Raw genomic sequence first — 72,089 nt, 5'->3', positions numbered from 1 at the left:
GGAACTGAACGCAAAGGACGCAAATCGGATGTCAGCGGATGGTCATCCGCTGACATCCGCAATCCCATTGACATGCATTATGTCCGTTTTTCATCCGCAAACGGATGGGAGGAAAAGCGGACATACGGACTGCCCGTGTGAAAGGACCCTTATCCAACAACCAATGAAATCATCAATTAAAGTGGTTGTAAAGGCAGAAGGTTTATTTAAATCTTAATTCATTCTAAATATGCATTAAGATAAAAAGCCTTCTGTGTGTAGCACCCCCCTCAGCCCCCCCTAATACTAACCTGAGGTCCATCTAAATCCAGCAATGTTGCAGGAGTGTCTCGGCTGCCCAGATCTCCCCTCCTCATTCGGCTGAGACAGCAGCGCGGCAGGCTCCGGCTGCTGTCAATCACAGTCATTCAGCCCCAATGAGGAGAGAAAGGGGATGGGGCATGGCCACGGCTCCATGTCTGAATGGACACAGGGAGCTGTGGTTTAGCTAGGGTGCCCCCATAGCAAGCTGCTTACTGTGGGAGCTCTCAACAAGAGGGAGGGGCCAGAAGTGTAGTAAAGTGAAGTAAAAAAAAAACTTTAGTATCACTTTAAAAAGGAGGATGTCTGTTGCCTCCACAGCATCCATGTTTGACCCTCCTGCCCCTCTGCCACAGCACTGGGGTGACATTAGGTGACTGATGGAGAGAAATTGAGGGAGAAGAGAAACATTGGAATACTAGTCAGTACCAGTGTGCAAAAGTGTATTTGCTTTTTAAGAATATATCACCTCTAACGTTGGGTGTCATACATGTGGATGTTGTGCAAAGCTATTAGAATAGTTTTTTACATTTCAGAACGTGGTGCCTCGAGATTGTCCATAATTTTAAAGGGTGCCTTGATTGAAAAAAGGTTGAAAACCACTGCAATATCCTTTACCCACAGTTGATCCAGAGGAAGGTAAAAAAAAAAAACAGCAAAGCATGAACCAATTTGCTCCAGCAGGAGAAAAAAATCCTTCCTGATCCCCTGAGAGGTAATTCAATATTCCCTGGATTGAGTTCACCTATAAATGTTAGTATCCAGTTATATTATGTACATTTAGGAAAGAATCACAGTCTTTTTTAACCGGTTGCCGACCGCCGCACGACTATATACTGCGGCGGTCAGCCCCGGCCAGGCAGAGTGACGTAGCGGTACGTCACTAGCCTTCGCCGCTCTGGTGCGTGCGCGCGCGCACCCGCGGTCCCGCCGATGACTCGATTGGGGTCAGAACCGATCAGTCATCAGGTCCAGGCCAATCATTTTTGGTCTGGACCTGTTGATCGGTCCTGCCCAATCAGATCTCCCTCTAAGCCTGTGAAATGTAAACACAGGCTTAGAGGAGATGTGCCCTCCCCTCCCAACGGTCTTTTTGGATCCAGCGTGAGAGGAGAGCACATCTAATTGTAAGTACAGCACCAAGCACGTACATACACACTTAGATAGGCACATTTCACCCCCGATCGCCCCCCCAATTAACCCCTACAGCACCTGACACAACACACACTATATACAGCATATAGCATATACCTATATACCTGTATAAGTGTGATTTGTGAACAGGTGTAGCACTTGCGACCCCCCCTTTTCCACTCAAATTACCCCCCACCCCCCCCTAATAAAGATTTAACCCACTGATCTCCCCTGACCCCCCCCTGATCACCGCCGTTAACCCCTACACCCTCTGTCACATCAGCACTAATACAAACGCAATATACGGTGTTATTGTATTTTTGTATTAGTGTCATTGTGATCAGAATTAGCGCAGGCGACTAAGTTTCTGTCCCAAGAAGGTTTAGGGTCCCCGCCACCCGCCCAATAAAGATTTAAGCCCCTGACCCCCCCCTGATCACCCCTACACCCCCTGCCATAACACACACCGTATACAGTATATAGCATTTTGCTATATACCCGTATAAGTGTGATTTGTGGTCAGGTCTAGCGCTTGCGACCCCCCTTTTTCCACTTGAATTACCCGCCAACCCCCCCTAATAAAGATTTGAGCCCCTGATCTCCCCTGACCCCCCCCTGATCACCGCTAGTTAACCCCTACACCCTCTGTCACATCAGCACTAATACAAACGTAATATACTGTGTTTTTGTATTTTTGTATTAGTGTGATTGTGATCAGAATTAGCGCAGGCGACTAAGTTTGTGTCCCAAGGAGGTTTAGGGTCCCCGCCACCCGCCCAATAAAGATTTAATCCCCTGATCCCCCCCTGATCACCCCTACACCCCCTGCCACAACGCACACTGTATACAGTATATAGCATTTTCTATATACCCGTATAAGTGTGACTTGTGACCAGGTTTAGCGCTTGCCACCGTTTCTTTTATCCTTAGGATACCCGCCAGTCCCTTCCAATAAAGATTTAAACCCCTGATCCCCCCCTGATCACATCCCGTTAACCCCTACACCCTCTGTCACATTAGCACTAATACACACATAATATACTGTTTTTACTGTATTTTGTATTGGTGTCATTGTGACTTGAGGTTGCTCTAGCTAGCTAGTTTCTTTCCCAAAGGAGGTTTAGGGTCCCCGCCACCCCCCCCCCCAGATCCCCGGTGCATAGTTTAGAAGTAACCCCTTGATTACCACGCACGCACGCACGCACATACACTTCCATTTCTAGTATAGTGTTTGAACAGATCAATATCTGATCTGATCAGAGCTATACTAGCGCCCCCATAGTTTAGGGTTCCCAAAACGCGGTGTTTGCACGATCAGCACTGATTCCGGCCAGCACCTGCGTTTAACCCTTTCACCCAGGTAAGTGTAGTAATCAATAGATTACAAAAAACACAAGACACAAAACCGCTGTGTTAGCAGAGTCAGGCCTGATCCCTGCTAGCATTAGCAGTTTTTTTGGTAGCGCTTGAAATAGTCTTCGACAACCAGGTGCTTTTATTACCTGTGAGTCGCATCACTGTACGGGTAAATTTAGTTACCAAAATGTCTAAACGTTCGTACAGTGATGAAGCTATTTACAGTATAATGACCATGTCAGGTGAGAGCGATGGGGAAGCCTCACCGGCAGAATCAGGGTCAGTATACGAACCAGATGACAGCAGCGGCTCCCTGACAGACAGCTCCGACGACAGATGGGTCCCTGTTAGACCCAGGCGTACCCGACCCCATTCTGGAGTTGTTGAAATGCAGGAATCGCAGGGTGCTCGTATGGAGCAGAGTGTGGTTACTAGTGCCGCTCATTTTTCTGGCGACCTGGCAAGCGCCAGCGGCCTAGTACAACCTGGACCTAGTACAACCAGCACTGCAGTAAGACCTGGTGACGTGGCGAGTCCCCTAAGTGCAGTTGAAGCTGGTGCGGTGGCTAGCACAAGTAGTGGCCCGCAGCCACCGCGTATTCGAAGACAGGCCCGTAGAGCCCATAGTGCCCTCCCTGATGCGCTGGCATATCCCAATTGGCAACCCACTGATTCTACAGCGCCAGTACTTCCCCCATTCACTGCCCAACCTGGAATCCACGTGGAGACAGCTGGTTTTACGCCCCTGAACTTTTTTGAGCTGTTCTTCACGGAAGATCTTTTCAGATCTATTGTGGATCAATCAAATTTATATGCTCAACAATTTATCGCCGCCAACCCAAATTCGCACCTTGCCAGACGATTCGGCTGGAATCCTATAACGGTTTCCGAATTTAAGATCTTTCTGGGCCTTTCCCTCCACATGGGCATAACTAAACAAAGTGAATTGCGGCTATATTGGTCCACTAGCCCAGCTCACCATATGCGCATGTACTCTGCCTCCATGTCCAGGGGGAGATACGAGCAAATTCTGCGATTTATGCATTTCAGCGACAATGAAATCTGTCGTCCTCGGGGAGACCCTGCATACGATCGGCTCCACAAAATTCGGCCCCTCATAGACCACTTCAATCAGCGGTTTGCAGCCTTGTTTACCCCCGAACAAGTTGTCTGCATTGACGAGTCCCTGATTAAATTTACTGGCCGTCTTGCTATCAAACAGTACCTCCCCAGCAAGCGTGCCAGATACGGGGTCAAGTTGTATAAGCTCTGTGACAGGGCCACAGGCTATACAGTTAATTTCCGTGTCTATGAGGGAAAAGATAGCACTGTGGAGCCCCCGAACTGCCCAGACTACATAGGGAGCAGCGGTAAGATTGTTTGGGACTTGGTGTCACCCTTATCCGGAAAGGGGTACCATTTGTACGTGGACAATTTTTACACAAGCGTGCCACTATTTAGTCACCTGCTTGATTTACAAATTGGCGCATGTGGCACCGTGCGACCTAATCGCCGGGGCTTCCCCCAACGGCTTGTAAATTCCCGTCTTAGTCGGGGGGCGAGAGCCTGCTTGAAAACGGACAAATTGCTTGCGGTGAAGTGGAAGGATACACGGGATGTTTATGTTCTGTCCTCCCTTCACGCAGACACGACAGTCCAAATCCCTACGGCAACTGGCGTTATGGAGAAACCCCTCTGTGTCCACGAATATAACCTTAACATGGGAGGGGTGGACCTTAACGACCAGCTTTTGGCGCCGTATTTAGTTGCCCGTAAAGCCAGACGCTGGTACAAAAAAGTGTCTGTTTACCTTTTCCAATTGGCTATGCTGAACGCCTTTGTCCTATACAGGGCGTCAGGACGAACTGGACCCTTCCGGGAATTCCAGGAAGCGGTCATCCTTGCCTACCTGTACCCAGGAGGCATGCCTGCCCAACTTCCCCTTCCAGATGCAGTGAGCCGGCTGCATGAGAGGCATTTTCCTTATGCCCTCCCGAGTACCCCTACCCAAATACGACCCCAAAGACGATGTCGTGTCTGTAGCAGGCGCGGATTTAGGCGTGACACCCGTTATTATTGTCCCAAATGTCCTGACCAACCTGGTCTCTGCATCGGGGAATGTTTTGAGCGCTACCATACACTAGTGGAGTATTAGTGTAGGGTACAGCACGACACAGTGTAGGGCACACAAACACAGGGTCTCGAAGGATGTTGGATGTCCATCGACATTTTGAGAGACCCAAGCTGGAAGAGAAGATCGCAGAAGATCGCACTCCCTCCCAAATCAAGAAATAAAGGAACAGTTAGAAAGAAAAATAAAAGGATCCAAAAACTGTTGTGGTGTCAGTAATTTTATATGTCCTTCTACTCCTTCCTACTATACTTTTTTCAATGTCCTTTGTTTGTTTTTTCATTCTTTTGTGACCTGTTTCTCTTGCAGGTAATTGTCGGCTACCACGCATTGATTTTATATATTCTGACACAAACAGCGTTTGCGCTCAGCATATATGGATACCTTTGCTGATAGCAGCTGTGGTGATTTTCTGAGTTCAGCACTGCACTTAAAATCTTATTTTGGTATACGTGGATAGTGCCGTGTATACCCATCATTAAATTCAGTGGGTGGTTGTTTGGGCGGTTAATGATGAGAATCCAAAAACTTTTGTTGTGTCAGTCATTTTATATGTCCTACTCTTCCTAATGTACTTTTTTTTAATGTACTTTGTTTGTTTTTTCATTCTTTTGTGACCTGTTTCTCTTGCAGGTACTCGTCGGCTACCACGCATTGATTTTATATATTCTGACACAAACAGCGTTTGCGCTCAGCATATATGGATACCTTTGCTGATAGCAGCTGTGGTGATTTTCTGATTTCAGCACTGCAGTTAAAATCCTATTTTGGTATACGTGGATAGTGTCGTGTATACCCATCATTAAATTCAGTGGGTGGTTGTTTGGGCGGTTAATGATGAGTAATACTACGCATTATTCCTGTGCTGATTTCTGATAGGTTCTCTTTTTTTCCGTTCAGCCCACAGGCTGCATGAAAAAAAAAAACCTATATGCCAAACAAGGACCAGCAATGTACTGGTACGTTGCTGGACTTTGAGTGGTTGTACCAGGATGATGCCTGCAGATTTAGGCATCATCTTGGTATCGTTTTTTACAGCCAGCGGTCGGCTAACATGTAAAAGCAATCCTAGCAGGTAATTGGCCGCTAGACTGCTTTTACATGCAGTGGGAGGGGCCTCCCCCCCCCACCACCGCCTTCCGCAGCCTTCCGTGGTTTTTCTCGGGCTCTCCTGTCCCACCGGTTAACCCGAGAGTGCAGCCGGTGGTTCAGTTATCTAACCATAGAGCTAATTGAAGATTAGAATGGCTCCAATCATCTCTATGGCCTAAGATGCCGGAGGCTACGAGCATTTCATGACTTCTTTTTCGCCAGAAATAAACAGGGCCATTGGGAAATTGGGAAAGTATTTTATCACACCAATTTTGGCGTGGTCAGATACATTAAGGTCAGAGGAGAGATCTAGAGTATAAAAGACCCCAATTTTTTTAAAAAAGAGTACCTGTCACTACCGATTGCTATCATAGGGGATATCTAAATTCACTGTGATAACAATAAAAATGATTTAAAAAAAAAAATTAAAGGAAAGGTGTCAAAATAACATAAAAAAGCAAAAAGCAAAAAAAAAAAAAAAAAAAAAAAAAAATTGAGCCCCCCCCTTTCCCCCCGTGCTTGCGCGCAATGGCACACGCAAGCGTTGGTCTAGTGTCATATGTAAACCGCAATTTCAGCATGCATGTGAGGTATCGCCGTGATCGCCAGATCGAGTGCAGTAATTTTTGCAGTAGACCTCCTCTGTAAGTCTAAAGTGGTAACCTGTAGAGACTTTTAAAGTTTTTAAAAATGTACGTACGTTGTTGCCGCTGCGCAGGCGTGCGCAATTTTTAAAGCATGTCATGTCAGGTGTCTATGAACTCGGCATAAGATCATCTTTTAAATTTTACCAAAACAATTGGAATTATATAGTGTATTTGTGCAATAAATTTAAAAAAAATGTATTTTTTTCGCAAAAATTGCGTTTGGAAAATCTGTGCGCAAATACCGTGTGACAAAAAAATTTGCAACATCCACCATTTTATTCTATAGGGCCTCTGCTTTAAAGAAATATATAATGTTTGGGGGTTCAAAGTAATTTTCTAGTAAAAAAAAAATATTTTTTCATGTAAACAAAAAGGCACAGAAAAGGCTTGGTTTTCAAGTGGTTAGAAGAGTGGGTGATGTGTGGATAAGATTGAGCATAAAATGCCGGGACAGTTCAAACACCCCCCAAATGACCCCTTTTTGAAAAGTAGACACCCAAAGCTATTTGCTGAGAGGCATGGTGAGTCCATGGAATATTTTATATTTTGCTACAAGTGTCGGGAAAATTATTATTTCTTTTTTTTTTGTTGTTTTTTTACAGAAAGTTGTCACTAAATGATATATTGCTCACACATGCCATGTGTATATGTGAAATGACACCCCAAAATACATTCTGCTGCTTCTCCTGAGTACAGGGATACCCCATGTGTGAGACTTTTTGGCAGCCTAGCTGTGTACGCGCCCCCGAAAGCCAATCCACATCTTCAGGTTTTCTAATGGCGTAAATTGCTGATTTTACCCCTGACTACCCGTCACAGTTTCAGAGGCCCTGAAATTTCAAGATAGCACAAAACCCCCCCAAATGACCCCATTTTGCAAAGTAGACACTCCAAGCTATTGGCTGAGAAGCATGGTGAGTCCATGGAATAGTTTATATTTTGCCACAAGTTTCGGGAAAATAATTTTTTTTTTTTTTTTTTAACACAAAGTTGTCAGTAAATGATATAATGCTCACGCATGCCATGGGTATATGTGAAATGACACCCCAAAATACATTCTGCTGCTTCTCCTGAGTACAGGGATACCCCATGTGTGAGACTTTTTGCCAGTCTAGCCGCGTACAGGACCCGGAAAACCAATCTGCACCTTCTGGCTTTCTAAGGGCGTAAATTGTTGATCTCACTCCTTACTACCTATCACACTTTTGAAGTCCATAAAAGGCCAAGATGGCACAAAACCCTCCCAAATGACCCAATTTTGCAAAGTAGACACTCCAATCTATTTGCTGAGAGGCATGGTGAGTATTTTGCAGCTCTCATTTTTTTTGGAAAATGAAGAAAAAACAGGAAAATGCATTTTTTTTCCTCTTTTTTCAATTTCCAAAACTTTGTGACAAAAAGTGAGATCTGCAAAACACTCAACATGCCTCTCTGCAAATAGCTCAGGGTGTCTACTTTCCAAAATGGGGTCATTTGGGGGGGTTTTGTGCTATCTTGGAATTTTAGGGCCTCCAAAACTGTGATAGGTAGTCAGGAGTGAAATCAACAATTTACGCCTTTGGAAAGCCTGAAAGTGGAGGTTGGTTTTCGGGGTCCTGTACTCGGCTAGACTGCAAAAAAGTCTCACACATGGGGTATCCCTGTACTCAGGAGAAGCAGCAGAATGTATTTTGGGGTGTCATTTCACATATACCCATGGCATGTGTGAGCAATATATCATTTACTGACAGCTTTGTGTAAAAAAAAAAATATATATATATATATTTCCCGGAACTTGTGGCAAAATATAAAATATTCCATGGACTCACCATGCCTCTCAGCAAACAGCTTGGGGTGTCTACTTTCCAAAATGGGGTCATTTGGGGGGGGTTTTGTGCTATCTTGGAATTTTAGGGCCTCCGAAACTGTGATAGGTAGTCAGGAGTGAAATCAACAATTTACGCCTTTGGAAAGCCTGAAAGTGGAGGTTGGTTTTCGGGGTCCTGTACTCGGCTAGACTGCAAAAAAGTCTCACACATGGGGTATCCCTGTACTCAGGAGAAGCAGCAGAATGTATTTTGGGGTGTCATTTCACATATACCCATGGCATGTGTGAGCAATATATCATTTACTGACAGCTTTGTGTAAAAAAAAAAATATATATATATATATTTCCCGGAACTTGTGGCAAAATATAAAATATTCCATGGACTCACCATGCCTCTCAGCAAACAGCTTGGGGTGTCTACTTTGCAAAATGGGGTCATTTGGGGGGGGGTTTTGTGCTATCTTGGAATTTTAGGGCCTCCGAAACTGTGATAGGTAGTCAGGAGTGAAATCACCAATTTACGCCTTTGGAAAGCCTGAAAGTGGAGGTTGGTTTTCGGGGTCCTGTACTCGGCTAGACTGCAAAAAAGTCTCACACATGGGGTATCCCTGTACTCAGGAGAAGCAGCAGAATGTATTTTGGGGTGTCATTTCACATATACCCATGGCATGTGTGAGCAATATATCATTTACTGACAGCTTTGTGTAAAAAAAAAAAAAAAAATATATATATATATATATATATATATATATATATATATATATATATATATATATATATATATATATATTTCCTGGAACTTGTGGCAAAATATAAAATATTCCATGGACTCACCATGCCTCTCAGCAAACAGCTTGGGGTGTCTACTTTCCAAAATGGGGTCATTTGGGGGGGGTTTTGTGCTATCTTGGAATTTTAGGGCCTCCGAAACTGTGATAGGTAGTCAGGAGTGAAATCAACAATTTACGCCTTTGGAAAGCCTGAAAGTGGAGGTTGGTTTTCGGGGTCCTGTACTCGGCTAGACTGCAAAAAAGTCTCACACATGGGGTATCCCTGTACTCAGGAGAAGCAGCAGAATGTATTTTGGGGTGTCATTTCACATATACCCATGGCATGTGTGAGCATTATATCATTTACTGACAGCTTTGTGTAAAAAAAAAAATATATATATATATATATATATATATATATATTTCCCGGAACTTGTGGCAAAATATAAAATATTCCATGGACTCACCATGCCTCTCAGCAAATAGCTTGGGGTGTCTTCTTTCCAAAATGGGGTCATTTGGGGGGGTTTTGTGCTATCTTGGAATTTTAGGGCCTCCGAAACTGCGACAGGTAGTGCAGAGGTGACATGAACAATTTACGCCATTAGAAAACCTGAGAGTGTTGATTGGTTTTCGCGGTCCTGTACACAGCTAGGCTCCCAAAAAGTCTCACACATGGGGCATCCCCATACTCAGGAGAAGCGGCAGAATGTATTTTGGGGTGTCATTCCACATATACCCATGTCATGTGTGAGAAATTTATCTTTTAGTGACAACGTTGTGTAAAAAAAAAAAAATTAAAAAAAAAATTGTAATTTTCCCGAAACTTGTGGCAAAATATAAAATATTCCATGGACTCACCATGCCTCTCAGCAAACAGCTTGGGATGTCTACTTTCCAAAATGGGGTCATTTGGGGGGGTTTTGTGGTATCTTGACATTTCAGGGCCTCCTAAACCGTTATAGGTAGTGAGAAAATGCAATGAAAAATGTACGCCCTTTGAAATTCTGATGGTGGTGATTTGTTTTCCGGCTCCCGTACACAGCTACGCTCCCAAAAAGTCTCACATATGTGGTATCCCTGTACTCAGGAGAAGCAGCAGAATATATTTTGGGGTGTAATTACACATATACCCATGGCATGTGTGAGCAATATATCATTTCAATGACAACTTTGTGTAAAAAAAAAAAAAAACTTTTTTTAGTCATTTTTCAAACACCTGTGACAAAAAAATAAAATATTCAATGAGCTCAACATGCCTCTCAGAACATTCCTTAGGATGTCTACTTTCCAAAAAGTGGTAGTTTGGGGGGGTTTTGTACTGCCCCGCCATTTTAGCACTTCATGAAATGAGATAGGCAGTCAGAAATTAAAGCTTCGTAAATTTCAGTATTTACATCATAGTTTGTAGACGCTATAACTTTTGCGCAAACCAATAAAAATACGCTCATTGATTTTTTTTTTTGTCAAAGACATGTAGCTAAATATATTTTGGCCAAAAAAAATGACATAAATTGAGTATATTGGATATTTTTTAAAAGACAAAGTTGAAAATGTCATTTTTTTGCAAAATTTTCGCTCTTTTTTTATTAATATCGCAAAAAATAAAAAGCGCAGAGGTGATCAAATGCCACCAAAAGAAAGCTCTGTTTGTGGGAAAAAAAGGACGTAAATTTCGTTTAGGTACAGCATTGCATGACCGCGCAATTATCAGTTAAAGTCACGAAGTGCCAAGTTGAAAAAAGGGGTCTGGTCCTTTAGCAGCCAAATCCTCCGGGGCTTAAGTGGTTAAATCAATCTACTGAGCTGGCCAGAACCAGCTCTTGAAAGACCACTTGTTGTGTCCTCCACTTCTGCATTACTCAAACAACATTGGAGTGTAGTCAACATTCAGGTCAGCAGCCCCTAATTATTGGTTTTACCAGTATAACTTTAGTCAAAACCAGGTTTAGTCATTTACCCAAATAATCATGAATTTTATATATAAATGAATACCCCTACACCTGTGCAAATACCCAAATACAAATATAAAAACAAACTATATATATTGAAAGCAACTCCTCGTAAAGAAAAGCTTACCAAATTGAAACAAACAAGAAATTGGGCGCGCTTTCAGTGCAAATAAATAAAGTGATAAGTGCATAAAGTCCCAAGTTAAATCAATTAATGGAAAACACAGTCCCATAAGTGATCATCCAAACACCTGAACTGACGAATCACCGTGACCTGGTGTGTCTCCTCGCCGCCAACATTTATATGTGCATCCCACTCACCAGACGGCATTGACCCCCATTACAGGTAGTCAAAACCAGTATGAAATAGAAATCCCCACTTGTAGAGAGATGAATCTGGGAGAGCCTGTCAGTGACTGTAATCCTGTAGGTCTAAATACTCCTGGTACCCATGTAGAGGTAAAAAGAGAGAACCCTCTCATAGTGCAGTATGTGCTAGTATTTTTCATTTTAAAAGGTTAAAAACACACTTACAATGGATGAAAATTTCCAAGCCTAATCGTAAGCCACCTGCGTTCCAGGAAGTGGAAGTGGCGTGTCACATTTAGCCCCACCCTGCGGGTTTCCTCAGCGTGTGTCTGACGTCAATAGGGGTCGACCTGAAAAACAGAATTACTGAGTTGAAAAAAGGATAATCCCCTTCCTAAAAATGACTTGTAAACTTAATCAGGGGTAGCTAATCACCTTCCCAATGGCACACACAGCCATTTGACTTTCATCTGTGATCAGCTGTGGTCATTTTGATTAGCTCAGCATGAAGCCCCCCTTAACATCGGTGTGATTTGACATGCCAAATCGCAGCCTTATGCCGGCAACAGCACTGTCCCAATCGGTGCGACGCCGCCTTTGCGGCGCCGCACCTATTTTCAAAAGTAGTTCCTGCACTACTTTTGGAGACTTTGGGGGCGATTTCAATAGACATGAACCCGCACAGATGTGATTCAAATCCCCCCAAACTCGCACTGTGTGAACAAGGGCAAAAATAGCTTTCCTGAAGCATTTCATGGGTGGCAAGGCACTGTCAAAAGATTTCCGGGATAAAGTTGTGCACAGGCACAAGTCCGGAGATGGATACAAAAAAATTTCAAAGGTTTTATCAATGGCTAGAAACAAAGTGAAGTATATTATTAAGAAGTGGAAGTTTTTTTGTGCAGCACAGACCCTCTCTGGATCAGGATGTTGCTCCAATCCTGTTATGAAAGTGTTTCTCTGCAGCAGGAACTGGAGCACATGTCAGGATAGAAAGAAAAATGCGTGGGGCAAAATGCCATCAAATTCTTGAGGAATATCTGCTGCCCTCTGCCAGAAAGTCGTCAATGGGAAGAAAGTTTTCTCTCCAACATGACAATGACCCAAATAACACAGCAAAAATGACCCCAGAGTGGTTGAAGGCAAAAAAGGTGAATGTCCTTGCATGACCTAGTCATAGCCCAGACTTAAACCCCATAGAAAATCTGTGGAATGACTTGAAGACTGCAGTCCACAAACAGTCCCCATCAAATGTTCTTGAACTTTAGCAGTTCTGCAAAGAAGAGTGGACAATTATTGCAAATCTAGATGTGCAAAGATAGTAGAGACATATTCCAACAGACTAAAGACTGTAGTTAAAGTAAAAGGTGATTCCAAAAGTACTGACACAAGGGGGTGATCCTTTTTCCAACTCAGAGTTTCTGTTTTTGAAATTGTATTTTTTTTTGACATGTTGGTGTTATATCTTTCACTTGAATGGTATAAGTTGCACTGAGTAAATACAGCTGCATAAAACAAAAACTGTGCCTGTCTTTATTTCAGGCTGCTAAGCAAAAAAATTTGATTATTTTAAAGGGGGTGATTCTTTTCTATGCCCACTGTAGATTTTCTAAGAAAGATCCTCAACCTACCTTACTGTCTAAAGAAATGTCCTGAAATGTAAGACCTGATTTAGGTTGCAAACCCTCAAGTATACCCAGTGAAGTGACTGGCCTAAACGGAGATGAAACAAATCCTCCTACATACATTGTACCTGTTATCTGCAGTCTTCTGTTCTCTACATCCATTTGAAGTGCAGTTTTTCTTTTAAAGCTTGTGTGAAAGCTCACAAAAAAGGGGACAGAGAGCTGAAATTACACTCTGTAGAGCTCAGTGAGGAGAGGTCTGAGAGCTGATTGGAGGAAAGAGACACACCCCCTCTACACAGTACACAGGAACAGAGCTGAGGCTGTCAATCTGCTGTAGATCCCTCCCCTGTCACCATTTTTCACTTGGTGTCAGGACAAATTGTCAGAAGTGATTCATGCCGATAGCAGAGGAACGAAGCAGCAGAAAGAAATGACACCCAGTGCTCTTATTTGAGACAACTACACACTATAGAGGGATATGCTTTGCTCATATTTCATGTCTGAGGTTTACAACCACTTTTAACTGGCCATACATTATACAATTTTCTTATTCAAATTTCTTTAGATTTACCTTTAACGATGCAGTGCAAGGGCCTGCTTGATTGCATACAAATTTAAAGTGTTTAGGTTTGACCTCATATTACATGGTTTTGGTAAATCCAAATAAAAATTGTACAAGGAAATTGTATAATGTATGGCGTCTTACTCCGCTTACCTGCCGGAAGGAGTTCAGAGTTATGAAAGACAGCATAAAAACTAAAGTTAAAAACTGCTTTAAATAAAATAGATTCAAAAGATGAAAAACATACAGAATGCGTCTTTGAACATAATTTAGACAACATGTTAGGAGTGTCGACTATCAACCATCAATAAAACAAACTCTTGTATCCTGTTAAGGCTTGCCTGACTGTGAAAAAAATATTACAAATTATGTAATCTAAGGAAAAAAGATATGTCAGCAAACAGTGTATTATTGTGCGATAGCACTTAAAGGACAAGGGGTGCTGTTAATGTACGTTCAAAAAACTGAGCCATAACAGCCACGCCTGAGAGTAGTTTTTACCAAGTAGATGGGGCTACAGAACTTTAAGGCCTCATGTACACTGTACATTTTTACAGCTGCTGTTTTTGGCATTAGACGTTTTTATCTACAGCCAGTAAACTCCCCAGCACTTTATTCTATGTGTCCATGCACACATAGATGTTTTCAGCAGTTTTTGGCAGGGCGTTTTCTGGCTGGAAAAAACCCCAGAACTAGTGGGTTTTAAGAGGCTTTTTTCAGCTTTAAAAACGCTCTAACTCTGATAAAAGCTTAAAAGCGCTGAAAAACGCAGCTATCAACGTTTTGAGCCATAAGTTTTTGTGGGAATATAGTTTTGCTAAAAAATGCTACAGCTGAAAAAAAGCTAAAAAAAACCGCTGAAAAATGCTACTGCAAAAAAGCTGAAAAACTCCTTCTACAGCTACTTTCTACTAATGTTTTGATAACATCCAATGTGCATGAGGCCTTAATATACTCAGAAACGATATTCATATGAGCTCCCATAGGTGCTGAGGTCACACAGCTTCCTGCTGCAGATCCGCATCTGACTGTAAGGGCTCTTTCACACACTGTGTCCGTCAAACGGACTCCGCTTTTCTCAGCGGGGGATTGATCCACCGATCCCCCACTGAGCAGCAGGATAACAGCTGTGTCTCCGCGCTGTGTGTGGAGACACAGCTGTCAGTTCCCCATGCATCTCTATGGGGGAAATCGGATGGGAACGGACCGTCGGTCCATTCTCATCCGATCCCATCCGATCCCATCCGCTGGACGGATGGAAAATAGGGTTTCCATCCGTCCAGATTTGACAGATCGGATCAGGTCGGATGTCAGCGGACATGTCTCCGCTGACATCTGATGCCCCATAGGAATGCACGGGGGGACTGTTTAGATCCGCCAAAAAAAGGAACAGGCGGATCTGAACGGTCCGCCTGTGTGAAAGGGGCCTAAGAAAGAAAACGCTCAATCTGTGAACAAGAGAGAATCTGTCATGTAGTTGTCCTTACCTGGGATGTACTTGGCTTTGACCCAAATGTTTAGGGACAGGCATTTGTAAACTAAATGTTGTAATAAAAAAATGACCGGGGGAGATTTGGAGGATAAACAATTAATCGCAAATAAGACTCCCCTGTTATCAGTTCTAAATAAAATCTGCCTGTTTTTAAAACTGCCACCCCATATTTCAGGTGCTATTAATATAGGGAACAATTCCAATAGAACTAGATTTTAAATTATCACTTTGTCTTCAACTAGCATGCCAATGACCTGCCCACCAATGTTTTCCCCTGCAGCAAAACCAATTTGGAAAGACAACAATCCTTATCCAAAATAAATTCTTGTTGCCACAATAACCTATCATTAAAATGAATACAGAAATTTAATCATACTAGTATGTCAATGTCAATGTTAAGGTCAGTAGTAAACCTGACATGTAAATATGAGGATTTTAAATCCGATATAGACATACAGCAGAGTGGCTAAGTGGTTAGTATTTCTGCCTGGTAGCACTAGGGCCACTGGTTCAAATTCCAACACAACACTACTTGCCTGGAGTTTGCATGTTCTCCCTGTGCCTGCGTTGGTTTCCTCCCACACTCCAAAGACATGCTGGAAGGTTAATTGGCTCCTGTCTAAACTGGGCCTAGTATGTGTATGTATGAATGTGAGTTAGGGACAGTGGCGTCGGCAGGGGGGGGCTGACAGGGGCTATAGCCCCGAGTGGGCCCCCAAAAAGCCCCGAGTCTCGTGTGGATTATTTATTATTATTAGCCCCGAGTGTCACTGGTCCTCCTCCTTCTCTTCCTTGAGCCTCTACTTCCTGGCCTGCCCCCATCACACTGGTTGCTAGTATAGCCTGCCGCTCGGCGTCTAGCAACCAGTGATGTCACTCGTCACGTGACAGCAGCAGGAGAGGCTCCCTGTGTTCAGAGCGGAGAAGGATTTCGAATTCCTCCTCCGCGCCTAGAATTAGCTCCGCCTCCACCCACCTCTCTCCTCTCTGGGCGGCAGCACAGACAGTGACAGGCTAGCCGGCCGGGTGTCCACTCCATAACGACTCCACCTGCCAGCACCTGCAAAAGGTAAGTTACTTACCAGTGTTACCAACAGGACAGGAGTCTATTCAACCACAAGTGGAGGGAGGGGGGGGCGGACTCCTGGTGCTGCTCCTCCATGACAGGAGTGATCGTGATTTCACTCCTGCAGCTGGGACACTTGTTGAAGGGAGGATTAGGCTTTCTCCTCCCTCCAGCCTGTAGGGGGGGATAGCTGGCAGACTTTCCCTCCTCTCTCTCCGTGTCATTTAATTTATCACATGACTGCAGAGAGGAAGGAGAAGTTGCCTTCATTCAAGAGAGATGTGAGTACAACTGGGGGGGGGGGGGGGAGGTGACATGGATGGGGAGGATGTGATGGGGCACTGTGTTGGGGGCACTGTGATGAGGACAATGTGATGGGGACACAGTACAATGTGATGGGGACAATGTGATGGGGACACTGTGATGGGGACAATGTGATGGAGACACTGTGATGGGGACAATGGGACAATGTGATGGGGACACTGTGATGGGGACACTGTGATGGGGACAATGTGATGGAGACACTGTGATGGGGACAATGTGATGGGGACAATGTGATGGGGACACTGTGTTGGGGGCACTATGATGAGGACAATGTGATGGGGACACTGTGATTGGGACAATGTGATGGGGACACTGTGATGGGGACAATGTGATGGGGACACTGTGATGGGGACAATGGGACAATGTGATGGGGACACTGTGATGAGGACACGGTGATGGGGACACTGTGATGGGGACACTGTGATGAGGACACTGTGAGGGGGACAATGGGACACTGTGATGGGGACACTGTGATGGGGACACTGTGATGGGGACAATGTGATGGGGACAATGTGATGGAGACACTGTGATGGGGACAATGTGATGGGGCACTGTGTTGGGGGCACTATGATGAGGACAATGTGATGGGGACACTGTGATTGGGACAATGTGATGGGGACACTGTGATGGGGACACTGTGATGGGGACAATGTGATGGGGACAATGTGATGGGGACACTGTGATGGGGACAATGGGACAATGTGATGGGGACACTGTGATGAGGACAATGTGATGGGGACAATGTGATGAGGACACTGTGATGGGGACACTGTGATGGGGACACTGTGATGAGGACACTGTGATGGAGACACTGTGATGGGGACAATGGGACAATGTGATGGGGACACTGTGATGGGGACACTGTGATGGAGACACTGTGATGGAGACACTGTGATGGGGACAATGGGACACTGTGATGGGGACACTGTGATGGAGACACTGTGATGGAGACACTGTGATGGAGACAATGTGATGGAGACACTGTGATGGGGACAATGTGATGGGGCACTGTGTTGGGGGCACTATGATGAGGACACTGTGATGGGGACAATGTGATGGAGACACTGTGATGGAGACACTGTGATGGGGACAATGTGATGGGGACAATGTGATGGGGCACTGTGTTGGGGGCACTATGATGAGGACACTGTGATGGGGACAATGTGATGGGGCACTGTGTTGGGGGCACTATGATGAGGACAATGTGATGGGGACACTGTGATTGGGACAATGTGATGGGGACACTGTGATGGGGACACTGTGATGGGGACAATGTGATGGGGACACTGTGATGGGGACACTGTGATGGGGACAATGGGACAATGTGATGGGGACACTGTGATGAGGACAATGTGATGGGGACACTGTGATGAGGACACTGTGATGGGGACACTGTGATGGGGACACTGTGATGGAGACACTGTGATGGGGACAATGTGATGGGGACACTGTGATGGGGACAATGTGATGGGGACAATGTGATGGAGACACTGTGATGGGGACAATGTGATGGGGCACTGTGTTGGGGGCACTATGATGAGGACAATGTGATGGGGACACTGTGATTGGGACAATGTGATGGGGACACTGTGATTGGGACACTGTGATTGGGACACTGTGATGGGGACACTGTGATGGGGACAATGTGATGGGGACACTGTGATGGGGACAATGGGACAATGTGATGGGGACACTGTGATGAGGACAATGTGATGAGGACACTGTGATGGGGACACTGTGATGGGGACACTGTGATGGGGACACTGTAATGAGGACACTGTGATGGAGACACTGTGATGGGGACAATGGGACACTGTGATGGGGACACTGTGATGGGGACACTGTGATGGGGACAATGGGACACTGTGATGGGGACACTGTGATGGGGACAATGTGATGGGGACACTGTGATGGAGACACTGTGATGGAGACACTGTGATGGAGACAATGTGATGGGGACAATGTGATGGGGACAATGTGATGGAGACACTGTGATGGGGACAATGTGATGGGGCACTATGATGAGGACACTGTGATGAGGACACTGTGATGGGGACACTGTGATTGGGACACTGTGATGGGGACACTGTGATTGGGACAATGTGATGGGGACACTGTGATGGGGACAATGTGATGGGGACACTGTGATGGGGACACTGTGATGAGGACAATGTGATGGGGACACTGTGATGGGGACACTGTGATGGGGACACTGTGATGAGGACACTGTGATGGGGACAATGTGATGGGGACAATGTGATGGGGACACTGTGATGGGGACATTGTGCTGGGAGAATGTGATGGGGCACTGTGTTGGGGACACTGTGTTGGGGACACTGTGATGGGGACACTGTAATGGGGACACTGTGATGTGGACACTGTGAGGGGGACACTGTGATGGGGACACTGTGATGGGGACACTGTGATGAGGACACTGTGATGGAGACACTGTGATGGGGACAATGGGACAATGTGATGGGGACACTGTGATGGGGACACTGTGATGGGGACACTGTGATGGGGACAATGTGATGGGGACAATGTGATGGGGCACTGTGTTGGGGGCACTATGATGAGGACAATGTGATGGGGACACTGTGATTGGGACACTGTGATGGGGACACTGTGATGGGGACACTGTGATGGGGACAATGGGACAATGTGATGGGGACACTGTGATGGGGACACTGTGATGGGGACACTGTGATGAGGACACTGTGATGGAGACACTGTGATGGGGACAATGGGACAATGTGATGGGGACACTGTGATGGGGACACTGTGATGGGGACAATGTGATGGGGACACTGTGATGGAGACACTGTGATGGGGACAATGGGACACTGTGATGGGGACAATGTGATGGGGACACTGTGATGGGGACACTGTGATGGGGACACTGTGATGGAGACACTGTGATGGAGACACTGTGATGGAGACAATGTGATGGGGACAATGTGATGGAGACACTGTGATGGGGACAATGTGATGGGGCACTGTGTTGGGGGCACTATGATGAGGACACTGTGATGGGGACACTGTGATTGGGACACTGTGATGGGGACACTGTGATTGGGACAATGTGATGGGGACACTGTGATGGGGACAATGTGATGGGGACACTGTGATGGGGACAATGGGACAATGTGATGAGGACACTGTGATGGGGACACTGTGATGGGGACACTGTGATGGGGACAATGTGATGAGGACAATGCGATGGGGACACTGTGATGGGGACACTGTGATGGGGACACTGTGATGGGGACAATGTGATGGGGACATTGTGCTGGGAGAATGTGATGTGGACACTGTGATGGGGACACTGTGATGGGGACACTGTGATGGGGACACTGTGATGGGGACACTGTGATGGGGACATCTGATGTAAAGAGGGACTCTGATTGGGATACCTGCACCATCCCTGTGCTGAGTTCCCAGGTCTGTACACCTGCTGTGCCCATTATGAGGGGTTCCCACCATCCCTGTGCTGAGTTCCTGGGCATTGGGCAGGGGTGGGGGGGTATTGGGTGGAGCTTGGGCGGGACTTACTTTAAAATGTGGGAGGGGTTATCAAATTTACCTTCGGGCTGAAGCCCCTGGTCTTTTTTTCACCTAGCAACGCCCCTGGTTAGGGACCTTCGATTGTAAACTCCTTGAGGGTAGGGACTACATAAGAATGTATAATATATATATGTAAAGTGCTTTGGAAATTGATGGTGCTTTATAGGTACCTATACATAAAAAAAATTTAAAAAAGGAACTGTCGCCTACCAATAATTCTGACCACTGGCAATATTCTAGTTGCAAAAGCAAGAAGGCCTAAAAGAGCTTGCATCTCTTTTAACAACCTTTATTTTCCTAACAAAAGACATAAGTTGATGTTTTAACCTGTCCACTTTAGCATATGGAAGGCTGAATTCCATAGTAACCATATTGATAGAAATGCCAAAAAATCAATACAAGTTGTAGGATAAACTGTCTTTTCATGGGCAAGCGGAATACCAAAAATGCTGCATATCTTACAAAATGATTGCAATAAAATAAGGCAAGCAGGTGAATCAGCTGAATCCATAAAAATAAAAAGTCATCCAAAGAATGAATGCGGAAACTTGAACCAGATTGAACAGATACAACCCGCTCAATTAATGTAGAAAAAGCCTCCAAATAGGAGCAGGACAAAGAGAAAGCCACAGGGAGACATTTGTCAAAGAAAAAAGTATTTTTGAAACAAAACTCCAAAGAGTTAAAAGACTGTGGATGATTTAAAGTAAACCAAAAGTGGACTTTATTTCCGCTTTAACTAATAAAACTATTTTTCCTAAACATCTTATTTTAGCCAGGGCCTCATTGAACAATGTATAGGCAGCTCCTCTGATATTTGATCATTCAATGGAGCCCCTGTGGGAGAAGATAAATGATTTATTATTCTATAAGAACCTCCTTCTTGCTTGGGAATACCTCCCAAAGGTGCAATTTAAATACAGAAGGTCCCGGTATGCTTCAGTCATTTAATTCCTTTAAAATGTTTTCCTAAAAGACAGAACCCAAACTATTTACAGACTTTACAATTATTAACAATAGTATAACCAAAACCTTCAAAACTAGGTAACAGAAAACCTTCTTCAAAAGCTTCAAATAAAATCTGAGCCGTCTGACCGTCTGGATATTCCAGGAGCCACGATAACATTTTTTTCCAGCTTCATCGGGGATGAGGCTTCAAAGAAAAAGCTCCTTCCCTGGTTGCTGATTAGGTAATGCCATATTTTTAATTTAGAAACTGGGTTTGCTCCTGAGCAAAAAGCACATACAGTGCATCTGGAAAGTATTCACAATGCTTCACTTTTTCCACATATTGTTATGTTACAGCCTTATATGGCACCAATTACAGCCTCAAGTCTTTTTAGTAGGATGCTACAAGCTTGGCACACCTATTTTTGGGCATATCCCATTCTTCTTTGCAGGCCCTCTCAAGCTCCATCAGGTTGGATGGGGAACATCGGTGCACAGTCATTTTCAGATCTCTTCAAAGATGTTAAATTGGGTTCAAGTCTGGGCTCTGGCTGGGCCACTCAAGGACATTCACAAAGTTGTCCCATAGCCACTCCTTTGTTATCTTGGCTGTGTGCTTAGGGTTGTTGTCCTGTTGGGAGATGAACCTTCGCCCCAGTCTGAGATCTATAGCGCTCTTAAGCAAGTTTTTATCAAGGATGTCTCTGTATATATATTTTTTTTAAACAATACATTTTTTATTGAGTTTTCGTGAAAACAAGAAAGTTAACAACAAGGGTAAATAAACAATAGGTAACGTAATAACAGTGATAGCATGTAGTCCAAGACCAATAAGGCACATTATGGGCAAGATTACATAGTAAATATTCACACAATGATTATCAAAGAGTGATAGTTTCGTTATACCAGTAAAAGACACTTATTATACTACCGTATGCTATACCGTCTGACACTGATCTCCCTTATAGTACCAATACCCAAAGGAACACTGACCTTGGTGCCAGGAAGAGATTGCAGATTAGTAACAGAGGTATTAAGCATGAGGCCAAATAGACCAGGATTGTTGAAATTTGTTGTATGTTAGTGAGTTAATGGCTAAGGCTTTTTCAGATTGAAGGCTGTTACTAACCAAAGAGATAACTTCCGAGAGGTTTGGGATATTTGTGGATCTCCATTTTCTTAGTATGAGTGTTTTAGATGCCAGGAGTATGTGTGTTGTGACTTCTCTATGTTGAGGGGGATAGTTGTCAATACCCATATTTAACACTGCAAGTTCTACCTTTGGGGGTGCAAGAATCCCAGTGCATGATGCTATTTTTTTGAATATTGTTTTCCAGAATCCAGTTATGGAGGGGCATTCCCAGAGAATGTGCAAGAGTGTGCCTACCTGGCCACATTCTCTCCAACAGAAGTGTGAGATATTGGTTGACATTTTTGAGAGTCTATAAGGTGTGAAGTACCATCTGTTGGTGATTTTTGTGGTAATTTCTCAATGATTTGTACAATGAGAGTGTCTATATATGGTTTTAATAGCAAGAGGCCATTGTTGCATAGAAAATGTGGTTTTCAATGATTCTTCCCATTTAATCATATGTTTAGTTTTGGGAGGGGTTAGATCATTGCTAATGGTATTATAAAAGACCGATATGCCTTTTTTTTTAGGAGGGTTAACCTTGTATAAGTGCCATGAATGATTATTTGTATGGAGTTCTGTGATGGGATTTATGGCTAAAAGTAGTAGAATTTTGGATAAGGTGGGGTTAATTTCTGGGGAAAGTTTAAATTCCAAAGACATAGTTTACCATTGGTGTAAAATTGAGATAAAGTTGTGATGTTGGATTCTATAAGTGGTTGTATATTGAGTCTATGAATTTTTGAGCATAGGAAGGATAATGGTAAAGAATATTCTGAGAGTATATTAGTCGAGGGTTTAATATTGGACACTTATCTCCAGGCTAATAGTGAAGATTTAATAGATGGTAATTTTGAGAGATTCCAAGGAAGCCATCTATCTCCTATGAGTAATGTTTCTAGATCTTCAGTGGGGGCTAAACAGGATTCTAGTATGGACCATAGTGGTGTCTCATTGCTAGGAAACCAATGTTTCATTTGATCAAGACGTGTAGCACTTAAATATGATGATAGGTCTGGGAGACCAGCTCCTTCTAAGTATTTGTGTTTAGCCACTTGCCGACCGCCGCACGACTATCTACGTCGGCAGACAGCCCCTCACAGGCAAACTAACGTAGGGCTACGTTGCTTGCTTGTGAGGGTCTAGGGAGCGAGCGCACGCCCCCGCGTGGTCACGGACCCCCCCGCGCGTGTGACCAGCGGACCCGGTGTCCGCCGGCCACTCGGCGATCGGCGGGGGAGAGGGAGAATGTCAGGCAGCTTGTGTAAACAAGCTGCCTGTCATTCTCCTCGCTGCAAAGACACTGATCACATGGATCTACTATGTAGATCCGTTGATCAGTGTCCTTACAGCTGAAGCCACAGCCAATCACAGTAGAAAGCACGCCCCTAGGGACACACACAGCCCCTCCCTCCCAAATAAAGTTAACCCTTCACTACCAGTGTATTTTTACAGTAACAGTGCATATATATAGCACTGATTACTGTAGAAATGTCACTGGTAACCCCAAAAGTGTCAAAAATGTCAGTCAAGGGTCCGATCTGTCCGCCGCAATGTCGCAGTACCGCAAAAAAATCGCAGATCGCCGCCATTATGCGTTAAAAAAAAACAACAAAAATGACAAAAATCTTTCCCTTTGTTAGTAAACGCGATAACTTTTGCACAAACCAATCAAAATACGCTTTTTGCGATTTTTTTTCACCAAACATAGGTAGCATAAAACAAATTGGCCGAAAATTTAAAAAAATTTTGATTTTTACATTTTTTTGGGGGGGAATTTCATATAAAAAAATGTGAAAAATATTGCTATTTTTGCAAAATTGACGCTCTTTTTTTGTTTATAGCGCGTGATCAAAAAATCGCACAGGTGATCAAATACCACCAAAAGAAAGCTCTGTTTGTGGGAAAAAAAGGACGCCAAATTCGTTTAGGTAAAGCGTCGCACGACCGCACAATTGTCCGTTAAAGTCACGCAGTGCCGAATCGCAAAATACCCCCTGGTCGGAATGGGGGTAAAATCTTCCGGGGCTTAAGTGGTTAGTTAATATATCATATGCTATCCTTGCTTTTTTATTTGTTTAGAGGAATTTTGTAAGGAGACTGTTAAGCATTTTTAGGTGAGCTTTAGTATAAGGTAAAGGTAGTACTCGAAAAAGGTATAAAATCTGCGGTAAAACAGACATTTTAATGGTCGCAATTCTGGCACCCCACGAAATTTCGAGTTTGGCAATGCGCGATAGATCCAAGGCTATATTTTGTTTTAGAGGGGTGAGATTTGTGGGAAGTAATGTGGATATATTTGGTGTAAGATATATTCCTAGGTAGGAGATTTTGTCCTTTATCCAGGGGAAGGGGCAAGAGTGTTGTTGAGTGCAGCTGACATCCTGTGGTACACCAAGGTCTAGAATCATCGATTTCGTATCATTTATCTTGTAGTATGAAAGCTTACTAAAATCTTGTAAAATGTGGCAGGTAAAAAAGAAAGGGGATTTGTGGGCATAAGTATGATGTCATCCGCAAAAAGGTTAATCTTGTGATCTATATTCCCAAAATAAAAACCTTTTTACCTCAGATGATACATGGATAGCTTCCGCTAGCGGTCCTATAATAAGATTAAATATTGTGGGGGAAAGGGGACACCCCTGATGAGTACCGCTAGAAATTCTGAATGGTTTAGAGAGTGTTCCTTCTGTAAATACTCTGGCCGATGGTTTAGAATAGAGTGCCAGGATAGCTGAAAATATATTACCTTTCAATCCGAATTTCAATAGTACTGCCTTCATAAATTCCCAGTTAACCCTGTCGAACGCCTTCTCTGCATCCAGGGCAAGGAGGAGAGAAGGCGTTCGACATTGCTCTGCAACATGTATAATGTTTATTATTCTTCTGGTAGCGTCAGATGTTTGACAACCCGGCATAAATCCCATTTGGTCCCTTTTTATTAACAATGGAAGTATATTTTGGAGTCTTTTAGCTAATATTTTCACGTACATTTTTATATCAGTATTCAGTAATGAGATTGGGCGGTAACTAGATGGAGAAGAGGGATCTTTGCCGGGTTTAGGGAGGGTGACCACATATGCCCCCAGCATCTCCTCGGGAAAAGCAGATGTTTCTAAAGCTTTGTTGAAGACTTTGGTGAAATGGGGTAATAAGGTTTGATAGTGGAGCTTATAATATTCGCAGGGAAAACCATCTGGTCCAGGAGATTTGCCATTAGGGAGTGATAATATTGTCTTACGAATTTCATCACTACCGATGGGTGTATTGAGATCTAAGAGTTGTTCATCTGAGAGTGCCGGTAGGTTAAGTTTATCTAGGAAGTTATTTATTTCCTGCATCAATGGTTTATGTAGGGAGTAGTGTTGAGCGAACACGGACTGTATCATTCGTGTTCGTACCGAATAATTGGATTTTTTTTACCCGAACACGGACACGGACACTTTACTGTATGTTCGGGTAAAAATCCGTGTTCGGTCGCTTTATTTCCGGGTTTTGCATGCTTTGGCGCTCTTTTCATGGCGGGCTTTCAACAGCCAATCAACAATCGTTTAACTGGTGTGCCTTAAGCCATCCCAGCCATGCCTGCAAATGTCTTAGTAGCTGTGATTGGCCGTCTGAAGCATGTGACCAAGTCTTTATAAGTTCGAGGCAGCCGCCGCAGCAGCGTCATTCTGCTGCTTAGCTAAGGGACAGAGCACACATCAATGTGCTGGCTGCTGATTAGGGAAAGATAGGCAGGAAAAAAACATTTGTGTCCGGATAGAATTGAGGGACAGGTCGGAGTGTTTAGGCAGGGCGAGTTGTAGGCATTTTAGGGATAGAGTCTGCTGAATTATAGGGTCAGTGTCTTCTACAAACTACAATCGATATTGCTGTGTGGGGGGTGGGGTGAATCTGCACTCAATCCTGATCTACGATCTCTTCTCAATCCTGTTAGGGACAGAGTCTGCTGAATTTTAGGGAAACTGTGTTCTACAAACTACAATCGATATTGCTGTGTGGTGTGGGATTGGAGATAGGCAGGTGTCAGTGATCCACATCCATTTTTCTGTGTGTGAGCTGCAGTGAACACAATCTTTTTGGGCTGCAGTGAACACAATCTTTTTGGGCTGCAGTGAACACAATCTTTTTGGGCTGCAGTGAACACAATCTTTTTGGGGTGCAGTGAACAAAATCTTTTTGGGGTGCAGTGAACACAATCCTTTTTGGTGTGCAGTGAACACAATCTTTGTGGGGTGCAGTGAACAAAATCCTTTGTGGGGTGCAGTGAACACAATCTTTTTGGGGTGCAGTGAACAAAATCCTTTTTGGGGTGCAGTGAACAACATCCTTTTTGGGGTGCAGTGAACACAATCTTTTTGGGGTGCAGTGAACAAAATCCTTTGTGGGGTGCAGTGAACACAATCTTTTTGGGGTGCAGTGAACACAATCTTTTTGGGGTGGAGTGAACAACATCCTTTTTGGGGTGCAGTGAACAAAATCCTTTTTGGGGTGCAGTGAACAAAATCATTTTTGGGGTGCAGTGAACACAATCTTTTTGGGGTGCAGTGAACACAATCTTTGTGGGGTGCAGTGAACACAATCTTTTTGGGGTGGAGTGAACAACATCCTTTTTGGGGTGCAGTGAACAACATCCTTTTTGGGGTGCAGTGAACACAATCTTTTTGGGGTGCAGTGAACACAATCTTTGTGGGGTACAGTGAACAGAATCTTTGTGGGGTGCAGTGAACACAATCTTTGGGGGGTACAGTGAACACAATCTTTTTGGGGTGCAGTGAACACAATCTTTGTGGGGTGCAGTGAACACAATCTTTTTGGGGTGGAGTGAACAAAATCATTTTTGGGGTGCAGTGAACAACATCCTTTTTGGGGTGCAGTGATCAAAATCCTTTTTGGGGTGCAGTGAACACAATCTTTTTGGGGTGCAGTGAACAAAATCCTTTGTGGGGTGCAGTGAACAGAATCTTTGTGGGGTGCAGTGAACACAATCTTTGGGGGGGTACAGTGAACACAATCTTTTTGGGGTGCAGTGAACACAATCTTTGTGGGGTACAGTGAACAGAATCTTTGTGGGGTGCAGTGAACACAATCTTTGGGGGGTACAGTGAACACAATCTTTTTGGGGTGCAGTGAACACAATCTTTGGGGGGTACAGTGAACACAATCTTTTTGGGGTGCAGTGAACACAATCTTTGTGGGGTGCAGTGAACACAATCTTTGGGGGGGTACAGTGAACACAATCTTTTTGGGGTGCAGTGAACAACATCCTTTTAGGGTGCAGTGAACACAATCTTTGTGGGGTGCAGTGAACAACATCCTTTTAGGGTGCAGTGAACACAATCTTTGTGGGGTACAGTGAACAGAATCTTTGTGGGGTGCAGTGAACACAATCTTTGGGGGGTACAGTGAACACAATCTTTGTGAGGTGCAGTGAACACAATCTTTGTGGGGTGCAGTGAACACAATCATTGTGGGGTGCAGTGAACTCAATCTTTGTGGGGTACAGTGAACACAATCTCATACTTCTGAAGATTTGAGGGTGCTGCCTGTTCCATACTCCCCCTACTCCTCATCTAGCCTTTTAGGGGTACAAACAATAGTAATTGGGGCCTAGTGTGGTTGTGTACGTGTGATATACATACACTTTTTTTGGATCATATTTTCTATTCCGCTATTTAATCAAAAACCTTTGGGGATCAGTTAAATTGGGGGATAGTCTGTGTTGGTACGTGTGAGAGAGATCCACCTTTCCAAGTTGTTGGGGTTCATCTCATACTTCTGAAGGTTTGAGGGTGCTGCCTGTTCCATACCCCCCCTACTCCTCATCTAGCCTTTTAGGGGTACAAACAATAGTAATTGGGGCCTAGTGTGGTTGTGTACGTGTGATATACATACACTTTTTTTGGATCATATTTTCTATTCCGCTATTTAATCAAAAACCTTTGGGGATCAGTTAAATTGGGGGATAGTCTGTGTTGGTACGTGTGAGAGAGATCCACCTTTCCAAGTTGTTGGGGTTCATCTCATACTTCTGAAGGTTTGAGGGTGCTGCCTGTTCCATACCCCCCCCTACTCCTCATCTAGCCTTTTAGGGGTACAAACAATAGTAATTGGGGCCTAGTGTGGTTGTGTACGTGTGATATACATACACTTTTTTTGGATCATATTTTCTATTCCGCTATTTAATCAAAAACCTTTGGGGATCAGTTAAATTGGGGGATAGTCTGTGTTGGTACGTGTGAGAGAGATCCACCTTTCCAAGTTGTTGGGGTTCATCTCATACTTCTGAAGGTTTGAGGGTGCTGCCTGTTCCATACTCCCCCTACTCCTCATCTAGCCTTTTAGGGGTACAAACAATAGTAATTGGGGTCTAGTGTGGTTGTGTACGTGTGATATACATACACTTTTTTTGGATCATATTTTCTATTCCGCTATTTAATCAAAAACCTTTGGGGATCAGTTAAATTGGGGGATAGTCTGTGTTGGTACGTGTGAGAGAGATCCACCTTTCCAAGTTTTTGGGGTTCATCTCATACTTCTGAAGATTTGAGGGTGCTGCATGTTCCATACTCCTCTTCCTCATCCTCCCTTTAGGGTAGGAAAAAATTTAATCGGGCCTAGTCTGTGTTTGTACGTGTGAGATACACAGTTTTTTATCCTATTCCGCTATTCAATACACACCCTTTTGGTGTAAAAAACATTAAATTGCGGCATAGTTTGCATATTTGACATTTGCATATATTGTGCCTTGTTGCGCTGTTTTGGGTACTCCACCAACATGGCCAGTGGCAATGACGCCATTCTCAGCTTAACTATCCCACTTCTATGCCTCCTTGAAAAAACAATTTGGGCGATGATGGAAGAGGATGTGGCACAGGATGAGGAGGAGGAGGAGGAGGATGAAGAGGTAACATTTCAAAGGCTTTCAGGGCAGTCATTCGCAAGGGGCTCCGAGGGTGGGTTCCTGCACACACAAACGCCAGGGACACAATTGTCCAGCAGGGGCACAGTTCTGGAGGATGAGGAGGATGAGGAGGAGGAGGAGCTGGAGGAGGAGATGGAACCATGTTCACAGCAGGGTGGCACCCAGGCCAGCTCATGGCCATCACTGGTGCGTGGCTGGGGGGATACAGAGGACACGGACGATACACCTCCCACAGAGGACAGCCTTTCGTCGCCTCTGGGCAGCCTGGCACACATGAGCGATTACATGCTGCAGTGTCTCCACAACGACCGCCGAGTTGCCCACATTCTAACTTGTGCTGATTACTGGGTGGCCACGCTGCTGGATCCCCGTTACAAGGACAACGTACCGTCCTTAATTCACTCACTGGAGCGCGATCGCAAGATGCGCGAGTACAAGCGCACGCTGGTAGACGCCATGCTGCTGGCATTCCCATCTGACAGCGGGGCCACAGTGGAAGCACAAGGCAGAGGAGGAGGAGGAGGAGGTCGCCAACGCAACCAGGGCACCGCCAGCACCTCAGAAGGCAGGGTTAGCATGGCCGAAATGTGGAAAAGCTTTGTCAGCACGCCACAACAAACAGCAGCACCAGCAGCTCAGATGGAACGTCTTAGCAGGAGGCAGCATTTTACCAACATGGTGGAGCAGTATGTGTGCACACGCCTACATGTAGTGAATGACGGGTCTGCCCCCTTCAACTTCTGGGTCTCCAAATTGGGCACATGGCCTGAGCTTGCCCTTTACGCCTTGGAGGTGCTGGCGTGCCCTGCAGCCAGTGTATTATCTGAACGGGTATTTAGCACGGCTGGGGGCGTTATAACAGACAAGCGCAGCCGCCTGTCCAGAGACAATGTGGACAAGCTCACGTTCATTAAAATGAACCAGGCATGGATCCCACGGGACTTTTCCGTACCTTATGCAGAATAGCAATGGATACCGACCTTACCCACCCATTGTTCCATTTTTGCTCTTTCTCACTCTTTTGGGGTGTACCCTCATTTAAAATTTTTGAAAAGAAGCAGTGTTGGCTACCTCGTCCTCCTCCTCAGGGCCAGATTAATGTAGGGGCTATTGGAGCTGCAGCTCCAGGCCCCTACCTTTTATATAGGCCCCGGGTTGGCCATATTCACTGTTACCGCTCTTCTGTCACTTGTAAACACAGAAGTCTGGCTTCTATGCTCGCTTCCCCAGGCAGCACCCTCAGAACCTCCCCACACAGCGTGAAGGCCGGACAAGGAGGGACAGTTGGCGATGCATGGATGTGTTTATGGGCTTCAGAGACAGCATCCCATGTTGAATTAGGCATGCATGGCTGCACCCTTCCTCCTCTGGGTGCATGGCAAGGCACGGCCCTTAAGGCCCTTCAAAATCCTCAGCACCAAGCCCATGATGCTGTTAATCCGGCCCTGGTCCTCCTCCACCGCCGCTTCCACCTACACCGCCCATAGGTGTGCGCAGCCTATTGCATTAAGGTGTGCACCCCAAAGTTGAAATACACATGCATGTGTTTGCCAGCAGGGAGAGTAATGTATCGGGGCCATGTACCTGTAGGCAAGGAGAAATAGAGCAGAGCAGGTCCCAGGGAGATCTTTCCCATCTCCTCACTGGCAATGCTATGTGCCCTAGGTGATTAGGGTGTGCCCAGGCACACCCAGCACACCCTGTGCGCACGCCTATGTCACCGCCACATCCACCACCACCTCAACCTCCCTCCTACTCCATATGGGCCTCGTCCTTCAGAGATGAAGAAGAACATTGTTTTATTTTTCTGTTTTTTTTTGTTGTTTTAAGTTATTTCCCTATCCACATTTGTTTGCAGAGCACTTGCCATGCTCTTAATTACGTTTTGCTGCCATTTGCAGCACTCTAGCCCTTTCCTTTGGTGTTTTAGAGCCATTTTAGTGCCTTAAAGTTCGGGTCCCCATTGACTTCAATGGGGTTCGGTGTCCGGGAAAAGTTCGGTAAAAGTCCGGGACACGGACCCGGACTTTTTTTTAAAGTTCGGCCGAACCCGTCGAACACGGACATCTAGGTGTCCGCTCAACCCTAGTAGGGAGTTATCAGATTCCAAATTATAGAGAGACTGGTAGTAGTTTGTGAATTCGTCCGCAATGTCTTTGAGATGGGTCAATTTAATTGTTGGGTTAATATAGGAAATATGGGGAAATTCTAGATTTGGCTTGTCTTGCTTTTATCCTATTGGCTAGATATTTGCCAGCTTTATTAGCCTGAGCGTAAAAAGTTAGCTTAAGTTTGCGGAATTGCTTATCATGTTGTTCTAGGAGTAAAGTTCTTAAATCGTTCCTTAGATTTTAAAGGATGTTTGAGATATTTGGATCTGGGGCTAGTTTATTTTTAGTTTCATGAGTGTGGATCTGTGAAATTAAATATAAAAATTTGGCATTATATATTTTTTTTGTCTAGCAGTATGTTGTATACAGATCCCTCTCATATATGCCTTATGGGCTGCCCACAGTGTCCAGGGGTTTGTTACAGAATCAGAGTTAATCTGAAAGCATCTACTATCATGTTAAAATCACCACATATTAATAGATTACCCGTATCTAACTTTTGCAATTAGTTTGAATATTCTTTTGAAAAAGCGAAATTGATGGGTGTTTGGGGCATACAATGATACTAATGTAATGGATAAACCATTAAAGTCTCCTGTAAGAATTATATAATGACTGTCCGGATCTGTTATGGTATTCTTGATCTTCAGGGATATGGGGTTCTAATGTCATGTCTTGTGATTGTGTTTGCATGTGTGACAATATGTTATTAGTTCTCAATTTTTGAATAAAGTATTTCTTTTTACCCTTCACACCTCGTGGGTATCGCCTTATCTTGTGAATGGTTACTCCCATTCCATTTTGTTTTTGATGAACCCACACACAGCAGCTCCCATGGTAGTAGTGCTACAATTTAATCACTTGGGTTTAGATACAATCCCTGCGCAAGTGTAGGGGTGTTTATCACCTCACTCATCATTTAATAAGTAATGCTTACCTTATTCCTTCTTCTTTGCACTTCCTTCCAGCTGCACGCCGGGCCCCACAAAGCTACTCCTCTCCATGAACCACCCACATCCTGGGAGCAGAGAACAGCAGAGGAAAGCACCAGCTGTTGGGCGAGTGAGGAATAGGGCAAGTGATGCTTACTCCTTTCCCACCTACCCCCTTTTCTGTAGGGTTAGGGGGGAAAGCACTATAGAGGGGCACTGCATTTTTTTTTTTAGTTCAGCTTTTAGTTTCTCATATCTCTGTGCTGGGTTTTTGATCAGCACATCAGATGTAGCCATTACGAGGGAGTCAGGAATTATGATAGGGAGATCTCACTATTGGATTATTCAAAGTATTTAGGATTCTAGGGGCTGCCCATTGTGGGCCTGTGACCAGGGGAGGGCTGGCAGCCTTAGGCCCGGGGGGCAAGCCCAGTCAAGTGGCCCATTGAACCATCAAATCAGCTCACCATCCATGCCCACCTGGTTTCATAACAGATATTGATGTTATGAATCAAGACAAACATAATGCAATGTGGTAACCTAATTTAATGTTAATAGCAAAAAAGGAGGTTTAACAAAAATACATGACATCACGCCAGGCTGGGCCTAGGAAGCTCCTGTCGGGTTGAGAACACTCTGCCTGACAGGGAAGTGACCATGTTAGTATTGTGCCAGCCGGGTACAGGAGCGTACTCTACACATTCATACTGTGCCGCTGCAGCTCTGCAAATATTACATTGTGTAGAGGCGACCGGCAGCAGTATACAGTGTCTGGCCCCTACATTTGTCCAGCCCTGAGTGCAGCCTTTTTATCCAGCATCAGAGTGGCCCAGGGGGCAATTGCCACCCAGCCCCCCTTCCCAGTCCTCCCCTGCCTGTGACGGACAGCCTAGCACCCAGCCTGGGTGCCTCCATCAAGATATAGCTTCCTCCAGGAACCAGTTATTATAGCTGAGCATTGCACCCAAGAACTATAAGATACTAGCTTATGTGCAAACTGGAACTGACTTTACTGTAAATTCACATGAATACATACCACACAAGATCAGGTAAGAGCCTGATCACATTATCCTAAAGAATGCAAACTGTACACAGTAATATCATTAGCAAATCTAAGGAACAGCCAACAGCTAACAGTAAGCTAATCAACAGCTAGCCACTAAGACAGTCCAGTGCCTACATAGGAGTACATGGAACAGAGGCCAATGTGACCAGCTTTTTCAATTAACATATATAGTTCCAAATAAAACAAACTAGGAATAGTCTTTAGGGCAAATGGAAGAAAACAGTCCTCCAAAAATGTAACAAAAAGGGAAATATAACAATGACAAATAACAGGGTGAATATGGGAAGAAAAGGTCCCTGCAGCCAGTGTCTATGACCGGGCCAGTACATCTAGAACTCGTGACTAAAAAGACAGGCAAACTGCCACCCTACTCTGCTAGTAGTTTGTTTATAAATAGCAGGTAAAATGTAAAACAAATTGCACAATAATGGACATGCAATGAGGACCTGGCTGGATTGCACTGGCAGGCAGGACAGCTGAATATAAATTTTTGCTATAGATGGTAATGTTTTACTGTCAGCAATATGAACTGTGTCTGTGTGCCTCCCGGACCAACTTTATGCCCTAGGTCACGATTTGTGTTGCTATACAGAAATCAGACTCTGTAAGACCTGCCATTCAGCTCACACAGCTCAATTCCCTGGTATCCATGCCACCCAAGTGATCGACATTTCACCCTCTACAGCTTGCAGCTAAAACCCCAGTAGTGATGAGGAAACTAAGCAAAGTCCGGTTTGCTAGACTTTCACTGATCACTTGGCAAACATCTGCAAATCCTGAACATAGTGCCTGAACTCCACTAAAGTCTATAGAATCTGAATCTTGTAATTTTCTCAGACCTTTTCCAAGACCAAGACCTTTCATTAAACAAAAACAAAAAAGGCATTGGTAGCTGGGCATGGCCATGGGTGGCACGTAATGATGCAAAAATAAAAAATAAATGTGCAAGGGGGGAACTTGTTCAAAATAACTGGTTGCATTAAAGTGCAACTCATACTTTTCATTTGGTGGAGGGGAGAAGTGGAATGTTCATTTTATTACACTTACTGTACATCCACACCTTGTGCTGGAAATCCTAAGCTGTCATGTAGTCATCTGCTGACTTTTCCTCCCATTCCCTGTGGCTGGCATTGGAGACATGTTGGAAAGCATTACTCACCAGTCACTCCATTTCTATCAAACTGTCAAATTACCAAACAACTAGATATCACTGGATTCCTTTGTGTTTATTCAAAAGGGCGTGTGCAGAAAAAACATGTGAAGTATGAAGGAGTTTCGAGAACATCAACAGCATCATCCTAATAAGATCCGTCTGGGACTAAATGGGCAGCTCCAAGCAACTAGTAAAATTACTGAGTGAAATTCAAATGCTAGCCAAGTAGCACTGCCACTATGTGAAATCAGAAATCCTCCTTGTCCTATTTTTAAAGGGTTAAGCTACCCCAAAGTGATATTTTAGACATGGGTGGATCCAAGTGAGCTGAGTAACTTGAGTAGCTTTAACCACTTAAGCCCCGGAAGATTTTACCCCCTTCCTGACCAGACCCCTTTTTTCAACTTGGCACTTCGTGACTTTAACTGACAATTGCAAGGTCATGCAATGCTGTACCCAAACAAAATTTACGTCCTTTTTTTCTCCACAAACAGAGCTTTCATTTGGTGGTATTTGATCACCTCTGCCCTTTTTATTTTTTGCGATATTAATAAAGAGCGAAACTTTTGAGAAAAAATGACATTTTCAACTTTGTCTTTTAAAAAATATCCAATATATTCAATTTATGTCATATTTTTTGGCCAAAATGTATTTAGCTACATGTCTTTGACAAAAAAAATTTCAATGAGTGTATTTTTATTGGTTTGCGCAAAAGTTATAGCGTCTACAATCTATGGTGTAAATACTGACATTTACGCAGCTTTAATTTCTGACTGCCTATCTCATTTCATGAAGTGCTAAAATGGCAGGGCAGTACAACTACCCCCCCCCCCCAAACTACCACTTTTTGGAAAGTAGACATCCTAAGGAATGTCCTGAGAGGCATGTTGAGCTCATTAAATATTTCATTTTTTTGTCACAGGCGTTTGAAAAATTACTAAATGAAAACCTTTTTGTTTTTTTTTTACACAAAGTTGTCATTGAAATTATATATTGCTCACACATGCCATGGGTATATGTGTAATTACACCCCAAAATATATTCTTCTGCTTCTCCTGAGTACAGGGATACCACATATGTGAGACTTTTTGGGAGCCTAGCTGTGTATGGGACCCCGAAAACCAATCCCCACCATTAGAATTTCAAAGGGCGTACATTTTTCATTGCATTTTCTCACTACCTATAACGGTTTAGGAGGCCCTGAATAGTCAAGATACCGCAAATGAGCCCATTTTGGAAAGAAGACACCCCAATCTGTTTGCTGAGAGGCATGGTGAGTCCATGGAATATTTTATATTTTGTCACAAGTTTTGGGAAAATTACAATTTTTTTTTATTTATTTTTTTTTATACAACGTTGTCACTAAAAGATAAATTTCTCACACATGACATGGGTATATGTGGAATGACACCCCAAAATACATTCTGCCGCTTTTACTGAGTATAGGGATACCCCATGTGTGAGACTTTTTGGGAGCCTAGCTGTGTACGGGAACCCGAAAATCAATCACCATCTTCAGGTTTTCTAATGGCGTAAATTTTTGATTTTACTCCTCACTACCCATCACAGTTTCGGAGGCCCTGAAATTTCAAGATTGCACAAACCCCCCCCCCAAATGACCCCATTTTGGAAAGTAAACACCCCAAGCTATTTGCTGAGAGGCATGGTGAGTCCATGGAATATTTTATATTTTGCCACAAGTTTCGGGAAAATTAAATTTTTTTTTTAACACAAAGTTGTCACTAAATGATAAATTGCTCACACATGCCATGGGTATATGTGGAATGACACCCCAAAATACATTCTACTGCTTCCCCTGAGTACAGGGATACTACATGTGTGAGACTTTTTGGGAGCCTAGCGGTGTACAGGACCGCGAAAACCAATCAACACTCTCAGGTTTTCTAATGGCGTAAATTGTGCATGTCACCTCTGCACTACCTGTCAGTTTCGGAGGCCCTAAAATTCCAAGATAGCACAAAACCCCCCCAAATGACCCCATTTTGGAAAGTAGACACCCCAAGCTATTTGCTGAGAGGCATGGTGAGTCCATGTAATATTTTATATTTTGCCACAAGTTCCGGGAAATATATATATATATATATATATATTTTTTTTTTTTACACAAAGTTGTCACTAAATGATATATTGCTCACACATTCCATGGGTGTATGTAAAATGACACCCCAAAATACATTCTGCTGCTTCTCCTGAGTACAATGATACCCCATGTGTGAGTGTGTGAGACTTTTTTGCAGTCTAGCCGAGTACAGAACCCCGAAAACCAATCCCCACTTTCAGGCTTTCCAAGGGCGTAAATTGTTGATTTCACTCCTGACTACCTATCACAGTTTCGGAGGCCATGAAATGCCAAGACAGCACAACCCCCCCCCCCTCCCCAATGACCCCTTTTCGGAAAGTAGACACCCTAAGCTATTTGCAGAGAGGCCTGTTGAGTGTTTTGCAGATCTCGCTTTTTGTCACAAAGTTTTGGAAATTGAAAAAAGAGGGAAAAAAAATGCATTTTCCTGTTTTTTCTTAATTTCCAAAAAAAATGAGAGCTGCAAAATACTCACCATGCCTCTCAGCAAATAGATTTGAGTGTCTACTTTGCAAAATGGGGTCATTTGGGGGGGTTTTGTGCCATCTTGGCATTTCATGGCCTTCAAAAGTGTGATAGATAGTAAGGAGTGAGATCAACAATTTACGCCCTTAGAAAGCCAGAAGGTGCGGATTGGTTTTCCGGGTCCTGTACGCGGCTAGACTGCCAAAATGTCCCACACATGCGGTATCCCTGTACTCAGGAGAAGCAGCAGAATGTATTTTGGGGTGTCATTTCACATATACCCATGGCATGTGTGAGCATTATATCATTTAATGACAACTTTGTGTAAAAAAAACAAAGAAATTTTGTGGCAAAACTTGTGGCAAAATATAAACTATTTCATAGACTCCTCATGCCTCTCAGCTAATAGCTTGGAGTGTCTACTTTGCAAAATGGGGTCATTTGGGGGGGGGGGGGGGTTTGTGCTATCTTGAAATTTCAGGGCCTCTGAAACTGTGACAGCTAGTGCAGAGGTAAAATAAGCAATTTACGCCATTAGAAAACTTGAAGATGGGGATTGGTTTTCGGGGTCCCGTACACAGCTAGGCTCCCAAAAAATCTCACACATGTGGTATCCCTGCACTCAGGAGAAGCAACAGAATGTATTTTGGGGTGTCATTTCACATATTACCATGACATGCATGAGCAATATATCATTTAGTGACAACTTTCTGTAAAAAAAAATAAATTGTCATCTTCCCGAAACGTAGGGCAAAAAGGGGTCATTTGGGGGGTGTTTGAATTGTCCCGTTATTTTATGCTCAATCTTAGCCACACATCACCCACTCCTCTAACCACTTGAAAGCCAAGCCTTTTCTGTGACTTTTTGTTTACATGAAAAAATATTTTTTTTCTACTAGAAAATTACTTTGAACCCCCAAACATTATATATTTCTTTAAAGCAGAGGCCCTATAGAACAAAATGGTGGATATTGCAAAATTTTTTGTCACATGGTATTTGCGCACAGATTTTCCAAACGCAATTTCTGCGAAAAAAATAATTTTATTTGGATTTATTGCACAAATACACTATATAATTCTAAATTGTTTGGTAAAATTTAAAAGATGATCTTATGCTGAGTACATAGATACCAAACATGACAAACATGCTTTAAAAATTGCGCACGTACATTTTTTAAAAGCCTTTAAAAGGTTACCATTTTAGACTTACAGAGGAGGTCTACTGCAAGAATTACTGCACTCGACCTGGCGTTCGCGGCAATACCTCACATGCATGCTGCAATAGCGGTTTACATATGACACTAGACCAAGGCTTTCGTGCGCCATTGTGCACAAGCACGGGGGGACAGGGGGAGGCTTGATTTTTTTTTTTTTTTTTTTGCTTTTTTATGTGATTTTGACACCTTTCCTTTCATTTTTATTGTTATCACAGTGAATTTAAATATCCCCTATGATAGCAATCTGTAGTGACAGGTACTCTTTTTAAAAAAAATTGGGGTCTTTTAGACTCTAGATCTCTCCTCTGACCTTAGCGCATCTGACCACACCAAAATTGGTGTCATAAAATACTTTCCCAATTTCCCAATGGCCCTGTTTATTTCTGGCGAAACAGAAGTCATGAAATGCTTGTAGCTTCCGGTATCTTAGGCCATAGAGATGATTGGAGCCATTCTCATCTCCAATTAGCTCTATGGTTAGATAATTGAACCACCGGCTGCACTCTCGGGTTAACCGGTGGGACAGGAGAGCCCGAGAAAAACCACGGAAGGCGGCGGAAGGCGGCGGTGGGGGTGGGGGTGTCCCCTCCCACTGCATGTAAAAGCAGTCTAGCGGCCAATTATCCGCTAGGATTGCTTTTACATGTAAGCCGACCGCTGGCTATAAAAAACGATACCAAGATGATGCCTAAATCTGCAGGCATCATCCTGGTATAACCACTCAAAGTTCAGCAACGTACCAGTACATTGCTGGTCCTTGTTTGGCATATAGTGTAGGTTTTTTTTTTTTTCATGCAGCCTGTCGGCTGAACGAAAAAAAAGAGAACCTAACAGAAATCAGCACAGGAATATTGTGTAGTATTACTCATCATTAACCGACCAAAAAACCACCCACTGAATTTAATGATGGGTATACATGACAATATTCCACGTATACCTAAATAGTATTTTAACTGCAGTGTGGAAATCAGCCTATCACCACAGCTGCTGCCAGCAAAGGTATCCATATATGCTGTTCGCAAACACTGTTTGTGTCAGAATATATAAAATCAATGTGGCAGCCGACGAGTACCTGCAAGAGAAACAGGTTAACAAAAGAATGAAAAACAAACAAAGTACAGTAAAAGTACAGTAGGAAGTGTAGAAGAACATATAAAATGACTGACACAACAACTGTTTTTGGATTTTTTTATTTTTTTTTTTGTAACTGTTTTTTCTGTTAACTGTGATTTTCCAGCTTGGGACTCTCAAAATGTCGATAGCCATCGAACATCTTTCGAGACCCTCTGTTTGTGTGCCCTACACTGTGTCATGCTGTACCCTACACTAAAACTCCAGTAGTGAATGGTAGTGCTCGAAACATTCCCCGATGCAGAGACCTGATTGGTCAGGACATCTGGGACAATAATAGCGGGTGTCACGCCTACATCCGCGTCTGCTATAAACACGACATCTTCTTTGGGATTGTCTTTGGGTAGGGGTACTCGGGAGGACATATGGAAAATGTCTCTAATGCAGCCGGTTCACTGCATCTGGAAGGGGAAGTTGGGCAGGCATGCCTCCTGGGTACAGGTAGGCAAGGATGATCGCTTCCTGAAATTCCCGGAAGGATCCAGTTCGTCCTGATGCCCTGTATAGGACAAAGGCATTTAGCATAGCCAATTGGAATAAATAAACAGACACTTTTTTGTACCAGCATCTGGCTTTACGGGCAACTAAATACGGCGCCAAAAGCTGGTCGTTAAGGTCTACCCCTCCCATATTAAGGTTGTAGTCGTGGACACAGAGGGGTTTCTCCATAATGCCAGTTGCCGTAGGAATTTGGATCGTCGTGTCTGCGTGAAGGAAGGACAGAACGAAAACATCCCACGTATCCCTCCACTTCACTGCAAGCAATTTGTCTGTTTTCAAGCAGGCTCTCGCCCCTTTGACTAAGACGGGAATTTACAAGCCGTTGGGGGAAGCCCCGGGGATTTGGTCGCACGGTGCCACATGCGCCAATTTGTAATTCAGAAAGATGACTAAATAGTGGCACGCTTGTGTAGAAGTTGTCCACCTACAAATGGTACCCCTTTCCGGATAAGGGTGACACCAAGCCCAAAACTATATTGCCGCTGCTCCCTATGTAGTCTTGGCAGTTGGGGGGCTCCACATAGCTATCTTTTCCCTCATAGACCCGGAAACTAACTGTATAACCTGTGGCCCTGTCACACAGTTTATACAGCTTGACCCCGTACTTGGCATGCTTGCTGGGGAGGTACTGTTTCATAGCAAGGCGGCCAGTAAATTTATTCAGGGACTCGTCAATGCAGACAACTTGTTCAGGGGTAAACAAGGCTGCAAACCGCTGATTGAAGTGGTCTATGAGGGGCCGAATTCTGTGGAGCTGATCATATGCAGCGTCTCCCCGAGGACATCAGATTTCATTGTCGCTGAAATGCAAATATCACAGAATTTGCTCGTATCTAGCCCTGGACATGGAGGCAGAGTACATGCGCATAAGGTGAAGTGGGCTAGTGGACCAATATAGCCGCAATTCCCTCTGTTTGGTTATGCCTATGTTGAGAGAAAGGCCCAGAAAGATTTAAAAATCGGGAACCGTTATAGGTTTCCAGCCGAATGGTCTGGCAAGGGGCGAATTTGGGTTGGCGGCATTAAATTGTTGTGTGTATAAATTTGATTGATCCACTATAGATCCGTAAAGATCTTCCGTGATGAACAGCTCAAAAAAGTTCAGGGGCGTGAAACCAGCTGTCTCCATGTGGATTCCAGGTTGGGCAGAGAATGGGGGAAGTACTGGCGCTGTAGAATCAGTGGGTTGCCAATTGGGATATGTCAGTGCATCTGGGAGGGCACTATGGGCTCTACGGGCCTGTCTTCGAATACGCGGTGGCTGTGGGACACTGCTCGTGCTAGCCACGGCACCAGCTTCAACTGCACTTATGGGACTCGCCACGTCACCAAGTGTTACTGCAGTGCTGGTTGTACTAGGTCCAGGGTGTACTAGGCCGCTGGTTCTTGCCAGGTCACCAGAAGGATGAGCGGCCATAGTACCGACACTCTGCTCCATACGAGCACCCTGCGATTCCTGCATCTCAACAACTCCAGAATGGGGTCGGGTACGACTGGGTCTAACAGGGACCCATCTGTCGTCGGAGCTATCTGTCAGGTGATTCTGCCAGTGAGGCTTCCCCATCGCTCTCATCTGACATGGCCAGTATACTATAAGCCTCTGCACTACTGTAAAATGTTTGGTCATTTTGGTAACTAAATTTACCGGTAGAGTAGTGTTGACTCACAGGTAATAAAAGCACCTGGTTGTCAAGGACTATTTCAAGTGCTACCAAAAAAAACTGCTAATGCTAGCAGGGATCAGGCCTGACTCTGCTAACACAGCGGTTTTGTGTGTTGTGTTTTTTTGTAAGTGACAGTAATCTATTGATTACTACACTTGCCTGGGTGGAAGGGTTAAACGCAGGTGCTGGCAGGAATCAGTGCTGATCGTGCAAACACCGCATTTTGGGAACCCTAAACTATGGGGACGCTAGTATAGTTCTGATCAGATCAGATATTGATCTGTACAAACACTATACTAGTAATGGAAGTGTATGTGTGTGTGTGGTAATCGAGGGGTTATTTCTAACTATGCGCCGGGGATCTGCGCTATTTTAGACTGACACTAACACTAGCTAATGTCACCTGTGTCATTAATAATAGTGATCAGAAAAAAAACTGTACACTGTAAAAGTGACACTGTGACAGGGCAATAAAGGGGTTAACTGGGGGTGATCAGGGGGGGGGGATCAGGGGGTTAAATCTTTATGGGGGGGTGGCGGGGACCCTAAACCTCCTTTGGGATAGAAACGAACTCGCTAGCGCAAACTCAAGTCACAATCACACTAATACAGTAAAACACTATATTACGTGTGTATTAGTGTGCAATGTGACAGGGGGGAAGGGGTTAACTGGATGTGATCAGGGGGGATCAGGGGGTTAAATCTTTATTGGGAGGGGGTGGCGGGTATCCTAAGGATAAAAGGAACGACCGCAAGCGCTAAACCTGGTCACAAGTCACACTTATATGGGTATATATAAAATGCTATATACTGTATACAGTGTGTGTTGTGACAGGGGGTGTAGGGGTGATCAGGGGGGGATCAGGGGGTTAAATCTTTATTGGGGGGTCCCTAAACCTCCTTGGGACAGAAACGAACTTGCTAGCGCTAACTCAAGTCACAATTGCACTAATACAAAATACAGGAAAACAGTATATTATGTTTGTATTAGTGTGCAATGTGACAGGGGGGAAGGGGTTAACTGGGGGGTGATCAGGGGGGGGATCAGGGGGTTAAATCTTTATTGGGGGGGGTGGCGGGTATTTTAAGTGAAAAAGGGGGGGCTGCAAGCGCTACACCTGGTCACAAATCACACTTATACAGGTATATAGGAAAATGCTTTATGCTGTATACAGTGTTTGTTTTGACACGGGGTGTAGGGGTTAACTGGGGGGGGCGATCGGAGGTAATTGTGCCTATTTAAGTGTAAATGTATGTGCTTGGTGCAGTTACTTACAGTTAGATGTGCTCTCCTCTCGAGATGAATCCAAAAAGAATCATGGGAGGGGAGAGCACGTCTTTTCTGAGCCTGTTGTTTACATTACACAGGCTCAGAATGTAATCTGATTGGGCAGGACCGATCAACAGGTCCAGGCCAAAAATGATTGGCCTGGACCTGATGACTGATCGGTTCTGAACCCAATCAAGCCATCGGCGGGACCGCGGGAGCGTGCGCGCGCACCAGAGCGGCGGGAAGTAGTGACGTACCGATATGTCACTTTACCTGGCCGGGGCTGACCGCCGCAGTATATGTACTTGCGGCGGTCGGCAAGTGGTTAAGAGTAACTCCACTTTTATTGGGAAAAATACATTCCCTTCTGGGTGAACTATGTACATTGCAAGGATTATAACAACCTTTGCTGTAGATTCCTACCTTTTTGTTATTCTGAAAAAAACACTGTTTGTTCCTCTGTGCCCCTTTTCTGAGTGGGTCTAATGAGAGTGGTTTCAAAATTATCAATCAGCTGTGGAGCTACAGAGCACTAATGAGGAAAGCTGCTGGGCCTGAACCCCTTTAGATGTGTTCCTATTGGGAGTATCTCACCAAAAATGACATTTTTGTTGCAGGGGATGCCTTAAATCTTACTTGTATCTTAGGCAGACTTCTGGGAAAATTGGTGAGCCAATCACACAAGCAGGAAATTATGTTTCTGGGGTGTGGTCAGTACACATTCTGTGTACAAAACAACTCTAGATAGCCATATTGCATTGCATTTTCAGAAAATTACAGCGGCTGCAGATTGAATAGGAAAGGTAATTTTTTAAAACATTAAATTACAACATGACTTGTGTCGCAATTGTATACGCTATATTATTTTTTCTTTATTTGCTTTTGTAGCCCTGCCCCCTTGACGTTGGCTGGAGTTCTCACCTTTTTCAGGTCCCCTGGGATACTGATCGCAACTGCATGCAGACTCTTAACACTTTACTTCCTGGCTCAGTCAATGAACAATTGTTGTTTTTGTTGTTTTATTTTATATGGGGATGGGAGAAGGGATGAGTGGGATACTCCAACACTTGAACTATTCACAAAGCTGAGGACTGCTATCTGAAATGTGGCAAGGCCGCAGCTTCATACTGCCACTAGATGAATCTGAGGTAATGTTCTTTAGCACTTATCTTCAGGGCACATGCCTAGTTACCCCCTTTCTATCCTCCAGCTGGCACCCGTCCTCTGACTACTCTACTTCCTGGTCAGGCCCTTAGACACGATCCCCCATATTTACGATACTGCTTTTCAGGTTCTCCAGTGTCTCAACTCCTCTTAGTCAGCTCTCCTGGACCTCTGGGTTCAACTCCACACTTCTGGCTCACTAGGCCGACTGCCTGTGACCATACACCAACCACTCCAGAAGAGGAGGCAGCCGCCACCCTCCTTCTGGGACTCTGCTCAACAGCCAAAGACCCCGAGCACATGTGCTCCTGGCTTTTATACCACACCCCACAATGCACAGAGACAGCAGTCTGTGCCAATCACTGGGGCTGTATCAAAGCCTGTGTGCCCATTGGTCAGGTTTCCTCCACTGTACAATGTGCCTTCCCATTGGACCAGTGGGAACACTCCCTCAGACCACATGAACCACACACTGAGCACATTGAGCAGACCTTACTCACAGATCCTTCTCTCTGTTAAGCAGAGTGTAATATATAATTTACCTGCTGCTCCTCTGATAGGCAGGCAGAGCCAAAAACTATACTCATTCTCTAACACCTACCTAGGAGGGTGCTACACTTTTTTTTTTTTTACCCACGAAAGTGGAGGTATCCTTTAAGCCTGCCATAGACGGTTCAAATCTCAGGCGGTTGAGCGTGGACATACTGATTGTACCCAGGTTGATCCATCCATTTGACCTGGGTACAACCAGCATGACGGAATTTTTACATGCAGTTATTGCCAGCAGCTATAGCCCGTGATAGCCAGTGAATCTCCAGCAGTAAATGTAATTTACTGCTGGAGATTGAATGAAAATCAGTTTGTTTGGAAAATAAATCTAGTGATTAAGAACAGACAGGTGGATGTTTTGTCAGTTCCTAAATTATCTATGATAATTAATTCTTGCTGGGGGCTAAGGGTTTGGACATGTCTGATTAAACACACGCCAACATTATTTTTCCCTAATATGTCAGCACTCAGCAGAGCCATGGGTATTTCCTGGACATTAACATAGTTTCCTGCTTGTGTCATTTCTTTTATTTAGTGCCAGTCTATTTCCGTAAATAGCAAGACCGATAGAGAAAGAGAGGTGGAAGGAGGAGAAGAGGTGAGAGGAGATTGGAGAGGATATACAGATGTAGCACTCTCCTAGGTAGGTGCTAGAAGAGAGTATAGTTTTTGGGTCTATCTGCTTACCAGGAAGATTGTCAGGTAAATTTAGAATGCTCTCTGCCTACCAGGAAGCAGGAAGTGCGCGCGTTCGGAGCATCCATGCTCCTTCATGACTGCCTGATGAAGGAGCAAGGATGCTCCGAACACACACACTTCCTGCTTCTCCTTCTTCTAACCAGATGTGATGTCATCGATTTAGAAGCCGGCCCGGAAGACGGCCACGAGTCTCACACAGCCGCCACTGGACTTCGGGACACAGCAGCTTACCCCTAGCATCCCCACAGGACTGCTCCAACTCCGTGCTGCATCGACTAGGATGGAAGCAGAAGAACTGTTTTCCCTGTCACACTGTTCTACTTTTACCTCAAAGTGAGTTCTTATGTTACCTATTTCAATTAATAAATTTGCTACACTAAGCCAACACCGCTCTCTCTTGTTTCCAGTACTCCAGAGCTTCTCCTTGCTCCAGCTGGCAGCCGCTGAATGTTGCCTCCCCACCACAGTTTGGAACCCAACCCCCCCCCCCCTACTTCCGTTTTTCCTTTTTTTCCCCCACTTCATCCCCTCCCCTTTTTTAATGTTTCCTCCTACCATCTCTCCACATTAGTAGAGCGCCATGACACACAGTTTGTTTATGTGCAGTCAGTAACAGCAGGACAGTTTCCAGCAGCAGTGGAGGAGTTCTGTTGGCATGTGAAAGAAAAAGTGTAACCGGAGCTCATGTAAAGACTGAAGAGGCAGATGAATGTGTATCTGTGACAGGGAACACTATCTGCATTGCAGTACCATTTGTGCAGGCTAAGCAGTGTTATTTCAGTGAAGGGGTTACTGCACCGCAGGGGAGAGAGTGCGCCAAAGAGATCTGTCTAGCAGGAGGAGCCACCGCCGGAGAGTCAGCTAGTCTGGGGATGTGGGTGGAGTCGCCCGGGGAGGCCCAAGAAGTCACCACACAGCAAGCCCTATGGGGACAGTGCTACTCATAGGAAAGGGGAATGGAGGTGACAGAAGGAGGAGAGGAGGGTGAAGAGGATTAGGAGAGGAGAGTTAGGAAGACAGGGAATAAAGGGGAAAGAAGAGAGAATATAGAGAGGAGAGTGAAGAAGTTTGACCACAGAGGGGAGTATGGAGAGGAGAGCATGGTGAAGGGTACAGAGATGAGAGTGGAGAGGATACACAGGAAGGAGGAGAGTAGAAAGAATAGAGAGCAAGAAGAGTGGGGAGGGCAGGAAGAGGAGAGAAGAGTTGAGAGGATAGAGAGGAGAAAAGTGAGGATAAATTAGAGAGACTGGGGTTGATTTTCTAAAACTGTAGAGTGCAAAATCTGGTGCCGCTGTGCATGGTAGCCTTCAGCTTGTTCAATTAAGCTTTGACGAAAAACCTGGAAGCTGATTGGTTTCTATGCAGAGCTGCACCAGATTTTGCACACCTCAGTTTTAGTAAATCAATTCCTTTTGTGTTTTTGTGCTTTTATCAGTGCCAGCCTGTGCTTTAAAATAGAAAAATTGAGAGAAAGAGAGAGAGGTGGAAAGTGGACAGGATAGAGACAAGAGTGGATAATATGTAGACGAGTGGAGAGGTTAGAAAACTGAGAGTAAAGAGGGGAGAAAGAGAGAGGAAAGTCAAGAGAAAAGAGGAAAGGATAAAAAAGGATGTGGGAGAACGAGAAAGGAGCAGAAGGGGAGCACAAGAGAGAGGAGGAAACAAAAAGCAAAGGATAGGAGAGAAGAAAAATGTGGGAGAGAGAACAGGTGAGAAGAGGAGATGATAGAAGAGAAGAGAGATGTGAGGTGAGTTGAGGAGGAATTAGAGGAGAGAATAATGGAGAACAAGGGATAAGAGTGCTGATTCAACATGCATAGGAAATGATATCCCTCTATTGTAGTAATATGTATTGTTTTGGATAAAGGGATGAAATATTAGAACATCTTTTGGGTTAAAGCTGCTCTCTAATTCCCCTTTATTTTCCATGTGATTGTTTAAATTGCTCAACATTCTTATTCTGTAAATGATATACAGTATTATCTAGATGCTCTTCCAGTGTGTCTCATTTCTGTGTTTGTATGCTTTAATCCCTTAATAACTGCAACAAAAGAAATAAGCCATCTTCACATTTCCCTGCTAGTACAGCTTCTCTTTATAGGGTACTATGAGCAACAACAGGCAGTTACAAGAAACTAACTAAAGCCTCTTTTAAAAAATGCATAGCTTTGGAAGGGCACAGCAAAGTCAAGATTTATGAAAAGAAGAAAATGCATTATAGATGCTTAATAATTGATGTGTTAAAATTTTGTGAAAGTATTTACAGAAAACAATAAACCATTCTGCCTTTACCTCTAAAGGAGCTTATAATGCCCCATAGACTTTATAATGCTCGGATGCCGCATCTAAAGTCACACATAATCAGTGGATCCAATTGGGTGACACACCCAAAAGAACCTACCCATATCCATCGGTAGCCAAAGACACCATGGCAACCCATGACGTCAGGCCGCTTAAACTGAGCCAGATATGAGGGCCAAATTGTCAGAGGGGAGGGGCAACTGGTGCACAGTGCAAAAGAGGGGATCAAAAGCCACCATGTATTGTGGGGAAAACAGTTGTGGAAATAAAGAATACAAAGGAATAATGTATTGCAGAGACATTTGGCTTACCTGTGTACACAATAGATTTTTTAAAGATGGTGGCGGAGCCAGCATTAGGGGGACTAAAATTCCTTTTAAGGAGCACCCCACATAACTTTACTCCCTTTTTTAATTTTCCACTAACCAGAGGCCTGTAACTCACGATTTTTTTGTGTTGCACATGAGTCAGTTGGCACGGTTGCAACAGTACCTTTCTAGCCGTTTCTTCTCCCTTATCTGGTTCGTTCTATACTTTTTGCTCACCACCAAGCTATGCCCTTACAGTAATTGTAAACTATGGTCCTCCAACCAATATCCTAGAATAGGCGGCTCTGGGGCTGTGGTTTTGAGCAACTCGGACAGCCTTGAGTAATGTGAAGTAGAAGTCTAAACTTTACACAAGATTATAGCTGTAGACCGTTGTCTTGAAGTGTTCATGTTCTCGAATGAGCATTGTTATTTCCAGAAGTCGTTGCTTCTGCCTTGCCTTTTTTACATCAAGGATTAATTCTCTCTTTTCCCATAATTGTTGCTGTAAATAACAATGCTTTACTAATAATGTATACTGTAATATGCCACTTGATTTCATCTCTTCTGCTCATTAAATTGTATTATGCTAAACTTCAATAAAAGTCAGTTATAAAAAAAATTATAAATATTTATTGTTGGTTATATGTTGTGGATTATGAAATATACGTTAACAATCCACAGAATGGCTAGAACCAACTTCTATTAAAATCTATTCCTAACTTTCATGGCTCTTAAAATGGTTGTAAATCTCAGGCATTAAATATGAACAAACCATATCCTTCTATAGTATGTACTTGTCTCAATTAAGAGCACTAAGTGTAATTTCTCTCTGCTGCTTCGTCCGGCTGCTATCAGTCACTTCTGACAAGTTTTCCTGACACCAAGACAAAAAAGATGACAGGGGAGAGAGCTCCAGCTGATTGATGGCCTCAGCTCTGTTCCTGTGTGAAGGGGTGTGTGTCCCTGTCTTCCAGTCAGCTGTCAGAGCTCTCCTCACTGAACCCCGCAGTGTGTAATTTCAGCTCTCTGCCCCCTTTTTTTCCTGATAGCTCAGACAGGTTTTATAAATTCTGGACTTTGAATGGATGTAGAGGCGAGAAGGCCGCAGACAAACACAGAAACAATGTATGAAGAAGGAATTGTTTAATCTCTGTGTATCACCTGAGGGCAGTCATTTCACTGGGTATATGTTAGGGTTTACAACTACTTTAATCTAAAGATGTCTTTTTATATGCATTGGTAACCGAATTACCTAACAAACTAACCTCACAGGATTGTAATGATAAATATTCATATGTATCATTGCCAGGACATAATTTTACAAGAGGCAAATCTTAACCAATACCCTTCAAAGTATACTAAAACCATCATGAATTAAAATAGAATTACAGTTTGACTGCTAAATAATCAGATAACTGGATCACCGAAATGTCTTTATTTTTTTCATGGGGTAATATAAAAAGCAAAACGTTATAAACAAACAAGGAGAGCTTATTGATTATACACAATCAGGCATCAGATTTTAAATGTATTCCCTATACTAGGAGGATAAATAGTCGTTTGGCTTCTGTGGATATTAAGAGTCTTCCTTTAAACAGTCTGATATATACAACTAACAGTGTTGTTTAAGTCCTCCCTTTAGATCACACATACATTGCTTTAAACATCAAGAAATATTGTTTGCATTCAGCTACTGCTATTGTCAAACATCTTTTGTTTATCATGAAAACCCGAAAGCAGACTTACAGTGGGAGGGCCTGCTCTGTGAGCTAGGGGGTAGAATGGGGAAGGTATAGGTAGACTTAGAGAAGGGTGGGTGTCATCTTAGTGGTAATGGTCACTAGTAATCCAATGAGAAGGCAGTAGGTGGCGCAGTCTACAGAACTGAATAGGATAATGTCAAGAGGGCATAGCTGTGCACAGGGGGTGTGCCAGGTGTGCCAATTCTCTCTACTGCCTAGGTTTCCCCTCGTGTTACACCCCCCCCCCCCCCAACATGCAATGCTGCTGGTTTTTCTTCTCTCCTCTGCCTACGGCTCTGGGGGGGATGTTTCAGGATGGAGAGCGGGGGAAGGGGCTAGTCAATATGTCATTAACCAGCCCCTCCCTTTTCTAAATGAACGCAGTGAACACACTCTCTCACTGCATTCATTCATAACTGAAGCATAGTTAACTGTGTTTACTATACTTCAGTTTGTGAATGAACAGGGAGCCGCTCAGCACAGAGCACTTCCCATTCATTCACTGTCCAGTGCAGCTGAGGCTGCAGAGAAAGTCATGCGTGTTTGAACTTTATGGTGCGCACCCTAATGCATGAGGGATGAACTCATCAGTGTGCTCCTTACTGCTCACTGTCCCCTCATGGGGTGGGGAGGAAGCCTGTAAGTAATAGTGAAACTGCTTAAAGAAACATCAGTTCCCCTCTCCTCCTTGACATGACTTTGCTGTGTGGCTGTGTGCAAATCTAAGAACTTAATGGACACAAGTGCATTTAGTAGGTAACACATCCCCTATCTAGGTATTATCTGTGAATTTAGCTGTTTTCCTGCAATTTGGCTTCTAAATATGCCTATTACCAGATTAGAGAATTGTCTATCTGATTTACCATCAATGATGTAATGAAAGCTGCATGACTCCCATTAGTTCCTGTAAACTTCTCCTTTCTCATTAACTTCTCCTTTCTCATTAATATTTAACAAACTGAGATTTCATTCTGTTAGTCAACACTGAGTGTAATTATTTAGTTAGCAAATGTTTACACGTAAGCTGAGATAATGGCTAATTAACAAATAAAAGGAAACCTTACAAGAAGTTTCCATTGCTGGCCTCCATCTGAAAATGCTAGCTCCCTGGCTGTAATGCTGATCCCAGAGGATTTCAAACAATGCAGCAAATGAACACAAAACTCTTCCTGATTTAAAGGCTAGCTCCAGGTCAGTGACTCAGAAACAACTTAAGACATGGCAGCCAGGGAACTGTCATATCAGGAAAAAGAAACAGCACTGGCAGACTCTATTTCTCAGGGCATGTTTCCTTTAGCCTCTATATTGTCAAAGCTGTGAAGAGTCTAGCTGCTGCATAGTGAAGCCTGCTAAAGGCAGGAGGCAAAGATACCAGCGAATCACGTATTGTTCGGTGATACAGACACCCACAATTACTTAAATTCCATTTAAAGTCTTGCACCTTATCTCATTATATTTCTTTGTGAAAATGCTGCTTTCTGCTCCCACACTGCAATGCTCTGGGCTGGCAGAGCTGAGTAACAGCCACACCCTTCATTGCAAGAATGCTCACACATACTTGTATTGCAGAGGGAGAGAGGGGGCATGTCAGACCAGGTCTGCTACTGTGTGTTTGATTACTGAGTGCACTGTAGGTCTACCCCTGGTGCCTATAAGGACCAGCATACCCAAAATCCAACAATCTGTCTATTGTCACCTGGCACGTCTTAAACATTGTTCAGACTAAGGGTGAATTCACACTTGCCCTCAATAAAATCATAGAGCAGTTGGAGCAATTCAGTGCTCTGGCCGCTCTGCATTGCCAGCTGGCTAGGGGGCAGTGTGGTGCACGATTCAGCGCTCTGCACTGCACTACTCCCCCCTTTTTTTTTCTTGTTTTGTACAAGCTTTATTTGAAAGCTTACAAAATGTGCACTTCATTTATTGCAACAATTTGAGTACGATTTGGGCCAGTGCGCTACGATAAAATGCAGCATGTCTGCATTTTATCACAGCATGCTGAAGCGCGACGCTATGCTGAGTTGCAGTGTGAATGGGACAAATAGAAAACAATTGCAGTATAACCTCTGTCATTGCATATAGTGTGAATTGGCCCTAACAGTTTAGGTGAACAGTGCACCTGTTCCTCAGATCATTTTCTGTGTTCTAGTGTAGCCCATTGGATTCCCGGCCAAGACGTTATGCAAAGCTGAAAAGCCTCTGGGCAAAATACGGGACTCTCCTGCAGAAACATACACGCTTGCACATTACAGGTTTGTTTTAAATAACTTTGGCTCTGATATTACCCTGAAATATTTGTTTTATCTATTAATGCTAAAATTAAAATAAGAAAAAACGAAAAACCTATGAAATCAAATGTATTTATCATGGCCATTTCGCTATGGATGCTAGACCTAGGTGTTCTGTGCAAGATAATGACAGGTAAGCTATGAAATGCACACCCACTAAGGCTGAACCATTAGGGAGCAATGACATCACCAAGGTTGTGTCAATTCCAAAAAACCCTATGGCTGGGTTTACACATGTGGCTGTCACGGAAGGACTTCTGAAAAGTTGGGTCAATTTTCAGAGGTGTTTTCAGAGGCGTTTGACAGGTGGTGAGGAAGCAACATGTCAATTCTTTTCTGCCCGTTGTAACCCTTTAAATGCTGCACCTCAGCTGAGTACATTGCAAGCAATTGTGGGGTGGTTGCAGCTTGGCCCCATTCAATTGAAGGGGTCACATTCGGTGGTGGTACTGCCCACCGAAGGTGACATGGGGGAATAACGTGTGTTGTGGCCAGAGAATGTGTAAACCCCTATCCATTGCCTTAATACGGGGTAGTTGGGGGGGGGACTGTAAAGACATGGCTCAACCGTTAAGATTACAATATGGCTTCCTCTTGAAATGCCAGGTTTCTTGGCAGAGCCAAAACAGATAGTAATTATGGGGCAGATGGAGGCTGATTAGTTATTATGGGCAACAAGGTATATATCAACCCCTATTGGACAATCCAGCTTTGGGCCGAGGGCTTAAGTGACATTACTGTATGCCTGAAAATAGGTATGTCATGTTTAATTTTGCTTGCAAAATGGTTCCCTTCAACGTATGTATCTATTAAAAAAAAAAAAAAAAAAAAAGCTTTGTAACAGATTTATCTTATGTGAGAAGAGATGATTAGACGTGAAGGGATCTCAGAGGAGCCTGGCTGCCCACAAGGACATGAGGACAGCAATGGCAGTTGCGAAGGAGGCCGAGGTGGTAACAGCTGAATTGCAAAGCTCGGTAATGCAGCACTGAGGCGTGGTTTTCACTTTAACACCCAGATAGCTTTCTTCAGACTCTCCAGTACACTGTGTGGGTGCTGAACAGGACTTCCTCTTTAAATACAGGTCACCTGCATCAAAATACACAGGAGATAAATAAAGCTTGTCATTGTACATATAATCATTAAGGTGTATGTATTGCAAAAGTGTTTTTTTTTTTCAGTTTTAGATAATGTAATCAAGAATTAAATTAAAACCTCTATCAGTAATTTGTTTTGGTCTGTATGTGTCCTTCCTGCCTTGGACACACTACAGGAAATAAAAGATCTCTAATGTGAGGGGACATCCCCTGTTAGACAGTTGCAAACGAAACAAGTGTCTTCAATGGAATGTTTCCTCTCTTCTGTTCTGGTGACAACCATTTGGATCCTTCATCACTTATTATCCCACTGACCAAGGTCACCAAGACAAATGAAGAGGGTGATTCTCCACAGAACATAAAATTGAGCAATGGGGGAGCTATAGACGAAGGCGAGTATTATTGGGGAAGAGGGTTGGATTATCAAAAAAGTGTTCTCTTTACCTGTTTATAACAGCAATATCCATATATGCGTCAGAAGGACGGGTGGGCATTAACGTCCAGCCTGCACATACACACTATATTATCAAAAGTATTGGGATGCCTGCCTTTACACACATATGAACTTTAATGGCATCCCAGTCTTAGTCCATAGAGTTGGCCCACCCTTTGAAGCTATAACAGCTTCAACTCTTATGGGAAGGCTGTCCACAAGGTTTAGGATTGTGTCTATAGGAATGTTTGACCATTCTTCCAGAATTTGGCAGGTCAGGCACTGATGTAAACGAAAAGGCCTGGCTTGCAGTCTCCACTCTAATTCATCCCAAAGGTGTTTTATCAGGTTGAGGTCAGTACTTTGTGCAGGCCAGTCAAGTTCCTCCACCTCAAACTCATTAATCCATGTCTTTATGGACCTTGCTTTGTGCACTGGTTCAAATCATTTGGTGGAGGGGGGATTACGGTGTGGGGTTGTTTTTCAGGGGTTGTACTTGGCCCCTTAGTTCCAGTGAAGTGAACTCTTAAGGTGTCAGCATACCAAGACATTTTGGACAATTTCATGCTCCTAACTTTGTGGGAACAGTTTGGTGATGGCCTCTTCCTGTTCCAACATGACTGCACACTAAGTAAGGTCCATAAAGATATAAAATAGGAGTAGGTTTAAGCTGAGATAGTTTTAGCCCAGACTTCTAAATTAACTATTTTTAATCCTAATGCTTCTGGCATTAGTAAACAGATAGGAAGGTATATTATATTTACTTGTTTAAACTTTTTTTTTTTTTTACATTTCTTCACTTGCTTCCTGGTTTCTGACCTAGGCAAATTATGTCATACACCCCAGCAGCCTCCTTGGGCATTTTTTTTAATCCGGAGGAGGGGTTTTCTCAGCTATGCACTCTCTTCTATCTACATGCGTGAGCTAAGGGCAGATGGATTTCACAAAGTAACCTATACATGAATCATCTGCCCTTACTCAAGATGGTCACAGCTAGAAATGATAGTGGAACGTTTTTTTTAGATCAACCCAGTTTAAGATATCAGATCCTCATCCCCGAATAATTATAGAAGATAAAAATTGGTTGGTCCACTGGTCCTAGATCCCAGTGGAACCTTGGAATGATGGGACTATAACGGATCTGTTATCCACAGAAAAGGAGGTAAGCAAAGGTATATAGAAAATATAATTTATTAAAAAATGTCATGAAATACAATTAGCGGCAATTCCACATGATGTAATATTCGCGGTACAATACATTGGTTTGACATAGCGATGGTAAACGATGATGACTGAAACTGCCGTCAAACCAATGTATTGTACCGCGAATATTACATCATGTGGAATTGCCGCTAATTGTATTTTATGACATTTTGTAATAAATTATATTTTCTATATACCTTTGCTTACCTCCTTTTCTGTGGATAACAGATCCGTTATAGTCCCATCATTCCAAGGTTCCACTGGGATCTAGGACCAGTGGGCCATCCAATTTTTATCTTCTATATGAGTTCCACTTTAAGTAGAGAATTTGTTAAAATATTGCCAGGTTTTTTATTGCTATACAGTATATGTCTCATTCCAATGATTTCACTTTCTCTTCTGTAGACACCACAGGAAGTATGGGGGAAATCTCTCCAAAATGATGGAAATCCTCAAAAGCCACAGAAGTTGTGTGAGCTTGAACATGACTGGCATTTGCCATAGCTGAATCTAGAATAACGTACCTGATCTTGCTGTCTCTGTCTTGCACACTTGAAGTAGATCACAGGTTGTTTTACTAGGGAAAGAGCAGGCGCCAAATGAGCAAGTGTAACATTGCAGTGCGCCACCTGTTGAAATAAACAAAATACCATATTGAGAAGACAAAATGAGTACATAAAACACTATGCCCAGGGTCAGTCTCATTTGTGACACATATACAGGTGCAAATAGAAGCAGAATATATATTTTTATCTCTCTATGAGGGTGGCAGTGTTTATGTCCTTGAGCCAGAAACCATTGCTAGCTGATCCCGCATATTGACTCTTCCCAGACTTGATTGGGTACATACCCATACACTGGAGGCACTAGGAGTGCAGCCTCATTCAAGTAAATGGGGACATGCTGTGGCGGCACTGCCAGCTTTGGAGAAGTATGAAAACAATGTTTATGGAAAAAAAAAAAATTATGGAAAAAAAAAAAAATTATGGAAAAAAAATAAAAAAATAAAACAATGGAAGAGGATTCCTCCTTCAAAAAGATTTATAGTGTTTTTTTTACCCAAACATTTCATATTCCTGAAATGTGCCTGCTGCGCCATGTATCTGTATGAGAACATATCCTGTTCTCTTTGTGTTGCTTCCTTTTTGTGAAATCCCTGGTGTTTCTGCTACTCCCCTTGCTTTCCTATATTAAAAACTGACCACACTAAGGCTGGCCATACACTATACAATTTTCTTGTTCAACTTTCCTTTAGATTTACCAAAACCATGTAATATAAGGTCAAGCCCTAATACTTTCAATTTGTATGCAATCAGGCAGGCCCTTGCACTACATAGTTTAAGGTAAATCTAAAGGAAATTGAATAAGAAAATTGTATAGTGTATGGCCAGCCTAAGAAGGAGAACACAACCTGGTCAGTTCTCTAGCTATGCTGGGAACTCAGTGTACACTCCTTCGCTGATCAGACTTGTCCTGACATGCCCCTTCTGCACAACCATTAACTGGCACTCTCAGTGTGCTGCTGCTTCTCCTCCTCCTCCCCTAGCTCTTATGCAGCTGAGAACATAGAGAATGTGATCATTTATAAAAAAAAATAGGGAAAACAGGTATTTATCAGGTTTTTTATTTTATATCTATACTAAAATGTTTTCATTTCTATTTTGAACTGAATAGGTGGTTTTACAAGGTGATCGTTTACCATTACTTTAAATAAGCGCTTGGATAAGGTGGAGGAGGGGGGATTTTAATATCTTTAAGCAAAGAAAGAAGGGTGTCCCCTAGAAAATAACTTTGAAGTGAACCTGTGCACAGATCATGCACATTACATGAATTACTAATGTTAAACAAGCATTAACAGCGATTTTATAAAAAGCCCTCATTCACCTCTGCATCTATGAACATTGTGACGAAATTAGAGTATAACTAAAGTCAAAACTTTTTTTCTTTTGGCAGACTAGATAGGGTTTAGAGCACCAGTCAGAATTGTATTGCCAAATTAACTTTAGTGTGTTTTTTACAGACATATTGCATTTTCTAAACCGTTGCTGATATTATTTTTTAAACACGTAAACAAAAAATAAAAGAAAATGTCTCTGGTAGTGAAAGGGTTAGATATAATAATCTTATGTTGAGAAGCCAAGAAGCCATTAACCATCTGGCTGTTTGCCAGAGAATTCCATTAAATATTACCTCCTGCCTTTACAAGTCAATCCAACCTAATGTTGTACTCTGTTCAGACTAAGTCCTAACATTTCCACCTTAATGTTTTTAATTAAAACTCATTTATTGTATTCCTCTGTGCTGGAAGATTCGTGGCATGCAGGGAGTATATATAGCCATGATGGAATTCACCGCCGGTGTTCCATGAAAAAACCATACCCGTGAGAAAACCATACCCTCGTCACTTCCGGTGCACCTACGGAGGGTATGGATTTATCACAGTAGCGTGTTTAACGTTACACTTGCCGCGGTTACATTAAAACAGCTCCTCTGCAATAGGAGTCATCTCCGCTCCTATCCCTGTCACTTCCCTGATGTCGGCTAATAAATATAAAAGCGGATCACGGAGCCGACACCTCCGTCATTTACATTTCATACACCCGCCGCCGCTTTCATATTTATTAGCCGACATCAGGGAAGTGACAGGGATAGGAGCGGAGATGACTCATTTTGCAGCCGACCTGTTTTATGTAACCGCCGCAAGTATAACATTACTTACACTACCGTGATAATTTCATTCCCTCCAAGCATGCGCACTTGTCAACTTCTCTGCTGTTCAATGATGTTTCCGGGGCTCTGAGCATGCACACTCCTACGCTGCTCAGCTGTTTCGGACAGGAAGTGACGAGGGTATGGAATTCTAACGAGGTATGGTTTTCTAACGTTACACCGGATCCAGTTAAATAAACAACCACAGCAGAATCCTATTGTGTTATAATATTACAGCTAAAATACTTTATTACAAATGGATAATGTAGTTTGATCACTATAGTCTGATTTTTGTCTTATAAATTGCAGCCATACCAGGATTATTTATGAAGCTAAATCAAATAAAATTAGAGATCCTGGCCAATTTTCAATGTTAAGTTTTCTGCTGCAGGTTGAAAGATAAAAGATACAGTTGCCAACATTTCCTGATTATTTTCAGGTTTTGAATATTTTTTCTTCAGGAAAATTCAAAAAGACCATAGCTCCCAAAACTAACCAAACATTTAGGCTCCATGCACACTAGCTTAAAAAAATGCTCCTAGCAGCAGCTTTTGAGCATTTTTATTTCTGCATGCATCTAGAAGTAAATAGTTTTATCCTATGTATCCATGCACACTATTTTATTTGAAGCTTCAGCTTCTAGTAACAGAAAAAATACCTATTTTTTTTTTTTTGTGTTTTTGAGAGCGATTTGCAAGCAGAAAAAAAGGCTGAAAGCTCCTAACTGCTGCTAAAAGCTGGCACAAAAACGCTATTGTGAACCTTTTTCATCCAGCGTTTTTTTTTTTAAATTTATTTATAGTGTGCATGGAGCCTAAAAGAACATTTTTTTTTTTTACTGCATTCATGTTGTACTAAAATTCAAGTGCCATCCACATTAAATGGCAATACCATAAATGGTATTATTGCAGGGCACTGGGGTAAATAGGCCCTAAAAAGTAGCCCTAGAACTTCAGTAAAGGGACTTTGAGATGATGCCTTCTGTCTGCTGCAACCAGGAAGAAGCATTTCCTCAGTCTCCTCTCCCCCTTGATCAGGCTGCAACATTTTAAAGTAGTTCCACCCAAAAGGGGAAGCTCCCCTTATTTGGATCCTCCCCCTTTCGGGGGGGGGGCAGGTACCTTGTTTTGACAGGTATCCGCTCCCACTTCTAGCTGAATTAGCCGTGGCAAACACATCCGGAAGTTCAGCCCCCCTCCTCCTTCCATGCTACTGGGTCATTCACTAAATACAGCACATGCGCGGTAGGGAACTGGCTGTGAAGCGGCAAGGCTTCACTGCTGGTTTCCCTTACCTGAGATAGTGGTGGCAGCACCCACGAGCCAATTGAAAAATAGGCTCAGGTGAAGACAACGCTGGATTCATGGACAGATAAGTGTCCTATTATTAAAGGTCAGCAGCTACAGTATTTGTAGCTATTGACTTTTATTTTTTTCTGAAGGAGCCTGGAGCTCCGCTTTAACTTTGTAACAACTCACAAGGTTAGAGGTTGCAGCGAGGACTGATCTGTCTGTGTCACACATTTGTGAAAACAGTCACAAAAAACTCACACATCAGGATTTATATGCTGTGTCATCTCTAAAATGGCATCCCAATCCAGGGAAAAGATGGATGATTCCTGAACAAAGAAAGCTCAATTCCTTAGGACAGTGATGGCGAACCTTGGCAACCCAGATGCTTTGGAACTACATTTCCCATGATGCTCATGCACGCTCCAGTGTAGTTGAGCATCATGGGAAATGTGGTTCCAAAACATCTGGGGTGCCAAGGTTGGCCATCACTGCCTTAGGAGATAAAGACATTCTTGTGGGAGTATTGGTAATAACTGATATCAGAAGCTAAACATACCTGTATATGCCCATTTACATGAACCTTATACATCTGTGATCTGTATAGGGTAATGCAGATACATTTTAAACTAGAGGATGTGAGGATCTTTATCTCCATGTCTGCACACACAAAAAGCACAGTAGAGCGTTCTTAAAACAGAAGGTATTTAGGTGTCTCACTTCCATCAGAAACCCAAAAATGAAGTGATTTTTTCATCATTTTTCAGCAACAGAATCATAAAAGCCATGGTTTCAATGCACAGCACTGATGATGGCCAACAAGCCAGAACCAGCTGTATAGAGTTTGGTATAAATGGCACTATAATATAAGACTGTATTTGTGCTACAAACCAGCAGATCTGGGTGCACTGTTGGCCCTGGGGCATAATGGAATGATTTTCAAGGCTCCACCAACTCTCCTAAAATAAGCAACGAACCTCTTATTTTTTGGGATTTGTGAGACAAGCAGCGATTTTGTTTCTGCAATTATTTTAAACCTTTTTTAAAGTTCTTCCTGGAATGAAAAATGCTAATACTTACCTCTCCTACCACCTAAACTGCTGATCCTTGCTTTCTTGAACAGCTAAAGCTTTCTGAAGAATCTTCAGCATCCAACACTTCTGGGAGTGTCGAATGCCTGGTCTCCCTCTGCACACAGTGGTTCTATCCTCCATCCCCTACATCACTGCAGGAGCTGGCAGGTAGAACCTCAAAAGGGGATCAGGCATCTGACACATCCAGAAGGGTGCTTGATTCTGAAAGTTTTCAACCCTTATAGCACTTGGAGACAGCGTAGATCAGTGGTGTGAGAGGGGAATGGACAAAAAAAAACATTTTCTTTGCAGGAAGTCACTTTCAAAACATTTTTAAGCTGGTGCCAAGGTTGTTTTGAGAGGGATCTACAGTGCTTTACTGATCTAAAGCCTAAGTTCAGTTAAACAAAAAATGTAAAATAAATATCACAAAGCATATTACCTGCCATCAATGTGATATGTCCATTTTGTGGTTTAGGCAAAATCTTTCTCTTCTGATATCCAACCGATTATAGAACGGAGGGAACTGTGACAGACACTCATCAAGAGTACCCGACTATGGCTATTCTTTCCGCCCAGTTCCTCCATTCATAGAAGTTATACTACAGTTTCTACGAATGAAACGTGATCTGTAAATGGAGGATAGCAAGGTTTCCCCCCCCCCCACTCCAATCATAGATTGTGATTCGTTTATAGTAGTACAGCTTCTATGAATGGAGGAGCTGGGCAGAAAGGGCGGGCATAGTCTGTATTCTTGATGAGTGCCTGTCACAGTTTCTCTGTTCTATTATCCCTGTCGCATTGCAAAAAGGACAGCAATGGAGGTGGGGGGCATCGGAGGAACATTTTCTACTAAACTAGAAGACAACAGCACAAAGAACAGGTTAAGGTAAAGATAAATAATATCCCTTGTACTGATTTTTATGTAGCACCCTCCTAGGTAGGTGCTAGGATAATTCGATAGCTGTTAAGTTATGTATTTGATAGGTACTTTTAGTTGCCATGGGGTAGTTTGTGTGTCGGTAATTGTGTGACAAGCAAAAGCATATTCTGCTCACTGTAATCAGTGAAGCTGCAATCTGCTAGTTAGGTTTGCTCAGTGTGCTCAGCAGCTGCTAGTTCTGCCTATGGCTTCCTCTGTATCCTAGAGACTGGAGAAGTTTCTGGACAGTAGGTGTGCAGCTATGCAGATGGTGGCATGAATATGGATGCAGCCTTGGCCTATGCCAGAGAGGCAGGCTCTGAAGGCATGCTGGGAGACTGTATTTATTCTTATGCTGGGTTCTGGGTCTTGTTCCAAAGTGGAGGATTCCAGTCTGGGGGAGGCACGCTACGCTCTCACCCACAGGCTCCCATGTGAAGGCCTCAGGTGGGCAACCTAAGGGGAGGAATGCAGAGACATGGGTGCTTAGAAGAAGTTGACTAAATTGTCTGCCATAGATCTGTCTGGTAGCACTGGAGGGCAATGCTTGGGGGATTGGGCCTTGTGAGTACAGACATTACTGGATCTTGGGGACCTTGTACTCTAGCTACCCCTCTGGTACCTAGTTATGGTAAGCTCTGGGTCTGTTAAAGCTGACACTGACTAGTGGTCCTAAATGGCTCTGTCCAGATACTGTGCACTAAAGAGAAGGGACTTGCTCTACTAGTTCTACTACTATTTAAGCAAGAAAGGAAGATTAGGTCCTCTGTGTACACAGCTCTCTATTATGGAGTATCCACCACTACCTTCATCCCTATCCAATTTCTCCAAAAATAAACAAAAACAACATCCCCTAGGCTGGTCATTGGAAAATACTGTGAGCCTGGTTGCAGAGCTAAGGGTTGGAAATGCCTGGGAAAAAAAAAATCCTGTGGCTCTTATGGGAGTAGCACTACATTAATTTATTTATGTGAACTAAGCCTAAGCTTTAATGGAGGGCTTTTTGATTCCTCTTAGCTAACCCTCACCATAAACTATAAGCATATAATGTCTCATGTCTCTACATGCCATCCATTGTTTCAGAGAAGCATTCTTTCTATGATGTTTTTTTAAAACTGTATATGGAAGCTTTGTAAAAGCATCAAGAACACATAGTCCTTTCTTTTATATGACTATTACTGAGTTTACGAAAGTGTTGATCTTTGAATAAATATAGCTGTAGGGTAGAAATGAATAATACGCTCTATGAAAAAATAATGAATATGTTCCTTCGTACAGGCTACACCCTGCTATTGCCAAACATAGGCAATTATTGTGTAAATCATTGGGGCTAATTCCTGTCTGCTTAATACTCCTCATAGATGAAAAGGAGTAGATGAAAAGTAAAACCTATCAGTTTGGGGATTGTGGAGAAGATGGCTTAAAGGATTAGTTCACCTTTTCACAAACAATGAAAAGGTGAAATAGCTTATAACACCCTCACCAACCCCTTCGTCCCCTCTGCAGGGACCTAATACAAACCCCATCTTCCGACACCCTCTCTAACATAAAAGTTCTACATGTTGCCTTGGCTGAGTCAGATCTAGAGCTCTCCAATCTGCAAAGACCATGCTCCCTTCTGAATGGAAAGATCTAGGGTTGGACTTCTATTGAGAGACTACTGCTTCCAAACAGAGAGCGATGGTCTTTTTATTGTGGTATGGCGGCTGGTTACAGGCTTTAATATTTAATCTGCTATGGCTTTCCAAAGAGAATGAACTATAAGACTTTGCACACCTTTTGTTTTGAGGCACCCGAAATTTATTTCGTTATTTTAAAGTGACACAAAACCAGCCTTTCTCAACCTTTTTACCCCAGAAGAACCCTTAAAATAATGTTCAGGTCTTGGGCAATCCCTGCTAAAACCAATTAATTGGAAGCCAGCGGGAAAACGTCCCCTACATTGGTGATCAATAGGAAGAATGTCCCACTTACAGAATGCCACCCTTTACGGACAGCTAGATAGATCATTGGTGTCATGAAGCTGGCTCTGCCTAGTGGTGTTGACCCCGGAGCTATGCAAGCAACTTTAAATGGGAGCCACAGCTCACAGAAGCCATAACAACCTCTGGCGGAAAACTAGGATTATATGGAACCCTGGTTGAGAATAGCTAAATTAAAATATATCCTTGTTCTCTAAATATAATTCATAAATATGCACTACTTAATAGAACTATAATCTATTTTTTCATGAAATTGCTTTTCTGCCTCCTTATAATTTTGTCTGTTGGCTCCTGAATGTCTCCTTTTCTCCCTCACTTATGTTTGTTTGGAATGAGTTTGGCAGTGCACGTTAGTTGCAGACATGTGCACTGCTCTATGTACTCTACATATCCCATAGTCTGTAGTCCATAATCCATCTCAGGACGAGCAAGAGAAGGTGGCTATGTTGCTACATACAGTGGGACCATGGAGAATGAACATATCCACGCACAGGAGGTTGGATCACAAAAAAAGAAATTTGGAGATTTGGAAGAGGCTGAGAGCAAAAGAAAATACTTTTTTGAGTTAGGAACACAAACTTGAGAAGATTTCTTTTAAACTAGAATTTAGGGTCACTTTATGTAATTTTACCCCCTCCTCTTTCATCCTTTGAGCCTCCTTTGGTTGGGTCATTTTGGCAGCCTCAGTGACCTTCGCTGGAATTGTCCAGATTATCATGGAAATTCGGCTACTGGGATTATTCTAATCACAATTCTAAACCCAAAAACGAAATGTAGTATATTGCTGCTTACCAGTCCTTAGATGTGGTTGCATTTTTAAGCTTTTTCTTGCTTTATTTTCAAATGATCATCCTGCCATTAATATACTTCCTGTCCTAGGGTGACAACATTCACTCACCATGCTGTATCTTGGGAGGAGCAGCATTGTCACCCTAGGGCTGAACTAATAGATATGTCATGGAAAATGTTTTGTAGTTAACAGAAGTGAGCTGGACGTGGCTGATAAAAATGTTAATGCATGTGTCCAGGTCAGCATTGCATTTTTGATGCGATAAACACGTTTTTTTTTTTTGCACTCATGGAACAGATTTAACAGAATGGAGCAAATAAAGTAGTTTATTTTTAGGGTTTATGTATATTGCAATACACTGATCAATATGGTATTCTCTTTTTTGTGAAAGTCATGATAATTTCTAGTAAAACGCTGTATAGATTGAATTTATAAACATGATTTCCTTTATTATGTTTAAAGCTAATTAATAAAAAATTACATTTTTCTTGTCAGGTAATTATTGCATATGGATATTTCATATTGACTTTTAGTAGCTAATAAATAAAATGTATGCTCCTCTTTACAGTCTTACTAGGATAACTTTACTGCTTTTGCTGAGAAAAGCCTGTGCTGTTTACAGAGCTACGTTTATAGCTAAAGCTCACTTTACATACACAGCTGAATAACCAGAGGAGGGACCCACACCCCTCTCTAGCAGCTCTACTCATACAACTCCCTATATTTGAAGATTTGGTTATGTAGGGACAGTCAGAAAGGGAGACCATAGTGCTATGCAAAAACTGTTGCATGGGTATTCCTGAAATTAGATTTTTATTGGCAATACAAATCTTATACAAATAAAAGCTTTTAAACTTTACAACATAGTTTCTTTTTAGTTAAAATTGGGTAAATCTGACAATGGAACCTTAGTAACTAGATCCCTATGTGTGTTTTTTTTTTTTTTTTTTGTTATTTTCTTTAATTTAAGTGATATTAAACCTTCATTTTTTTTTTTTTTTGTTAACTATGGTTTTGCACGGAGAAGCCCCGATCCTCCTTTTCTGGTGTCCCCCGCTGGCACTCCAGGCCCCTTCATTTTGTCTAGTGCCCCCAGGGAAAGCCACTTCCCCTTGGGGAACCCATGCCGGTCATGCTCCCGAGCTGCCCAGTCTGCATCTTTTGACACAGCCCGGGTGACTCAGCCCCATCCCCGCTCCCTCTTCACAGCATTTGAGCAAATGGCTGCCACTGTTATCAATCAGCCCAGAGATGAGGGAGACAGTGGCAAGAGCTGCTGCTCTCATGCACATCACTGGATCAGATCAGGCCCAGGTAAGTAGGGTGGGGCTGATCCTGCAGCACAGAAGGTTTTTTACTTCAATGCATAGAATCCACTGAGGTAAAAAACTTTGAGTCTTTAGAACCACTTTTCGGTTTCCATGCACTCTAGCATTTTTTATAAGCTCAAAAAATGCTAGAAATAAACAATGGATGAAAAATACTGATAATAGCATTTTTGTGCTGGCTTCTAGTGGCGTTTTAGTAGCTTTTTGGAGCATTTATAAGCATTATCATTTTATTAGTGTTTTTACATTATATGAAGGAAAAAAAAAGTTTAAAAAAAGCTGTTAGTAGTGTTTTAGTAGCGTTTAGAAGCTTTTAGAAGCGTTTAGGAGCATTCTGCGTTTTTGTTTCTGCTGGAAAAATGCTCCAAAAAAACTCTCCAAATCCTTTTTTTTCTGCTCCTAGACGCTGAAGCTCAAAAAATGATAATAACCTAAATCAGTGTGCATGGACATATAGGAGAACAGCATTTAGCTTCTAGGAGCAGAAAACAAATAGCTAATAACAGCTTCTAGGAGCTTAAAATCTCACTAGTGGGCATGGAGCCAAAGCCTTGTTTAGCTGCCTTTAGACACTACAGAGCTAATCTCTAGAAGGGTAAAGGTAATTTTTCATCAGAGACATCCCAAGACTTTCTGTATCTTTAAGTGATACTAAACAATATCTTTATTCACCAAAAATAATCCATGAACATCCACGGTTTAATGGCATAATCTATTTTTTGTGATTTCTTACAGTGTTTTTCTGTCTCTCGTCCCCTTTTCCCCTCTCAGTTCTGTTTGTTTGGGGTGAGCAGTGCACATTATTTGTGGTCATGTGCATCACTCTGTGCATACTACAAATCCCATAGTCTATAATCCCTAATCCATCTCAGGAGTGAGCAAAAGAAGATGGCTACATTCCTACATACAGCGGAGAATACATTTAGTCATCCTCTAACAAAGTCTGCTCAAAGCAGTGAACAAAAAAGTAAGTTGGAGATTTGGAGGAGGCTGAGAGCAATAGAAGAACTTTTTTTTTTTTTTTTGAGTTAGGAATATATACTTAAATACACAAAAAATGAGCTGGCATGTGTGGGGCATGGGCGTGTCTCAGTCCCAAAATGTACATACGCACAAAGAAATTGCCCACGGGACTTTAAAGAGGCACAACCAAGTAAAAAAATTTACAAAAATTGATTTATTCATACAAAAGACATAGATAACATACATTTAAAATCGTTTTAGTACATAATCGTCCTTTTCTTAAGAGACCTGATCGTTTCTGTGACAGATCTCTTCTTGACACAATCAGTTGCTGGATTATAGTGCCTGCACTGATCTTTCCCTTCGTTCTATGTGTGGTGACAGTGGATTGCCTTGTCAATATCTGGCCTCCCTCCTCTCCACAACTCCTGGGGGGAGGGGAACCATGTGGACCATGGGGTGACTGTGTCTGACTGTTTTTACCTATTTCTATTCAAAGGATTCACCAATCCCTCTAATTTACTATACCGTTGAACATTTGTGGAGGTTCATTGCATGACCCTAATTATCTATATCCATATGTACCTCTCCTGAGGAAACACGTTTTTATTTAGCGAAACACGTAGAGAATCAGTATTCACCCTATGGAAGTTCAACTTTGATGTATTCAATGATAGCGATCAATGTATAGATAGATACCTTTGACAATTATGTACTAAGATGATTTTAATGTATTTTATCTATATATTTTATCTATGTATTTTGTATGAATAAAACAATTTTTGTGCCTCGTTAAAGTCCCGTGGGCAATTTCTTTCACTAAAGGCCCATACACACGATAAGAAAATCTGAAGGGAAAATTCGTCCGACGACCGATCTGACGATTTTCGGATTGTTAGTATGGTGCTTTCAACAGCCAACTCCGACTTTTTGGCTGACAAAATCCTGATGTGCAGGCTATATAATTTTTGTCGTCCGTAATACAACGTCCGATTTTCGTCTCATTAGTACAGATTTCGACGAAAAAAAATCTTAAGAGCAAGACTAGGCATGCTCAGAGACGAAAGAACACATACAAAACAACCCAACACATGACATCACTTCTGAAGTAGAATTCTGTCGTACGGGAAAATTTGTATGAAAATAACCTCTTCACTTTCCACATCAGACTAGCATGCCACAAAAAACGGACGACAGATCGTTCGATAATCTGATCGTGTGTACGGGGCTTTAAATAGACTCATTTTTTAAAAACCAGAGGTCAGTGTCACTTTAGGTAAAAATATTTTCACATGTTTGTCGCTTTGGATTCACTGTTTTAGAAGATTAAAAAAAAATCTTACAACACTTCTCAGATAATGTACCAATATTATGACATTTTTGTAAAATTATTAAAAACATCAGATTTAACCGAATACTAAAGACAGATATAGTCTTAACAATGTAAAAACTAAAATAACATTTTAAGCGACCTTACCAAAGCATCTTTTTCCAAAAAACTTAACGTGCATAAAGGAAAAAAAAATCTCATTACAAAAGTACAAAAAACATAATAATCTATGCAGACTTACCCAGCTGACAGGCCAGGAGTGCAAACAAGCTGATTACAATCCACTTGTTCATTTTCTTACTAAAGAAAACCTTCGATGTAACTGCAGTTTGGGAGTGTGCGTATTGCTCTATTCTCTCACTTTCTTTGCTGACTGGCTCCAGGATTCCCAGACGTCTATAAAAAAAAGGGGTTGTCCTAGTCAGAAAGACTCCACCTAGTGATGCTCAAAGAAAGTTTTAAAAACAAATATACGTTTCCACGCTTAGAGACATTCATTGGTTTTGTCTTGTTCAATGCAATATCAAGATACTGTTGTGTAACAAATGTGACTCAGGAACACAAAAATTGCATAAATAAGTAAAAAAAAATTCTGTATCAGCCTGTTGCAGCTGGTATGTATATGGGCAACTCCCAGCTATGTTTTGCACATAGAGATAATAACAGTAAACAATCCAAAACCAAAAATTTAATATTTCGAAGCTTACCTATCATTAGAAGCGGTTGTTGCATTTGTTTTCTTTTTTTTAAGCTTTTTTCTCTCTGTTTTTGCCTGGTGATCTGGCCAGTAACACACTTCCTGTAATAGAGTGCCTATACTCTGGATAAAGGGGCACATGGGGCATCTTTGGACAGCAGCATGATCAGCCCTGGGGGGGGGGGGGGGGAGGGAGGGAATGTTAGATGCACTAGCAGATTTAAATACACAAATTGAAGCCAAACTCCAGCTCACAATGCAGCTACACAAGCAGTTACAGCAAACATTTTTTTTTTTTGGGGGGGGGGGTGCAAAGGGTTTACATGATTAAATAAAAACAATTGTTGTAAGCACCCCTGCAGTGGTACAAGGATTTGCTCAACTTTCTAACTAGTACATTTGTAGGACAGCTGCTTTGTTGAAATATAACAGACTTACTGGCCAGAATAAGTGAAAACAAAATATAAAAAAAGAAAACGAATGCAGCCTCCACATTTAGGAACTGATAAACGGCAATATAATAAATAGTTGCTTTTGGGTTAAATACCTTTAACAAAGTGTCAGTTTTGCAGGCCCATACAAACAACCCAATAACAAATTTGAGCTAAAATGTGCCACTGCCGAACTGCAGTTTTACTGTTCGTTGTAGATGGCATCATTAAAGCGGATCTTCACTGCATCTGAGCACCACAAACCAAAAACACTATATCATTTATGTTTTAATATTTAAAGCAAACTCCCCCATCCATCCATGTCCTCATCCTTTATTTAGGTGAGAGATCACTTTGAAAAACACCCCCTAGCATTTCTGGCCGTGGCCATCTTGAGTAAGGGCAAATGATTCACGTAGCATTTACTTCCTGCCCTTAGCTTAACCACTTAACGACCGCCTACTGCAGATTTACTGCAGCAGGCAGCTGCTCCTGGGCAAAGCGTGTAGCTGGCCAGCTAGAACCTGTCCTAGGTTGCTAATATGACCTACATGCATATACAGCTAGACCTGTTAATAACCTCAATACAGTGCATATGTTTATATGTGAGAGACAAAAGCAGAGTTATTTACTGTGATTTCATGTTTGGATGTCACATAACAGTTGTATGTTGTGTTCACAGAAGCAAAGGAAAAATATGCCTGTAAGATTCATTTGTATGCATGTAAGGTAAGCTCAGACACAGCAGAGTTGAAACCAGAAAGCACAGAGTTAAACTTTATTACCCATAAGGAGTTTGTGGCCAATCACAGCCAATCTCACACTCAGCAACAGTCTTGGCCAATCACAGCCAGCCTTACACCCATTTTTTTTTTCTCTGAAGCCTCATGCTTCAGCCAGCCTTCTCATTTTCCACTACAGAAGAGAACTGAATAGACACACAGATCCACAGAGCAGTTTTATGGAAGCAAGTGGCCAAAAATAGGTAATTAACAGTTATACATGTTCCTATTGTTAGTAATGTGATTAGAGCTGTATACTGAACTAGTTATGTGTTCACTTGTAGTTCAACCAAACTCGAACACGAAATCAAACTCTAACAACTCAAACACAAACCCAAGCAAACAAACCCAAGCAAACAAACCCAAGCAAACAAACAGCAAACAGCAATACAGAGAGAAATATATCCACCATTTGTTATACTGTATTCAGCGCATGTTGTACATGGACTGTCTGCTGCAAAAGTGTCACTGTTATCTATGAAGAAAAGTTGAAGTTAATAAAGAAGATATCTTAAGCGTTTGGTGTGCTCTTTAAACCTACTGCTTTCCATAGAACGGTATTAAAGGAATTTATAGAGTAACAGACAGTCTGGTTAGACTGAAGTCAGAGAGATCCAATTCTTCTAATGCCACAGCGCATAAGGCACTTTGTAGTGCTGCGCCTGCCAGAGTGGAACTATTTTGCCCTTTGAGGGTGAAGTGATAGTGCTCCTCAATTTGCACAGTAAAGAGCGCATTTGAGCAGCGGAGCTACATAGAGGCCATAACGTGTGGTTTTAGTCAAACTGCAGCCGACTCTTAAAGTGGCAGAACGGCAAAGGCAAGATAGACACAGAAAGAGCGCCAACCCTCCTGCGATTCCTAGAGAGAAAAAGAGACGCATGGTGGGAGGCCAAAGTCCAGAGCTAGAGTGCCCGCACCGCTACCCACGGAGAGACCACGTACTGCAGCCAGCTTGTTTCCCGCCACTAGGCCCAAAGCCTGCAGCACAAAGCATCGCAAGTCAGCGCAGAGCATCGCAAGTCAGCGCAGAGCAACGCAAGTCAGCGCAGAGCATCGCAAGTCAGCGCAGAGCATCGCAAGTCAGCGCAAAGCATCGCAAGTCTGCATAGAGCATCAGATCAAGAAAAGACAAGTCTCCTTTAAGACTGATATTTGTTCCAGCAACTTACAGATCGCAGTATCCTGCTCTTCAGAATAAGGTCAGAACTTTTCTTTATTACTTATCATTGCAATAGGCTTGACAAGAAAGAGACATTTTCGTGTTCAGGAATAAAAGGACTGTAAGTAAAAAACAAGGGGCAGTTGTAATACACGGACTCTAAAGTATTTAAAGTGAATGTCATTTTTTACTGCCTGCACCTATTGCTATTGCACTTAAAGTGAAAGTCTTCTTAATATTCTTATTGAGTGTTATAGCATTTAGAGTAAAAATGTCTAAGTCTAGTATTGCTATGCCACTGTTAGAGGATACAAGGATAGATAAGTTAGAAAGTGAAGAGCAAGGGAACCTGTCTGAGGTAAAAGAGTCAGATGCAGCATTAGTCTTGCCCCAAACTGATATATCCCAACCAGACGAACTAAGACGTTCAGAACGTATCAGAAAACTGACCGCAAAGATACTGGAAAATTTGGAGCAAGAAGCAGCATTAAAAGGAAAAAAGTTCACCAGAATGTATGATAAGTGGAAATTATACATTATAGGTGTTCGTAGAAAGCTAAAGCAAGAAAGTATAAAAGGAAACTTGAGTGATATTATAGAGATGATAGAAGAATCTGAATCAGAGCTCATGGCAGCATATGTCAACCTGCGGTCATCCACGACCCCTTCCCAGGATATTGTAAGGAACATGGACACATGTACTGCAGTCACTAAAGATTTAGTAAAGCTCATGAGAGAACTATCATCTGAAGCTAACTATGATGAAGTTAAGGCACTAAAGAGAATGAACGAGCTCTTTATGAGAGACTATGCTAGGTCCTTAGGGGGAACCACAATCTCAAGTGGGACTTCCTTCACTAGCAGAAGTGCCAGTAACATATCGGAGTCCTCAAGTACCTTAATAGCCAAAAGAAAGGAACTGGTCGAACAACTTGCTGTCAAGAAAGCAGAAATTGAGATGGAATCTGCCATTGAGACGCAGCGCCTACGAAAAGCTGAAATGGAAGCTAAAATGGAGGCACAGCGCCATCAAATGGAAGCTGAAATGGAGGCACAGCGCCATCAAATGGAAAGTCTGGAGAGGCTGAAAGAAGTCAAGATTATAGAAGCCAGACTAAGAGTACACGAAGAGGACATAAATAGTAATCATAAGTCCAAATCTGTACTAAGTGAAGATACAGACTCCTACTTCCTTTCATACGCCCAGGAGAATGAAAGGAAATCACCAGTACGTAGTGAAGAAAAAAGTCAGTGCCCTTCTATCCCTGCTCAGAAAGACAAAGAGAGAGACTTACCTAATTCAGAACTAGGTGAGAAAATAAAACTAGATGATCCTATTCCTAGATGTCACTGCAATGATCAGGAAAATGTTGCAACTATTGTCCCAGCAAGACGACAGAGAACAGTCCCAGCAAGACTGCCCGTTCCAGAACCTGCTGTATTTTCAGGAGACATACTGAAGTTCATAGAGTGGAAGGCGAGTTTTGAAATGATCATTGAGCACTATTGCTCCAGGCCAGTTGACAAGTTATTCTACCTTCAGAAATATGTTGGTGGAGAAGCAAAGAAAGCTCTTGAAGGTAACTTCTATAGAACAGACGAAGAAGCCTACAAACAAGCTTGGGAAAAGTTAAATGCAAGATATGGTCATCCTTTCTTAGTACAAAGAGCCTTTAGGGAGAAATTGAATAACTGGCCTAAGATAGGTCCTAAAGAACATTTCAAACTCCAAGAGTATGGTGACTTCCTGCAAGCATGCAGCAATACCATCCCACATGTACGAGGACTAGAAGTACTGAACGACTATCTGGAAAACCACAGGATGCTAGCTAAACTACCTGAAGGAGTGGCTTCTAGGTGGAATCGCTATGTGATTGAACAGTTAGATCTAAATAAGGACTTCCCAAGTTTTGAAAAGTTCTCTGAGTTTGTCAATAAGGAAGCACGAATAGCATGTAACCCAGTAACAGCATCTTATGCCTTAAAATCCTTAGAAGAAAGGCCTGCGAGAGATATAAGACGTTCAAGAGCAGCTAGCTTTGCAACCAACACAGCAGCTAAAGGTCTAGATACCTACGAGAGCAAGTT

At 42.9% G+C, this 72,089-nt stretch overlaps 1 protein-coding gene across 1 annotated transcript; it reads right to left on the bottom strand.

Moving 5' to 3' along the window:
- Positions 1-52,631: 52,631 nt before the first annotated feature.
- On the bottom strand, positions 52,632-67,291 carry LY6G6D (lymphocyte antigen 6 family member G6D). The gene is made up of 3 exons (XM_082264275.1): positions 67,171-67,291; positions 55,068-55,172; positions 52,632-52,899 (listed from the first exon to the last, which is right to left on the bottom strand). Exons 1-3 carry the CDS (start codon positions 67,220-67,222, stop codon positions 52,697-52,699), a joined length of 360 nt encoding a protein of 119 aa, XP_082120401.1. The 5' UTR covers positions 67,223-67,291; the 3' UTR covers positions 52,632-52,696.
- Positions 67,292-72,089: the final 4,798 nt, after the last annotated feature.

Source organism: Pelophylax lessonae (genome assembly GCF_965119305.1).
Source record: "Pelophylax lessonae genome assembly, chromosome: 7".
Classification (NCBI taxonomy): Eukaryota; Metazoa; Chordata; class Amphibia; order Anura; family Ranidae; genus Pelophylax; species Pelophylax lessonae.
Note: the sequence above shows the minus strand (reverse complement) of the source record. Positions and strands in the feature narration are given on the sequence as shown.

What these genes read in the sequence shown, in the direction of transcription:
- LY6G6D (XM_082264275.1), bottom strand. Translation starts at nt 67,222, where the DNA reads ATGAACAAGTGGATTGTAATCAGCTTGTTTGCACTCCTGGCCTGTCAG. An exon ending in ACTCCTGGCCTGTCAGCTGG is followed by an intron (nt 55,173 to 67,170) that starts GTAAGTCTGCAT and finishes TTATTTCAACAG; the next exon opens with GTGGCGCACTGCAATGTTAC. An exon ending in GACAGAGACAGCAAGATCAG is followed by an intron (nt 52,900 to 55,067) that starts GTACGTTATTCT and finishes ATTTTGATGCAG; the next exon opens with GTGACCTGTATTTAAAGAGG.